The sequence below is a fragment of the Arvicanthis niloticus genome, chromosome 1 (genome assembly GCF_011762505.2).
Source record: "Arvicanthis niloticus isolate mArvNil1 chromosome 1, mArvNil1.pat.X, whole genome shotgun sequence".
Taxonomy (NCBI): Eukaryota; Metazoa; Chordata; class Mammalia; order Rodentia; family Muridae; genus Arvicanthis; species Arvicanthis niloticus.
Genome location: NC_047658.1, coordinates 123,655,695 through 123,727,783, shown reverse-complemented (window position 1 = coordinate 123,727,783; position 72,089 = coordinate 123,655,695). Strand labels below are relative to the sequence as shown.

The following is a 72,089-nucleotide window of genomic DNA, read 5'->3' as shown; positions in this document are numbered from 1 at the left end:
TTAGATGGCCCTGTGTTTGGTGAATATGTGTTTATCTCTCCTGAATAGTTTTAGTTTGAGCATATTTTGTTTGATCCTAGGATGACAATCCATGCTGGCCTTCTTGTTCTATTTGCTTGGGATATCTTTTTTCATCCTTTCACCCTAAGATTGTTTTTGACTTGGAAAATAGAGTAAATTTCTTACAGGTGGTAAAATGTAGATGGATCTTGTTTTACAATTCAATCTACTAGTTTCTTTCTTGATTGGGGAGTTTAGCCCACTAATATTCAAAGTCACAAATGGAAAGTATGTATCAATTCCTGTGGTTTTGTGCTGTTTGTTACCTTCCTATTCCTTAACTAGTCTTCTGGTATGGTTTATTAGTTCCTGAAGTTTCCTGGATATGTTCAATTTTCTCTTCAATTCTCTTCTGTAGTTAAGGTTTACTGCTCTCACATTCCAACAGCATATTTTTTAATAGTGGAAAGTTATTTTTTAAAACAAATTTATTCTGTTTCTGTCTGTCTGTCTGTCTGTCTGTCTGTCTCTGTCTCTGTCTCTGTCTCTGTCTCTGTCTCTATGTGTGTGTGTTTGTGTGTGTTACATGGTAATGGGAACATTCACATGCCAAGGTGTGTGTGGAGTCAAGGAAGTCAAGACACCCTTGTAGAACCTATTCTTTCCTTCTACCTTCAAGTAGGTTCTGTGAATTAAACTCTGGTTATCAAGGTTGGGTGGCAAATGCCTTTTCTGCTAAGCCATTTGCCAAGTACCTACTGAATATATTTAGTATGCCTTTATACTAACGCTTTTCTCGTTCTCACCCTATGATTCATAAGGCTTGTGTTTGAGTAGTGTTCCAACAAACTCACACAGTCTCTTCGTATTTTCTGATTGTCTTAATTGATGTCTGAATACTTGAGTTCACTTATCTAGTCTTTCATTCTAGATGCTTTCTCTTTTACTTGATGCGTTTATTGGTGAAACTGTCTCCTGAGCTACTTTTTATTTGACTTATGAATTTTTCATGTCTAAAGTTTCTAAATTTTGACTTTTTCACTATTTATCTTGATTGAATTTGCTTTGTATGTATTGACTTTCTCATTTCTTATTGAGCTGTTTATCTTTTCTTTGGATTCATTTAGAACTTTTATTTAAATGTTATTTCATTAAACATTCTTATCATTTTTTCAACTCTATGTCTTGGCAGGATTTCCTTTAACCCCCTCTTCCTGGGAGCCATGACTGGGGAGTTGGTATTTTGGTTAGAGGGTCTGTTCGTACTTCCTGTCTCATGTTTCTCAGTACAGAGTCGATATTTACATACATGGGATTGTTTTGTTGGTTGGATGTTTTATCAGCTGTATTATTGTTTGAAATATTTCCAAAGTCAAAAGAGGCTAAATTGTGGGAGAGTTGAAGTAAGTAGTTTAGATGTTAATAAATCAGTCTCTGTGTTCGAGGAGTGGAATGTTAGCCGTAGAAGCAACCACAACCACCACTTGGCTCCCTACACCAATATAATAGTAGCCAGTTATAAACAGTGGTCCATTTAACTTTAGTAATGAGTAAAGGACCAAGATACGTCAGTACAGTATTGTGAATACTAGGTTACTCGTCACTAAGATTAACAGTGCAGGGAATGTAGACTGGGAAAGGTTACAAGTTAGGATTAGCACAATTGAGAAAAAATTGTGGTGAAAAAAATATCTTGTGGAATTTAGTAATCTGTTAGGAACCATAGCGGTTAGAGATGATTAAAGTTCTATAGGGTTATAGTTAAAAAGTAAAATGAGGGGCTTTTGGGGAAGAGAAAAAGGAACAGAGCTTGGAAGGAGAGAACATTGTGTAAGTGTGTGTAGGCAGAAGGGTAAGGCACACTGTAGTGAATAGGCAGAGGTGTTCACACAGCAATCGTACAATATAACTGAGCAATATATGAACCAAAGCAATATTGTTGCCAGGTAGTTCTACAAAAGTGAAGATTAAAAAAAGAAAAACCATTAAAAATTTAAAAATAATAAAAACCAACAATAATAACTAAAAGTCAAAGTGTAATAACAATACATTAGTTTTTTTTTTTCTTAAAAAAAAAAAACAAACAAAAACATCACAGCGTAGTCAGTATTTCTTCCCTGGTGGGATAAATTTTGGGTCCTTTTTTTCCAAGTGATATTTTATACAGCAGACTGTGAGGGGAAGGTGCAGTTTGCAATTCTAGATTAAAACTATCGAGCTAGAGGGTATGCGTTGTTCAAACGGGGTTTTGACCAGTTACCTTTGGGATTGAGTTTCTGGAATAATTTAACTAAGATGAATATGGTTCTTAGTTCCCTCATCGATTCTTCCTTGTTAGCCTCTCTCTCTCTCTCTCTCTCTCTCTCTCTCTCTCTCTCTCTCAGCGTGTGTAGTAAGGCATCATAGGAACCCCTGACATACTTTGTTTCTGACCTCAGCAACAGCCTTGGGGAAAAACTAGTCATATGGTAGCCCCTTTGTTTTGTGTCCATAAGCTCTTTAAGAACTTTTGATTAGACACTAAAATCTACTGCAGCTCTTCCCTTGGACTATAGGATGTCAGTGTGCAGGAGTATAGCATAGGGGTCTTTACTGAGGGCTCAGTGACTACTCCAGGACGGGTCCTGCCCCAACCTCAGTGTCGCGCCTTACTTTTTTTTTTTCTGCCCTTGAGGTGTACAGGATTCTGGCCCCTTTGGCTCCAGGATCTCCTGTAGTTCTCTGCCCAGGGTGTTCTGTGGTCCTGGAATGTGAGCAAGGGAGAGTGTAATCCAATTGATTCCTCCTGACCTCAGCCAACCCCTAAAGTCTTCTGCTGCCAGCATCATTGCCTATTATGTATCCTAACATGGTCTGAGGCCAGTGCTCTGCATGCTTCTGGAGGGCAGAGACTGATAGTTGCAGCTGGCTATCTAGCCAGTGTAGCTAAGTCACTGAACTCCAGGTTCGTTAAGAGACAATACCTAGGCTTGTATCTCTGGAGTGACCAGTGCTTTAGCAGGAAAATATCTCCCAAGTACATTGAGAATGGGGCAACACTGAGTTCTATACAGGTACTTTGTCTTGGTACTTTGAAAACACTGTCACCCCGTTGAAGTGATATAACTGAGGTGTTCACTGATGCCCTGAAGCTTCATTGTCTCTGGCTTCTCCAGTCAGCTGCACATCAGATGCTGGTCCCAGAGGCTGATACACCCAGAGACTCACTCAAGCTACCAAAGCCAGACTTATCCTGTTTTTAGAAGGCTGTTTTCAGACACTGAAGGTGGGGCTACCTTTTCCTGTACACTTCACTCTCTGGAGCAGCCCTCCTTCCCCCCCCCCCAAACCCCCAAGTAATTCTGATCTCCATAGCTGTCTCGTCTGGAGCCCTGGTGTGTTGAATTCTGGAATCTGGTATGTGGAATTCTGGCTTCTGGATTTGTGAATGGTACCCACTGTTCAGCTTCTAGGACAGATGGCAGAGCTTTAAAGTGGTTGGTCACAGGACGGTGCCTAGCCACAGCTCTTGGAGCTCAGGGAGTTTTTGGCCCAGCTCTACTGAAGGAGTCATTGTCTCTGCAAGACTCATGACTAGACTGAGGCTTGTGGGAACTGTGAGCTTGTCATGTGGTTTGGGTTTCCAGTCATTTGAGCAAAGTTGCTTGGTTTACCTTTGGGGAGAGGTTCTGGTCCCTTCCTTAGCTCTTCCTCCACCGGAGCTGGAACTGTCTGGCTTGCCTTTCTTCATTTTCAATGCACACCTTGGCTGGCTCTACCCTTCATTTTGTGGGTTTATAATGCACTTTCTCTTTCTCTGGAGTGAAATCTATTTTTCTTTTTGAAAGATTTATTTCATTATCTTTAATCATGGATCTGGGTGTGGGTGTGTGTACATTAGAGCAGGTTTTCTGCAGAGGACAGAAAAGATACCAGTTCTCTGGGGCTGGAGTTATAAGAGATTGTGAGCACATGCGTGCTGCAAACTGAACTCAGGTCCTCTGCAAGGGCAGTGTATGCTTAGAGACCGAGTACTCTCTCTCATCCTATTTCCTCTTCTCATATTTCTTCTTTCTTCATTGCATCTCATTGAGGCAGTGGCTACTCCGCTAGCTTCCCTGGAAGTCCCACTGTTTCTGTTTCTCTGGAAGAAGGAAGGGATAATACAGTTCAGTGCTTTTATCTTTTGGACAGAAAGTGGTGCTAAGATTTTTTTCATTTCAACAGGGAATGGGGTCAAGTATAACGACATTGTAATCATAATTTTTATTTATTGTATATGTGTGTATATATATCCCTCCTGCAATTTTTTCAACCCTACCCAACTCCCCTGACATGTCTCCCTTCTAACTTTGTCTTCTTCATTTTTTAAAACATTTATAAAGTCTAATTAGTGCTAACCACACATTCATAATAGTGGGTTTATCCATGGGAGCATGGTAAACTTACCTTGGAATAAGAATGGTTCTTCCTGCCTAGCAATATCCACTGCCAATAGATCCCCCATAAAGGTGGGGCCTGGCAAGGACCTCCCCTGTTTATGCTGTAATGTGGACTGGATTAATCTTGTACAGGTCTTGTGCAGGCAACCTCAGTTGCGGTGAGTCCCCGAGTGGAGTAGTCATGTCGTGTCTAGATGACAGCCTTTTACTGCACTGTTCCTCTACTCAAGCTGTTTCATTCCTGTGTCTCCTCCTCTAGGATATTCCATAAGCTTTGGTGGAGAGTGGGGGTGATAATGATGTCTTGTTAAGGGCTGAGTATGCTGAGTGGTCTGTTACTCTCAGCACTACCTGTTAAGGAGTCTCAGCAGTGGCATGGTCTGTAGGCGGAACAGCAGGCCTCACTGACAAAACAGTGGCCACTTCTGCATAAATACTGGGGGATGGGCATAGGCACAGAGGCAACTTCCACTTGAGAACCTAATTGAAGACTGCCTGAGAGCTTAAAGATTGGTGAAGCAGACAATGCCAGCCAACTGGGAAACTGCCGCTTGAAAGAGACTCTTGCTTGTGACCAATGGGACTTGGCTGGGGTGGGGGGTATAAAGGGCGATTCCCTAGGATTCATAAACAAGCTTTGTGGTCCTGTTCTTAAGAGTTTGCTGTGACGTTCTAGCCTGCTCTGGAGTCCGAGCTATGGATTCTGAGCCACCTCATCCCCAGCCCCCAAGGATGAATAAAGTCGGGCAGCGGGTGGTCCAGAGCTGCAACTGTCCACTGCTAAAAGAAACTTCTCCAATCCAGTTTGAAAGCATCTTGGATCCAAGGGTATAAACGTGTATTTAGTGCAGAAAATAATAGTAGTAGGTTATACCGTAGAGCCTATGAGCCACCCCAGCAATAGGTTTTTCACCAAGACTACAATACCAGGTCTGAAAACTCCCTCCTGTGGGGCAGGCCTCAAATCTAATCAGAGAGTGATTAGTTGCTCCATGCCACTATTGATGCCAGTGGTCCCATCTTGTCTGGCAGGCTGGTATTGTCTGTCTGGCAGATTGGTATTGTGGCATGCAGGGTCTAGTGCTGGGTAAGACCATAAATATCTATTCTCAACCAATATCCTGCTTAGCATCTTCTGGTGTTATGAAATGCCAGAACTTGCCCTGAGGGGAAGTTTCCTGGTTTGTATGATGTTGATATTTCAAGTGAGTATGCATATTTCCCCTCCCTCACCTGTCATTCTTTCTTTTAAAATTTCACATAATATATTTTGATCATGATTTCTCCTCCTCCAACTTCTCCAAGGTCCATCCTACCTACCTACCTACCTACCTACCTACCTACCTACCTACCTACTTACTACCTATTTACCTACACACACACACACACACACACACGCACGCACGCACGCACGCACGCACGCACGCGCGGAAACACATGAAAATCAAAACAAACAAAAAGATACACACAAAAAGTAACAAAGGAAAATGAAACCAAAAACCCACAAGAAACTAAGGTATTCATTTTATGTTGGTCAACTACTACTGAGTACAGAACTTGGCCTAGAGAGTGGTAGCTATACCAGTGGTAGTTTATTGGAGAAAGCATATTTTCCCTTTTCCCCTCAGGTATCAATTGCAAATAGCTTCTTGGTTGGGTTGGACCGTATGTCAACTTCCTCCTCTCAGTTTTGGGATCCTATCTGACTTGATCTTGTGAAGGTCCGATGTGTGCTGCTGTAGTCTCTAAGTTCTTATGTACATTGGTTCTGTTATGTCTGGAAATCATAGTTTACCTGGAGTCATTCATCATATCAGGCTCTTACAATCTTTTTTCCTCCTCATCTGAATAAAATGCATGATCCTTGAAGGAAGGAGTTTAATAAAGTCATCCCATTATAGGCTGAGTGCTCCAGAGTCTCTCACTCTCTGCTTACTGTGCGACTGTGGATTTCTGTGTTAATTCCCATTGACTATAAGAAGCTTCTCTGATGTGGGTTGGATGAGGCACTGACTTATGGTATAACAATATGCCAGTAGGAATCATTTATTTGCTGTGCTCACTAAGCAGATTAATTGTAGTAAGTTTGCCCTGAGTCCATGATCTATTTAGTTCCATGTTCTTTGCCACTTTAGCAGTGTCAGGTTTGGGTTGCATGTCATGGAGTTGGCCTTCAATCCAATAAAACTGGGGTCAGTTCCTCCCGTAACATTTGTACTACTATTGAACTAGTACACCCTGCGGGCAGGTTGCTATTGTAGGTCTCAGGATTGATGATCACCTTTCTCCTCTGGTTGCATACTGAGTACCTTCCAGCACCATGAATGCTAGTCGGTAGGAGTAAAGCTTCTAGTAAGGCTCCAGCTTAATTTTGCTGTATTTGACAAGACAAGCATTGTCTTCAGAAATCAGACCTTACTGTCGGATTGTAGAGCGTGACCAATAGCCTTAGCAATAGCCTGTGAGGTTTGTGGGAGTTCCATGAAACCCCTTTGGTCAATGACTCAAGATATAACCCATTCCTAGCAGTGGAGGTCTTACTTGGTGGCATAAGATGTCTAATTGGGACATTGTCTCTTCTATTATTTGGGAACTCTATTTAGAATATTTGTGTGTGTGTGTGTGTGTGTGTGTTAGGAAAATTCTAAAATACTAGTCTTCCACATGTTTTTAAAGAAATGATCTTCAGTACTAGTTGTCCCTCCCCATATTCCTTCCTTCAGTCTTCCCTCACATCCCCTCCCTTTTAAATCTCCCTACTCCAGTTTTACTTTGTTTCTCCATAACACTATATTCTATTTCTCCCCATTGGTAGATTGTCTCCTTCCTGGAGTGAGTCTTAAATCCAGTTAGACATCAGTGTTTTTTTTTTTTAAATCCTATAACATTCATGCCATCATTACATCCAGTGGCATACCTTGGCACTCCAGTGCTATTGTAGCTCACATGTAGTTCATCATAGCTGGGCAAGACTTTTGTTAACTTTCTACTCAAGCTGCTTGCATAGACCTACTGGTACTATAAACCTAAGCATCAGGGAGAAGCTATGTCTTTAGCATTAACTTGATTTCTACATGTCATATGACCAAAATATGTGGTGTCTTTAAGAGTCTTACCATCAAATTTTGGTGGACAATCAAGAACACTGGAAACAGTCTATACTGTTTGTGGCTTCTGATTCTATAGACTAACAGCTCAAGGGGTCGTGTATACCATGACTTGTATTGAGCTTTTTAATTAGTAAACTGTGGCTTCTGGGAGGAGCATTATTGTTCTCTATGTAGGGGAACTCCAATGAAACTGATGTTAACAAATCAGTCTGAAGCTTATGAAATTATAGCATAGTTTCTATATGTCCTTTTCCAACACCCTCCATGTTAGTTATCTGTCCCCCATCTTTTCCTCTGCCCTACCGTTACAACAGGTTTTTATTCTTTTTTTTTTTTTTTTTAAATTAAATTTTGAACATATCAAATATTTGATATATCTCGTATTTGATAACATCAGTATTAGAAGTCTTTTGGTAGTTGCTTTTGCTGGTACTTATTTCACTGACTCTTGCTGACAGTACAGTTATGTCCTTTCCTTTTTCCGGGGTGGGGGCCTCACTAAGAGCTGTAAAATATCTGTAAGAAAATAGAGGGAATCTTTGGAGATTGGTTGACTGATGTTTTGGCCACAGATCCTGAGGGACTTTCATCAGGCCTTGTTTAAATCTGTCTACTTGATTGGATTAAGAGATGCCTAGAAAGTCAGTAAATCACACCCCTGTGCATTTGTGAGCATTTACAGAGAAGATTAGACTGTAAGGACTCTGACCTAATCAGATTAAACAATCTACTGATGGATTCAAAATTCAAATGGCCTATTGGGAGGTGGAAGTACTCTAGAGAGTGAGGCCTAGTTAAAGTTCTTGAAGGGAGCGAACGTCTTTGGAATGCATAGCTGGGCACCAGCCTCTTTCTGGTTTTCTTCTTTTTGGCTGCCACTAATTAAGCATCCCTGCCCCACTCTGCTCTCTCTGCTTAGATAGTCTCACCGCAAGACCTCAGCTAAGGAGCCACATAAACATAGATTGAAACCATGAGCCAAAATACATGCTTTCTCCTCTTATTTGTCTTGGTAGTATGAAATTAACCAACACAAGTACACTTCAGCTTCTCAGTTTTTGATTTTTGTGATCTTGCAAATAGTGAAGTCCCACCCGTGGGCCTACTCTCCTGACTTTATGCCTCTGTAGGCAGAGTAAAATTCTACCCCCTGAAATTGGTATCTGAGATCAAGGCCAATGTTACCCAGGAGATGGATATCTGGTTTGTGCATCTTGCTGGATAAGTACATGGCCTTGCTTTGTCTCTGCCTTTAAAAGTATTTTTCCTATCATCACTTGTGCTTAACCATGTTAATATGAATGTATGTATAAAACTGGGCACCTGAACTATACTATGAATTTTCAGGTGAGTAGCAAGCTTGTGTGATGGTTCTGCTTGCTGCCACAACTAATCTCTGGTCTTAGTTTGAGTGAATCCCGTTCAATCTCCAAAGCTGGGATTTGACAGGACATCCTCCCTTTTCTGCTCTGTCTTCCTGGCTCTTCTAACAGGCGGGGTCTTCACTTTTGTGATGGAATCTTATTTTTGGCATGCCACTGTGAGCTCTAGGTTCCAATTTCTGCTTGTCATTTTCTCCTGCCCTTCTGCTCACCCGAAGCCCTTTCCTGGGAGTTCCTTTCACTCTACCCACTCACTAGGACTGCCTGTATTCCATTTCCTTTTACAGCTTGATTCTAAGGCTCTTTCTCTAGTCTGTCTCTGTCCTTACTTCTGAAAGAGAGAGCTACCCCCTACCTGCCTCTCTCTCTTTCTATTTGTTTTCTTTTAGTTTACTTTTTTTTTACTTATTCACTTTACATCCCACTCACTCCCCCCCGCCAGTTACCCCCTCCCACAATCCTTCCCTCATTCCCCTTCTCCTCCCCTGAGCAGGTGGGGGCCCCTGGGTATCCCCTCACCCTGGCACTTAAAGTCTCTATGAGGCTAGTACTTCCTCTCCCATCGAGACCAGACAAAGCAATCCAGCTAGTGGAACATATCTCACAATCAGGCAACAGCCTTTGGGAAAACCTCTTTCCGGTTGTTCAGGACCTACATGAAGACCAAGCTGCACATTAGTTACATATATTCGGGGAGGCCTGGGTCTAGCCCATGTGTGCTCTTTGGTTGGTGGTTCAGACTCTGAGAGCCCCAAGGGCCAGGTTAGTTGACCTTGTTGGTCTCCTTGTGGTGTTCCTATCCCCTTTGGGGCCTGCCTCCTCCTATTCTTCCATAAGAGTCTCCAAGCTCCATCCACTGTTTGGCTGCCTCCCCACTTCTCTTAATCACACTTACTCATTTGTATCACTGCCAAGAAAGGTTTGCTTGCATCTCTTCCCACAGGCTGCTGTTGGGAATGTAGGGAAGAAAGTTTTCTACACAGCAGATCAAGAACAATGCATGCTTTAAAATATGTAGTCAGCCATGCTGAAATTAATACATATTTAATTAATCTAAAGAGTGTGCTTGATATTTTATTTAGCAGCTTAAAGTACTTTTAGGTATGTAATTTTCAGATTTTTAGGAAACAGACCACATAAGGTTTATTTATATTGCTTTAATCCTTTTCAGACTTGATAAGCCTATAAAACATGTATATATTTGCACTTGCAGAATATCAGGTACATTTCTGTGTGTGCATGTATGTGTGCTGTTTTTACAATAATCACAGAGGTATGCAGTCTTCAAAATTTTTATGTGTTAGAAACATGCAAATTGCAGTCTTGAAGTTCTCTGAATTGGTTCTCTCTTCTCCCTCCTCTCTCTCTCTCTCTCTCTCTCTCTCTCTCTCTCTCTCTCTCTCTCTCTCACACTCAGAAAGTTTTTATCACTTCAGAAGGCTCCCATGTCTCCCATGTGCCCTCTTCTGTTTATGAGCCCTCCTGGTCCCCAAGGTAGCACTTGAATTTAATATGTCAGGATTAGCAAGAAGCAACTAATTTCCACATCTTTTTTCTCTGAGCTGCTAAGTTCATTCTGTTCACTTTTATCAGAGGTATTAAACAATTTGTATTTATTTTATCCTTTTATTTTTTGTCCTGTATTGACAATGACTTAAAATTTTTTTAAACCCATTTTTCTTTCTATTAATCAAGTTTAGGTTGAGGTTTCAGTTACAATGAGAATTCAATTATTTTGATGAAAAGGTTCTCATACATATTTGACTTAACAATGACCTAAAATGAATCAGGATTTTATTCTTCCCTTGAAACTCCCAGAGCTTTAGAATGCTTTAATTCCAACATTTGCCTGCATTCTTTGATATTATTGATAGCTAGTTCAGTTTCATTCTATTGAAAAAGAAGCTCTAGATTGGTTAATGCCATTTTTTTTTCCTGTAGGTAGTAGTGCTGCTTCTGCTATCTTCACTGATGTCTCCACTGGATGTTTGTCTCTCGCCCCCTCCACCTATATTGTTACCATTTTCTTCTTGCTCATATACACTTTTGATATTTCTCAAGGAAATATACACAGACAGGAAACTGTCATATTTTTGTATCAAGGTATGTCTGTTTTACTCTGACCAATGATGAATTTGCACTTCTGATTATACAGTTACTTTTCTTCAGGGTTAGTCAGGATGGAGGAGTATGTATATGTGTATGTGTGTATGTATGTATGTGTGTATGTATGTATGTATGTATGTATTTAAAATTATCTCATAGATGAAGAAACCTTTTAAGAATCATAGCATTTCACAGGTGTCTGGTTTTAGCTTTGTCTAAAATGCAGCTAAGTCCAATAGATCCTATCCTATGGTAATCTTAAAAGAAGCCCTGACAGAATGAGTGTTTATATCATGTCCTATAGCTTTGTAGACTACTATGCCTTCCTGTTCTGTCTTTGTGTATAGCTCTGTGATTTATGTGTAAGAGGTGGTGCATAAAAGGTAACAGTGCTGAATTCTTCATGGAAATCATCTGAAAGTTTCCTTGTATGCCATCATTAGCCTCTTTATCTTATCTTGCCTTATTCTCTTGTTTCCTTTTCCTGATCAGCCTACAAAAGCATTTGAATCTATTATTCTGAGCGCACTTAGTATAAACCTGCCTAAATTATGTTCACAGGCATTTGTGTGATATGTAATTTGTTCATGCATTTTTGTATGTTTTGGGCATCCATGGGAGGTACTATATAATGTTTCAGATAAAGCTGTGGAAAAGGGTACCAAGTACCTAATTCTCTATAGCTTACATCATAGTTATAGGACCATAAAACCAAATGTATCTATTTAAGATGCATTGTGTCTCAGTCAGTAATGACTACTAAAGAAATAAGTCAATCAGAGAAATGAGATACAGCTGTTGATAGTGGTGGTGTGGTTGGTATTTTAAATAGACTGTCAAGGTTGTCTTACAGATGGAGAAACACTGGATAGAGACTAGATGGGGGAGAACCATGCTTGGCAGGGACTTGGCAGGGGAAACTTTGAGGCTGAGGGAATAGCAGTGAAAAGACCCTGTGGCAGCAGAAGGGATACCAATAGATTTGTCACTAGAGTAAGGGAGAAAAGCAGAACAGGGAGAATCCAAGTCAGGCTGGAAGAAATTAATGCCAGGTAAAATGAAGAGTCCTTCTGCTTTCACAGAGGAGGACATACTTATGACTTATTTGATAATTCAGGGTAAGAATAAGATTTATCTGAACCATCACTTATGTTATCAAAGTACAAACTTGAAAGATGAAGATCACAGATGTCCTTATTTCATCTGAGCTACTTGATGTTTCAAAAATATGACAAAAAGGAGCTTGAGAGAATTGTTCTTGCAGCATCTTGGGAAGAGCAACTTGAATATACTTATTACAGAGTACTCATATTTGATAAGGTGTTGATATATTGATAGGTACATAACATTTCTTTTGCTCAACATTAAGAGGCTATTTTCTTGATATCTTGACAATAAATTTTCAGTTAATTATTTGGATAATGTACATCACTGTAACCTTTACTACATAAGGTATCCCATCCTTGTCTGTTTTAATATGAGAGCCCACTTGCTTGGAATTTACAGTTCATCTCTTTTCTACATCTGACTATTACTGAGATTAGGCTGTGACAGACTAGGAATCTCAGGGGTAAGTGTAAATTATCGGTGCTGTTATTGATGCATTGGTGATGATTATTCATTTCTTACATAATTGTCATGATTAGGCATACACATGTGCATACCTGCTGGTTAGAATGGTTGAGGTTGGAGAAGAGGTTGCTATGCCATTAGTAAATCTTTATAATAAGAAAATTGTTGTACCAAGTATCTAAAAGAAACAATATACCAGGTTAGTAAAAATCAACTAAAGACAAGACATGATTTCTGAAGGAAGAAGAATATAAGACAATATAGAATTATAGTAAAAACTGCTGCCACCAGGAATGGCGGCTGTGAGAAGAGTTCTTTGTGGAAGCAGTCCTTGGAGAAATTGAGGGAAGATTTAAGCAGGACTCCACAGAGGGATTTTTGATGGAGGAGAAGAAAGCTCCAGGTGGAAGGAACAGTTTACAAAGGGCCTCGTGTGGGAACGGCCGTCATATATTCAGATGACAGGAAGGAACCAACATGGTTGGAATGGAGAGTTGATAGGATTAAGAGAAGAAGAGGATTTCAGAGCAAGCCTGGCTGGTATACAATAACAAGAGAGACTTGAATCAGAAATTTACATTTTTGGTGAGGAAGAAAATGTATGAATAGTCTCAGTGAAGATGCTGGAGTAAGTACTTCCAAAAATGCTCTCTTCCATCAAACCAATGGGGGAAATGGCATCATTAACCACCAGAAGGAAGTTAATCAGAAGCATGCAGCAACCTGGAGTTGAGAACAGTGTTCTTCCTGGAGTGGGAACCTGCCCCACTCCCACTCCCCTCTTTTCAGCTTTGTGATACTATCTCAGGCAGTTACCCACAATCAAAATGAAAACCTGTGCCCCGACTATCCCATGGGAAAATACATGTGGCTGGAGTTCCTCCATAGCATCACGGCTAGAGAGTGGTCATCATTTGACTTGTCTTATGATTGTCTGGAATCTTCCCTTGTCAAGCTGCTTCTGTTTAACTGAACTTGCCAGGGTCATGAAACAAATAAGTCAAATGCTGAAGGAAACGTGGGAGAATGAGATGTCCATAGGCACTTTGCAAACCTCTGACATCATCTTAGGATTCATAAAGTCACTGAAAGTATAGGCTATGTGTATGCTAAATGCTCTGCACATGGTCAATAGAGATCTGAGAAGGCCCTATGCTTTCCTCCTTGTCTGATCTTGAGGTTCTGTGGAGGCATAAAATGAGTTGTTATTTATTCAGTTGAGCATAGTAGGTATGTCCCTAAGCATAGTCTGCCATTTGAAATCAGGACAACTTTTGTCTCTCAGTATTTAGAAACTGTATGCCCAGAAGTGAGGTTATGAGTAAGTTCAAGAAACAGAAAGGCCACTCTCTAAAACTTAACAAAGAATAGACATAATATAATTAGTCTATTTTAAAAAAGAATACCAAAAAAGCATTGATTTAGAGACCTCAAATTTCCACATTATAGGATTAAAATGAAGTCATGGCTAGATCTTTAATTCTCCTAAAAAAACAAAACAAAACAAAACAAAACAAATCCACAAACCAAACCACACCACACCATACCACACCACACCACACCACACCACACCACACCACACCACTCCACAGCACACCAAACCAAACCAAACCAAACCAAACCAAACCAAACCAAACCAAACCAAACCAAAAATATTGGATGTAAGCTGTCCTTGATGAAGCTCAGACTTTGGGATTATTAAGCAAACACTTTTAGTAATTTAAAATTTGTTCAAAGAACTAAAATAAGCTAAATTAAAGTAGTGAGAGTGATGCCTCACCAAGTAGAGTGTCAGGAAAGAGAAAAGTTTGTGTATTGTTTGATATTTCTTCTCAGTTTTAAACAAGGGTAGATTTATTTTGGATTATGATTTGAGTGTATAGTTCAACATGGTAGGGAAGGAATAGAGGTTGGTAACTCCACAGCAGCGTGTGTATGCATCTGGGATTTTTTAATTCTTCACATCCCAGTGAAACAAGTAAAGACAGGAAGCAGGAACCAACTATGAACCAGAGGGCCTAACCCAATAACCTATTTCTTCCAGTTGGACCCCATCTTCCAAATGTTTCACAACCACCAAAAAACAGTGCCAACAAGTTCAGGAACAAGGATTCAAACACACAAGCCTGCAGAGGAAGTTTCACACTCAATAACATTTGTCCCTGTTCCCCATAGGCTTACAGACATCATGTACTGCAAAATGTGCATTCAGCCCAACTTCAAAAGTTCCAACACTACTAAAAAGTCCAAAGTTCCACAAGTTTTATGTCCTATAAATTTGTTAAACTGAGTTTAATGTCTTACACCCATGTAAAGGAAGGAGGAGAGAAGAGAATATACAAAGATGCCCTCTGGCATCTTTGTGCCATAACACCCCCATCAAGAACATAGACAAATTAATAAAATTTAAAAAATTATGTCATAATCTTCAGGCTGGCAGTAAATGAATAGACAAGAACTTAAATCCAAATGAGAAAACAGACATCATTAGTTAAAGCAATTGCACAAGCAAATTGAAAAGATGGTATAAAAACAGTTCATGTAACTTCCTCCTGTATGATTTAAAGGAAACTTCATAGTGCAATAATTGAGTGATAGAGTAAAAAGTCAAAGAGTGATAATGGCATATGTCTGTGTTAACGGGCACGCCATAGGTAAAGGTCCAGTTTGTGTGAAAACATTCTGGAGGGGAGTGGACAGAGATGGTCAGAATTGAAGTTATTTTGTAGTATTAAAACTAACGTGATATTAATTCAAACTAGATTACTGTAAATAAAGATGCTAATTGTCCTCTTCTGAGAAGTCTAAGAAGAGAATATGTGCTTTTTATTTTATTTTGCCATTTCTACCCACATTTTACTAGAGATACTAGCTAGATAGTAGTGAAAGAAATAAATAGAAAGAAAGGATCCTGGAAAAGAAGAATTTGGCTTATATATGCAGATCATATGATTTTATTTGTAATAAATTCCAAGACATCAATTAAAAAGGCCATTAAAAACTAAAGGTCAGCAAGCATGTAGGATTTACAAACAATATATTAAACATCTCCCCCATTAGTATTAAATAACTAAAAATTCCAAATAAACCAAGTGAATTTACTATAGCATCAAAAAGATAAGCAATTAGGACTACATGGGACAGTGGAAGTGAAACAGTGGTATCCTAAAAGCTGCAGAACTGGTAGAAGACACTGTAAAATCTAAATGAATGGAACGACAATGCTCACAGATGAGCAACTGAACGTTGTTGATGCAACTGCTCCCGTGTAGGTCTGCAGAATGAACAGAATTCCTTTCAAAATCTCAGCTGCCTTTTTCCTCCCCACGATTGACAAGCTGATTTTTGATACTCACTTAGAAATTCAAGGTGCCAAGACAGTCTTGAAAACGACTGTAGGACTCATACTACTCAGTTTCAAGACTTAACATAATGTCCTCTGAGGAAAGCCATAATGAAATCCAATCCTTTGAATGCTAATGAAAATTAAGGCAATGTTACCTCAATCAAGGATGTTGCTAAAATAAAGACAGCATGTCAATGAATAAAAAGGAGCGTCTAGTAACAAATTTTATTTTAATTTTTGTTTTATTAAAAAAATGTGTGTGTGTGTGTGTGTGTGTGTGTGTGTGTGTGTGTGTGTGTACATTGGATTCCTATGGAGGATAGGAGAGGGTATCAGATCCCTTGGAGCTGGAGTTACAAGGTGACATGGGTGCTAGAAATTGAACTTGTGTCCTCTAAGAGAGCAGGAGGAGCTCATAATGACCGAGGCATCTCTCCAGTTCCCATGTTTTTAGACAATTGTTTTTGTACAGGGATTGAAGTACAAATTCATTGAAAAAACAATCTTGAAACATTTGATGCTGGCACTGTGACTGTCCGCATATTGAAGACTACACTTGGTCTTAAACTTCCTGCCATCGAAAAATTAATTCAACACAAATCAATGTGTTAAATGTAAGAATTAAAACTATAGAAATCTACCTGTGTGTAAGTCACATTGACTTGGGATTAGTCAATAATTTCTTTTTTCTTTTTTTTAAAAGAAGGCTTTTAAAATTATTTTATGAGTATGAATGTCGTGTGTGTGTGTGTGTGTGTGTGTGTGTGTGTGTACACCTATGTGCAGCATGTATGTTCTTGGTAACCCAGGTCAGAGTATAGGTTCACATTCCCTGGAATTGGGCTTAAGAACAGTTGTAAGCCACGATGTTGGTGCTGGATGGAACCTGGGTCTGTCCTTTTCCAATACCAGCAAGTGCTCATCATGGCTGAGCCTTCTCACCAGCTCCAGTCATTTCTTAGCTATACCATGTAAAGCAGATGCAACCAATTAAAAAATACATTTGACTTCATCAAAAGTAAATTCCTGCATTATCTAAAAACATTAAAGTGAAAAGGCAAACTACAAAGATGGGGAAATATTTACACATCATGTATTTTATAATGATTTGAACCAAGAATGACCAGTTCTTTCAATAATAACACAAATGACCCAGTTAAAGATGCATAAAATAGTTAAAATAAATATTCATGCTAAAATTATACACAAATGACCAATAACCTATGGAGACATGGTTAATACCAATCAGCAATATGAAGAGTCTGGTAACCTTATGCTAAGTTACTACTTACTGCCTACAAGATGCTACATCATGCATATGATGGGCAGCGTAAGTGTGGACTAAGTAGAAAAGAGTCTGAAGCCGTCATACATTGCTGGTAAGGATGTTAAATGGTTCGTTTGGGGGGAAAATTTGGTAGTTTCTCAGATTATTAAAAGTGAACGTACCATGTTACCCAGCAATTCTACTTCAAGGTGATATTGAAAAATTAAAACATAGGCACATAAAAACTACATGTCGTTTAACTGCTGAACTACTTATGCTGGAAATGACTATAGCTGATGTGCCCACCAACAGCTTATAGGCTATACAGAATGTGGCATAACCATACTAGGAAATGAAAGAAGCCAGAGTAAGGAGATAGCTAGGAAAACATCATTGCGTTCTGCATGAAGAACACTGGATCAAGAGTCTCTATTATTTCACCAGTTTAGAAACCTTTCTACTCAGAGACATCTAGTACTTGTCAGTACTGAACTACACATATGTCCAATACATTTTTATTGAGGTTTATGGCAAATGGCCCATGTTACTTCTGGGAGTATGTCCATACACATTATTTTGTAAACTGTAGTTTCTCCTCTGTAGGACAGAGATTATTTATGCTCAGTGGTAAATTATACTCATGTCAGAATATAAGTTTTTAAATAGCCTAATTCATTTATGCTGTAAGACCCCTTTGATAACCACTATATAGTAACAAAAGCCATTATAAAACAGTAAGGAGACTTAACATTCAAAGCTCCAGAGCTAGGAGATGGGTGAACTTGCCATTGAGGTTTGTTTTTTTTTTTTTTTTTTTTTTTTGTTTGTTTGTTTGCTTGCTTGCTTTTTGAAGAGACCAGAACCTTTTTTTTTTGCCAAGTACAGCTTTGCTTAGCTCACTCTCTATATAATATGTTAACGAATTACTGTATGTTGTATTTGATTTGTGATTTAGAACATGGGCTACTATGAACATAATCATACATGCTACATGTTGACTAACACATGTGCTCTGTATGTTTATGTATCATATTTATGTGTCTACATGTGAATAAAAGCAGGATGGAGAAATAGGACCCACATTCTTACTTAAATTTGATGTTCTTTTACCTAATATTATTCACAGATGCCCATGTTTGAAATATGTTTCTGATCTTTTTTGTGTGAAAATATAAAAAGCTCTTCTAAGAATAGGAATCCAGTACAGGAATGAAACTTCCTCTCTTGCTTAAAGGGCTGTGTTTTCCTATGCAAATGTAGCAAAGCCCAGAAATTAGCAATGACTGCTAAATTAACACACTTGAAGAGCTTGGCTGGTTCTAATAGGCAGTCAAATGGTCTTGTTACATTGTAATGGTGCCAAGCTAATTGAAGTGATTACTGTTGCTCATGAGCAGCCTTTTTGAAGTAGAAGTCTTTTAAATTATCCATAGACGTTAAATGTCAGACACTATTGTGTAATTATACTTTGTAAATGCTGAATGTCATAAGGCATCACAGGTAATTGAGGTTTACAGAGAGGAGCTTTTTCTAAACCTAATTGGGCATCAATTCTTTGTCACTTTTTCTAAATCTAATTGGGCATCAACTTTTTGTGCCAGGGGACACTCCAATGCCTCACAGTCTCCCTTTTCCCCCCTCCCTTCTCCCCACTAGACTTCCTCATGGGGCCCTACATGCCAAGATGTTTCCAAACCACTGGGCTAACAAACGGCTGTTTGTCTCACCCTGTGGCATCTTCTGGGATTGGGATGCTGGTTTGGGATTTCACAGACTGAAGATTTCTGAAGCCTGATGTGGCTATCATGGCAGAATGAGGCCATCCGAGTGAAGCATCACCCTTTGGAATCTCAGTGTGTCCTGGGATTTTCACTGGTGTGGGGATGAGAGAACTGCACATGATTTCTGAGATACTAGAAATAGACATTTTTTTTTATTAACCTAAAATGGCTCTTTGTTTTCTATCCCTTCTGTTTCTTAGGGTATATTAGAATTCAAATCTTCTGTTCCAATGAAAAATATTAATGTAAGCATTTTTTTTTCACTTTGCTTCAATGACCAGCAATGTGAACCCAAAGGCAAACTTCGGAGGGTTTGTGTCTCTGACCTATGTGAGCCCTACTCTGACCAAATTGTCCAGCTGGATTTAGTGATGAAGACAGACAAATGTCTTGCTGTTTACTATGAATTCTTTAGCTTGATTGGCTGGAAATACATTAAAAGAACACTGATTTTAATCATTGGTTAGAAGGAAAGACACAAAAAGGTTTTATGCTGCATTTATTTTTCATATTTTTTTTGTTTACCAATTTTATTAATCAAAAATATTGTTATTTCACTAGAACCTCATGGATGCAGCCTCAGTGTGTGCTTCTAGCAGGCATCAACTTGTGGATCACTATAATCTCATGGATGCAGCCTCAGGGTGTGCTTCTAGCAGGCATCATCTTGTAGAAATTCTGGCTCATCAGGACATATGTGTGCTTTTTCAAAAGAGTATCTGTGATAAATTGAGTTGCAAGTAAAAGTGTTCTTTGACCTGAACAGGAAGCCCCCAACAGAAGCATGGTGCAGACCAAAAAGAAATATGAATATTTTCAATGCTGGAAAACAAAAAGAAGAGCCAGGTGTTCTTGCTGAGTGCATTGGAGGAATGTAGAGATAGATGCAAGGATGCTCACACAGATGCTCTGAGTGGTCCAGCCTTGTTAATAGGCTGCAAAGAAGTACTCATATTCATTGATTATGATTCTTCTCATTGTGATACTGAAAAGTCAAATTAAATGAGTACTTTTTATATATTACAAGCAGTATACAGATATCTGTCAGAGGTAACACTAAGCAGTAAGTGCAGTTTTCTAAGCATCACTTTGGAAGGTGCCTTTTGTGATACGCCTGTCAGAGAACAGGGTTCAAGGATATTATTAAAGTTGTTAGAAGTTTAAAGTAATAATGTGCAAGGTGCTGCACAAAATGTTGAATTATACATGGATTTTGCACAGTGAGCACATACAGTCCTTCTCCTTTTGCTTCCTCCCTGAGTGAATCACACCTCTCTTGCAAGAGTCTCACCCTGGTGTCTTAGAAATCTTGCTTTCATTATCAGTTACTGTCTCCATTGTCCACATATAACATGGATGCTTAAAACAGAGGTGTGTTGATTTTTCCTGATGCAGGCTACATGGCTGAGTTATACAAGGGCTTGTGGTTCATGGCTTTGCAGAATTTCTTAGTTCTATTTCTTAGCAAAAAAGTATGTGTGGCTCTCTTTACTGGGGCTTTGAATGGATTCTCTGCCAGGCCTTGGCCATTCAGTTGTTTATTAAACACATGAGGAACATGGTGGCAGATGACTGATTCTCCATGCTCTGAGGAGAGGGGAGCATTCTCAGGGACAGTGTGCAATAGGTGTCAGAGGACATAGATCAATGCTGCTTGCTTATTATTTAATTCCAGCTTTTTTCCCCTGGCCCAAGATGTTTTCTTGTATTTCCTTAAGGTTGGGTTTGGGGTTATGCAATTTTATCCAGTTAGTTGTGAATAAGGTCCAACACCATTTTTAGATTGGACCATTTATTGACCAAATTGCAACCTCAATCTCTGTGACAATAAATCTCACCCTTCCTCTTTGTCCTTCTCTTTTTCCCCTCCATTCTGCCTCTCACACACATCTCTCTCCTGATAGGCTCTCACTCTGTGACACAGGATGAACTCATACTTGTGAAAACCCTTCTGGCTCAGAATCTTGAGTATTAGCTTTTCAGGCATGAGCCTTGACACTTGGCTTAAAGCTGGTACCTTTCAAGAACCTTCGTTCTGTTTATTGTGACTAGCAGTATTGAAGACAATGACTGGTCTGTCTGCTAGCGCAGAAATCTGAATCAAAGCCATCACTTGCCTCAGTGGATCTGTAAGTCAGTGAAGTAAAATTTGCTATTATTGGCTTTTTCCTTGCTGCAAAGCACAATAGCCTACTTGTTAAGCTGTACCTAGAGCAACAACTCATTGAGCCAGTCATTAAATCATTAGGATCTATGTCAGGGGTTATAAAAACAAATGCCATTGCTCATGAAACCACACTGGATGAAGAGAGACAGACAGGCATGAGAAAAGACATGCTTTGTTTGTATATAAAGAATAAGCACATATTCTTTACAAAGTAGTATATTCTGGGCTTTTCATTTTTTAGTGTGTCCTTTGTCCTCTCTTTCTTGTAATGACAGCAGCAGTAGCAATGCCTGCACTTGATATACAACAAAGGTCATGCCTGATGCCCAGTGACTGGTGACACTCTCTCCTTGTGTGTTGACATTCTCCATTGTAAGGATGGTGGCCAAGGCACTTCAGACCATGCAAACCCTGTCCAAATGAGGCAGCTGGCTTTTCCTCAGATCAAGGTAACCTTGACCTGCAGGGACACATAATACGCAGTTTTCATTTTCCCAGGAGAAGCTGAAGTTCAGATTTTACATGAAATGTTTTGAATTTAAATATTCGGAGGAACAACAAAGCATACCATAAAAATGACAGTGTGTGACTTTGACCCTAGCCAAGTGCCTCACAGCCTTTGATCATCAAGCCACCATCAACAATGATGGCTTTTGTTTTTTCCCCCTTTATCAAAGAGGTTTCATCTTAGCAACAAGATAAACATCAGCTGGCAATGTAATGAGACAGAATTGAAGCAAAACACTAGCAAATACCCTTTGATTTCTCTTTACATGTTCAAAACCTTGGCAGTTGTAATGAGAGACACAGAGAAACATAAACGAAGCTCTGACTTGTAGAACTGATCCAGTTGGGCAAAATTGGCAGAAGATATAATGTCTAAGAAGCAAATTGAGAAACAATTTCAATAGAATAAATAATAGGACAGAACTAAACGAGACAGTGTTACAATAAGCAAAAAACTTCCATTTCCATTTGTTTGAATTCTTCAAAGGGAGGAATTGGTGGGTTGTATGAAATCAATCTCTCTCTCTCTCTCTCTCTCTCTCTCTCTCTCTCTCTCTCTCTCTCTCAAATAAAATGTGGACTAACATGATGGTGGATGCTGAGAAATTCTGTGATCTCCTGTCCACAGACTGGAAACACAGGGAAGCTGGTGATATACCTTGTAATCTGCATACTGGAGAGTGCAGGATGTAGCTTTGAACCCAGTTCTGAAAGCCTGCGAACTAGAAGCCTGGAGAGTTGGAGAGAATCTCAGTTTAGCTAGTGGGATAGGGACTATTCTCCATTTTTTTTTTCTTCTACTGAGGTGCTCAGCAGACTAGATGATTTCCATTCACAGATAGGAAGGTGTCTTAGGGAGCAAAAGCAAGTTGGGGAGAAAAGGATTTATTTGGCTTATACTTCCATATCACTGTTTACCACCAGAGGAAGTGAGGACAGGAACTCAAACAAGGCAGGAACTGAGCAGCAGGAGCTGATGCAGAGGCTGTGGAGGGATGCTACTGACTGGCTTGCTCCTCATGGCTTGCTTAGCTTGCTTTCCTATAGAACCCAGGAACACCAGCCCAGGGATGATCCCACCCATAATGGGCTGGATCCTCCCCCATCAATTGCTAATTAAGAAAATGCCCTACAGCCTGACCTTAGGAGACATTTTTGCAGTTGAGTTTTCCTTCTCCCCTATGACCCTAGCTTGTGTCAAGTGGATATAAAATTGTGTCCAGAGCAGAAGGGCATCTGCTTTACTTTGATTCATATGTGAATCTCTTCTCAATAGACATACAGGTGCAACCTGAGAAATGATGTTTTCTCAGATTCCTGCATGACCCACGACCTAGTTAAAGTTGGAATGATGCAGGGATATATATTTTATAGCCAACCTGTGCACTAAGTACCATAGTGTGGGGCAGGAAGGGGAAAAGAGAAGGTGTCATAGCCTTGTGAGAATTTGAGAAAAGGGAATTACACAGAAAGTTGAACAACTGAGAGGGGGCTAGGAAAGAAACAAAGAAAATTCCAGTTAAAGGTGACAAAAAGTGAAGGGAGGCAGAGCAAGGAGTACTGCTTAGCTAAAGTAAAGGCTGCCTGGAGGGAGTCTGGCTGCAAGCTGCTTTAAGAGGATCCTTGGATGTTAGAATCCACTACACAGATGTCATCACCAGGCTTTTCATATGGTAGAATGAAGTACATTCATTAGTGGTGGATTCATTTGTCAAACTTATTAAAAATCAAGATACTCAAGGATGCTGTATGGTAGCCTTCTTGGGACAGGGGTTTGAGTGAGTGTGCAATGGGTGCTGGAGCAGGCTAGTATGGAAGTATGCCCAGCTGAGATCCATGGTGCCTCAGCTGAAGAGCAAGCTAAAGGCTCAGGGTGAGGCTGAGCCTTCAAAGAATCCAGGCTGATTCATGGCATGTCTCCTGCCCAGTCCCCACTAGCAAGAGAGAAAAAATTACTTATCATACTTGTTAAAGTTGTTAAGGCAAATTTTATTTTAAACCAAGAGGAAGGTAGGGCAGGTATTAGGTATAGGGACCACTGTCAAAATTTTGCAGTGGAGGAGAGAGATTGAACTCAGTGTCGACAAAGACCTGTGGGATTTACCACCAAGAAAAGGGAGTGATGGGAATTGCTAAGAGGAAGCATCCAAGATGAGTGGTTTTTTTTTTTGACTATGATAATGTATTGTTATATGTATGTATGTACGTATGTATGTATGTATGTATGTATGTATTTATGAACGCTTACACAAATACACAAATATAGCCTGCTGAATTTGTTTTATTGTGTGCCTGTGTATGGTTTCAGGGGTGACCACTTTGTATCAGATAACTAAGTAGCAGACTCATCCCCAGGAGAGGTAAATTCTCTTCTAGGCAGGCAGTTGTCTGTAGTTCTTTGTCTAGGGCTGGGACCCCTCCTGCCTTAGCTCATCTATTGATGTTCCCATTGTTCAGTCTTCTTTGTGCAGCCAATTCCAGGGGAGACTGTTTCATAGCAGACTTCCTGATTTTCTGTCTCTTATAATCTTTCCACTATCCCTCCAAGCACCCTGAGCCTTAGGAACAGGTGCCCTGATGTATCTAGCAGTGCTGGGTTCCTCAGGAGCTGCTGGTCTGTACACTGTGTTCAGTTGTGATTTTGTTTGATGTTTTAATTTGCCATAAAGAGAAGCTTCTTTGATGGGGAATGATAGCTGTAGTTCTCTGCCAGTATAAGTATAAAATTTATAAGATAGGAATTATGCTGCCCAGTAAAGTGGTGATAGTGGTTTCTCTTCTAAGGTCCACGTGTTCATTAGCCCTGGGTCTACTTTCATTCTGTAAATGAGCATCCAGTCTTCCCATTTGCTGAAGATACTATCTTTTTACAGTATGTTCTTGTCTTTTTGTCAAATATCAGATGTGTAGTGTGAGTGCTCATTTTTGTGTCTTCTATTTTATTCCATTGGGATATATATGTTTGTGTGTGTGTGTGTGAATGTATGTGTGCGTGTATGTGTGTGTTTATTTCTTGAGTCAGTATCAAACTGTTTTTATTTCTATAGCTCTATAATATGTGTTTAAGTCTGGTATGCCAGTTTGTCCAGTGTTATTATTTTTGTTCATGATGCCTCTGGCTATCTGAGTTCTTTTCTGGTTCCATGTTAACGTTAGGGTTATTTTCTCCTTTTGTGGTGAATGTTCTGAGGTTTCTGATTGGATTGTACTGAATCTATAAATGGCTCTTGGTAGGATGGTCTTATTCTGTTGTGTCTATTATAGTATTTCTCTGTGTATTTTGGGGTCTGTTCATTTGGGTCTTCTCTTTCTTTCTTTTGGTTAGTTGGGCCAAAGTTTTGTACATCTTGAGTATCTTCTCAAAGAACCAGCTTTCAGATTCATTAATTATTTGTATTTATTTATTTTTGTTTCTATTTCATTGACTTCTGTTTGATCTTTATTATTTCTTGTCATCTTACTAGGTTTGCTCTTGTTCTTGCAAACTCATGTGTTGTGTCATTAAGTCACTTGTGCTCTTTCTGATTATTTTTTAAAACATGTAGGCACATAGGGCTACAGGTGTCTCCTTAGAATGGCTTTACATATGTTCCAGAGGCTTAGCTGTGTTGTACTATTTTCATTTAGTTCCAGGAATATTATGATTTCTTCTTTCATCTCCTCATCCTTCAGTAATGACTTATATACTTGCTAGAGTCTTATTTCCCATCTTATGTTTTATTGCAGAATGATCAGATAAGATGTATGGAATTATGTTGACTTTTCTGTATTTGTTAAGGTTTTTTCTTATTCAATATTTTATTTATTTACATTTCAGATATTATCCTCTTTCTCATCTCTCCCCATTAACCCCCTATCCCATCCCTCCTCCTTTTTTTTTTTTTTTTTTTTTTTTTTTTTTTTTTTTTTGCTTTTATGCCATTTAAATTATATGCAAGTATTAAGGTCAGTTTGAGGTTGAGGAACTAGCAATACTATAGATGTAAGTAGTCAATATTGTCAAGACAATAAACCCAGATAGTCAAAGAACAAGCAGGACAATAAACAGAGTCCCTTGATCACTATTTCTAAGGGCTTATCAGAATGACCAAAATATCTGTCCTAGCTCAAAGTCATTTTCATGCCTGAAGCCTACTTCTTTGTTCTAGTTTAAGATTTAGATTCCTGCCTATAATTACTTCTTTGTTCTAGCCTCAGATTTAGATTCCTGACTGAAATTACTTCTTTGTTCTAAGCTAGTGTCAGATTCTTACCTGCAGTCTATTTCTTTGTCCTTGGCCAATGTTAGATTCCTTCCAAGTAGCCCATTTCCTTGTTCTTGGCCAATGTCAGACTCCTGCCAGGCTGCCCCAAAAGCTCTCCACATCTCCGCCTTTTTTATTGTATAAACCAGACTGAGCCTGTCTTAAGTGGTTCTGACAAGAATGCCTTCCTTACCCATTGTGGAATGTGCATTATCAAAAGCAATGCACTTCTGTCTTATGTTAGTAAGACTCTGCAGAATCTTACCCATCTTTGGCTTGCCAGCCTGTTAAATTAATAACTCTGTCTGGAGGTCCATTTTCAGTTTCAAGTCATGAACTTTGGCTGCCAACATGTTGATGTTGTTAGAGACAAGCTTTAACATGATATGCAGGAATAAAATTATTCCCAGGACAAAAAAGGACATGATCAAGCTATATATGCCATTCTTGAGGTTTGACCAAAATGGAAATACTGACCTCAAGCCATAGATAATTTTATGAGCATTATCTGCAGCATCAAAGCTCAGCAGAGCAGCATTCTTTAAATTCATAACTTCACTATGCAAAGTTAAAACATCTAGAGAGGTGTTAGAAGTGTGCCAAATGCCCTACAAATGTCTTTAAACTACTTCTTAATTATAATGACTATCATTGTGAATTTTTGAAGTAAGCCAACTCCATTGGTGTTTGGCATGGCACTTGTGATGGCTCCTAACTTTTAAACTCTGAACCTTGTTCTGATAATTTGAATAGGATATAGAGCATCAAACCATTGTTCCAAACACCTATATAAATTCTCTTGTATACTCAACACATTAGTAACAGGGTTTTTTTTTTTTTTTTTTTTTTTTTTTTTTTTTTTGCTAAATTATTAACAAAAGTAGCTGTCTTAACTTCTTGTGTCAAAGCTACTGCAGAAGCAGTGGTGCTAGCAATTAATGTAATTAAAGCTGTTGTACCAGCAATAATCAAGCCTGCTACCCTCTTGCTTCTGCTTAAAGCCTAATACACTTCCAGCACTTGCAAGATTTTTGCAGAAAATCAAAGTTTTCTAATACTCAGGGCAGTAAGACAAAAGCTGGTTGATAGACCCCCATGACAGACATGCCAGGTTTCAACACACTAACACAATTAGAAAGTATACAGTCAATGCAAGATACAATAAATACTGTAGAAGAAACAAAAGTAATTTTAACATGACAATTAAAAGAGCCTTAACACATGCACTAACACTTGTTTGAAATTCATATCCCATCCCAACTATGTCTCTTGCTATCATAATATCATAGAGAACTGCAGCTAACTTCCAAATATGTCTCTGAAAATGTCCAGTCCCGCCTTCCAAATGAAGATTATTTCCAATATTATTTCCAATATTGGATTGATTTCTAGACCAGTACATGATATATAACTGGTCACTTTTAAGAAAAATACAAGAGTCATGATAATTTCTCTTTTTGATTCTCTGTCCCACAAGGTCTAAAACTTGAAGAAAGGCAGCTTGTCACATTTGGAATATAGGCAAGCAAAGATGGGTCAGAACATATGTCCAATACAGCCAGACAGTACCTCCTCTAGTCTGTGCTCCACACTTTGTCTCTGTACTTGCTCCTGTGAGTATTTTGTTACTCCTTCTAAGAAGGACTGAAGCACCCATACTTTGGTCTTCCTTCTTCTTGAGCTTCATGTGGTCTGTGAGTTGTATCTTAGGTATTGTGAGCTTTTGGGCCAATATCCACTTATCAGTGAGTGAATACAATGTGTTTACTTTTGTGATTGGGTCACCTCACTCAGGATGATATTTTCCAGTTCCATCAATTTACCTAAGAATTTTTCGAGTTCATTGTTTTTAAAAGCTGAGTAATAATCCAATGTGTAAATGTACCACATTTTGTATCCATTCCTCTGTTGAAGGGCATCTGAGTTCTTTCCAGCTTCTGGCTATTAAAAATAGGGCTGCTACGAACATAGTGGAGCATGTGTCCTTGTTATATGTCGTTGCATCTTCTGGGTATATGCCCAGGAGTGGTATAGCTGGGTCTTCAGGTAATACTATGTACAATTTTCTGAGAAACTGCCAGACAGCTTTCCATAGTGGTTGTACCAGCTTACAATTCCACCAACAGTAGAAAAGTGTTCTTCTTTCTCTGCTATCACCTGAGTTTTTGATCTTAGCCATTCTGACTGGTGTGAGGTGGAATCTCAAGGCTGTTTGGATTTACATTTCCCTGAAGACTAAGGATGTTGAACACTTCTTTAGGTGCTTTTTGGCCATTCAAAGTTTCCCCAGTTGAGAATTCTTTGTTTAGCTCTGTACTCCATTTTTAAATCAGGTTATTTGATTGTCTAGAGTCCAATTTCTTCAGTTCTTTGTATACATTGGATATTAGCCCTCTATCAGATATAAGATTGGTAAAAATCTTTTCCCAATTTCTTGATTGCCATTATGTCCTATTGACAGTGTTCTTTGCTCTACAGAAGCTTTGCAATTTTATGAGGTCCCATTTGTCAATTCTTGATCTTAAGAGCATAAGCCATTGGTGTTCCGTTCAGGAACTTTCCCCCTGTTCCCATGTGTTCAAAGCTCTTCCCCACTTTCTCTTCTATTAGTGGCAGTGTATCTGGTTTTATGTGGAGGTCCTTGATCCATTTGGACTTGAACTTTGTACAAGGAGATAAGGATGGATCAATTTGTATTCTTCTACATGCTGACCTCCAGTTGAACCAGCACCATTTGTTGAAAATGCTATCTTTTTCCCACTGTATGGTTTTAGCTCCTTTGTCAAAGATTAAGTGACCCTAGGTATATAAGTTTATTTCTGGGTCTTCAATTCTATTCCATTGATCATCCTGCCTGTCTCTGTACCAACACCATGCAGGTTTTTATCACTATTGCTCTGTAATATAGCTTGATATCCGGGATGGTAATTTCCCCAGAAGTTCTTTTATTTTTGAGAATAGGTTTTGCTATCTTGGGTTTTTTGTTATTCCAAATGAATTTTCAAATTGCTCTTTCTAACTCAATGAGGAATTGAGTCGGAATCTTGATGGGGATTGCATTGAATCTACAGATTGCTTTTGGCAAGATGGCTATTTTTTACTATATTAATCCTGCCAATCCATTATCATGGGAGGTCTTTCCATGTTCTGTGATTTGCTTCGATTTATTTCTTCAGGGAGTTGAAATTCTTGTCATACAGATCTGTTACTTGCTTGGTTAGATTCACATTAAGGTATTTGATATTATTTGTGTCTATTGTGAAGGATAGTGCTTCCTTAATTTCTTTCTCAGCCTGTTTCTTCTTGAGTAGAGGAAAGCAATTGATTTGTTTGAGTTAATTTTATATCCAGCCACTTTGTTGAAGTTGTTTATTGGATTTAAGAGTTTTATGGTGGAAAGTTTGGGATCACTTAAGTATACTATCGTATCATCTGCAAATAGTGATATTTTGACTTCTTCCTTTCCAATTTGTGTCCCTTTGACCTCCTTTTGTTGTCTAATTGCTCTAGCTAGGACTTCCAGTACTACACTGAATAGGTAGGAAGAGAGTTGGCAACCTTGTCTAGTCCCTGATTTTAGTGGGATTGCTTCAAGTTTCTCTCCATTTAGTTTGATGTTGGCTACTAGTTTGCTGTAAATTGCTTTTACTATATTTAGGTATGGGCTTTGAATTCCTGATCTTTGCAAGACTTTTACCATGAAGGGGTGTTGAATGTTGTCAAATGCTTTCTCAGCATCTAGTGATATGATCATGTGGTTTTTTCCTTCGAGTTTGCTTATATAGTGGACTACATTGATGGATTTCTGTACATTGAACCATCCCTGCATTCCTGGGATAAAGCCAACTTGATCATGATGGATGATTGTTTTGATGTGTTCTTGGATTTGGTTTGTGAGAATTTTATTGAGTATTTTTCCATTGATATTTGTAAGGGAGATTGTTCTGAAGTTCTCTTTCTTTGTTGGGTCTTTGTGTGGTTTATGTATGAGCACAATTGGAGCTTCATAGAATGAATTGGGTAGTGTTCCTTCTGTTTCTATTTTGTGGAATAGTTTAAAGAGAATTGGTATTACGTCTCCTTAGAAGGTCTGATAGAACTCTGCACTGAAACCATCTGGTCCCAGGCATTTTTTGGTAGGGAGACTTTTAAAGATTGCTTTTATTTCTTTCGGGGTTATGGGTCTGTTTAGATAGTTTATCTGGTCTCAATTTAACTTTGGTAACTGGTATCTGTCTAGAAAATTGTCCATTTCATCCAGATTTTTCCAATTTTGTTGAGTATAGGCTTTTGTAGTAGGATCTGATAATTTTTTGAATTTTCTTGGTTTCTGTTGTTATGTCTCCCTTTTCAGTTCTGATTTTATTAATTTGGATACTGTTTCTGTGCCCTCTGATTAGTCTGGCTAAGGGTTTATCTATCTTGTTGATTTTCTCAAAGAACCAGCTCCTGGTTTTATTGATTCTTTGTATAGTTCTTTTGTTTCTACTTGGTTGATTTTAACCCTGAGTTTGATTATTTCCTGCCATCTACTCTTCTTTGATGTGTTTGCTTCTTTTTGCTCTACAGGTTTCAGGTGTGTTGTCAAGCTGGTAGTGCATGCTCTCTCCAGCTTCTTTTTGTTGGCACTTAGAGCTATGAGTTTTTCTTTTAGCACTGCTTTCATTGTGTCCCATATGTTTTGGTATGATGTATCCTCATTTTCATTAAATTCTAAAAAGTCTTTATTTCTTTCTTTATTTCTTCCTTGACCAAGTTTTTATTCAGCAGAGTGTTGTTCAGTTTCCATGTGTATGTGGGCTTTCCATTGTTTTTGTCATTATTGAAGACTAGTCTTAGTCCATGGTGATCTGATAGGATGCATGGGATTATTTCAATTTTCTTGTATCTGTTGAAGCCTGTTTTGTGACCAATTATATGGTCTATTTTGGAGAAGGTACTATGAGGTGCTGAGAAGAAGGTATATTCTTTTGTTTTAGGATGAAATGTTCTATAGATATCTGTTAAATCCATTTGGTTCATAACTTCTGTTAGTTTCACTGTGTCTCTGTTTAGTTTGTTTCCATGATCTGTCCATTGATATAAGTTCAGTGTTGAAGTCTTCCACGATTATTGTGTGAGGTGCAATGTGTACTTTGAGCTTTATTAAGGTTTCTTTTATGAAAGTAGGTGCTTTTGCATTTGGAGCATAGATGTTCAGAATTGAGAGTTCCTCTTGGTGGATTTTTTCCCTTGAGGAGTATGATGTGTCCTTCCTTATCTTTTTTGATAGCTTTAAGTTGAAAGTCAATTTTATTGGATCTTAGAATGGCTACTCCAGCTTGTTTCTTAGGATCATTTCTAGCCTTTTAGTCTAAAATTGTTTTTCAGCCTTTTACTCTAAGGTAGTGTCTGTCTTTCTTACTGAGGTGTGTTTCCTGTATGCAGCAAAATACTGGGTCCTGTTTATGTATCCAGTCTGTTAGTCTATGTCTCTTCATTGGGGAATCGAGTCCATTGATATTAAGAGATCTTAAGGAGAGGTGATTGTTGCTTCCTGTTATTTTTGTTATTAGAGGTGGAATTATGTTTGTGTGGCTATCTTCTTTTGAATTTGTTGGAAAAAATTACTTTCTTCCTCTTTATAGGGTATAATTTCCCCCTTGTATTGGAGTTTTCCCTCTATTATCTTTTATAGTGCTGGATTTGTGGAAAGATGTTGTGTAAATTTGGTTTTGTCATGGATTATCTTGGTTTCTCTATCTATGGTAATTGAGAGTTTTTCTGGGCATAGTATCCTGGGCTGGCATTTGTGTTCTCATAGAGTCTATATGACATCTGTCCAGGATCTTCTGGCTTTTTTAGTTTCTGGTGAGAAGTCTGGTGTAATTTTGATAGGTTTGCCTTTATATGTTACTTGACATTTTTCCCTTACTGCTTTTTATATTCTTTCTTTGTTTTGTGCATTTGGTGTTTTGATTATTACGTGACTGGAGATGTTTCTTTTCTGGTCTAATCTATTTGGAATTATGTAGGCTTCTTGTATGTTTATGGACATCTCTTTATGTTAGGGAAGTTTTCTTCTATTATTTTGTTGAAGATATTTACTGTCCCTTTAAGTTGGGAATCTTCACTCTCTTCTATACCTATTATCCTTAGGTTTGGTCTTCTCATTGTGTCCTGGATTTCCTGGATGTTTTGGGTTAGGAGCTTTTTGCACTTTGCATTTTTTTGACAGCTATGTCAATATTTTTCTGATATCTTCTTCACCTGAGATTCTCTCTTCTATCTCTTGTATTCTGATGGTGATGCTTGCATCTATGATTCCTGATCTCTTTCCTACGTTTTCTATTTCCAAAGTCGTGTCCCTTTGTGATTTCTTTATTGTTTCTTCTTCCATTTTTATGTCCTGGGTGGTTTGTTCAATTCCTTCACCTGTTTGGTTGTGTTTTCTTATAATTCTTTAAGGAATTTTTGTGTTTCCTCTCTAAGGGCTTCTACCTGTTTACCAATGTTCTCCATTTCTTTGAGAGTGTTATTTACGTCCTTCTTAATGTCTTCTATCATTGTCATGAGAAGTGATCTTAAGTCTGAATCTTGATTTTTGGGTGTGATGGGGTATATGGGACTTTCTAGTGTGGGAGAACTAGGTTCTTATGATGCCAAGTACCCTTGGTTGCTGATGCTTATGTTCTTGCGCTTGCCTTTAGCCATCTGGTTATCTTTAGTGCTTCCTGCAGTCACTGTCTCCGACTGGAGCCTGTCTTTCCTGTTATCTTGGTTGTATCAGAACTCCTCAGATTCCAGCTGTCTCTGTGATCCTGAGATCCAGGGTGTAAGAGCTTCTGGGAGTCAGGCTGCCTCTGGGATCCTGAAATCCTGATGTGACCAATCTCCTGAGGTCTGGTGATCCTATGATACTATGTTCTGGAGTCTTTTAGAGCTCCTGGGAGTCCAGTCCCCTCTGGGATCTATGGGATTGGGTGCAGAGCTCAAGCTCAAGATCTGCTCAGTGCTCAGGTGCAGACCAGAAGGAACTAGTGCCCCTGGCAAGGAGTGAGTTCCTGGGTCCCCGTGGGTCCCAGTTACTCCCTGTTTGGGGTGGGTGTTGCTGCCTCCTTACCTAAAATCCTGGGTGGGTTAGAACTCCTGGTCTTCCAGCCTCCTCTGGGTTTTGTGGGATTGTGCACAGAGCTGAAGCTCAAGATCTCCTCAGTGCTCAGACACAGACTGGAAGTTTTGTTAAGTTTTTTTTTTTTTTTTCTTGTATGTGGTCTATTTTGGAGATGCTTCCCTTGGATGTTGAGTAGAGTGTGTATTCTTTGGCATTTGTACGAACTATATCTGTTAGGTCCCTTTGATATTTGATGTCATGTCATTGTGAAGTTTCTTGTTTATTTAGTTTTGTCCAGGTGATGTATATACTGGAGAAAGTGGGATGTTGAAAATGCCTACTATTATTAGATTTGTGTTAATCTGTGTCTTTAATTGCATTAGTATGCTTTTTATGAAATTCAGTGCACCAGAGTTTGGTGCAAATATGGTTAGTATTATAATAGTTTCCTGATCAATTGATTCATTGATTAAAAGGAAACACCTTTTTTTGTCTCTTCTGATTAGTTTTAGTTTATTTTATTAGATATTAGGTTGGCAGCACCTGCTTGCTTTGATATTATTTGCCTAGAATACTTTTTCTATCCTTTCATATTAAGGTGGTATCTATCTTTAAAACCAAGATAATTTTTTTGGTAGACAAAAAATGAATGGGTTTTATACCTTAATTCAGTCTAGTCTATGTCTTTTGATTGGAATGTTGAGGCCATTAATATTTAGGGTAATTATTGAAAAGTATAAGGTATGTGTGGGTTAATGTCTTGTTTGTGTTTTTAGTTGTGTTTTGTGTTTAAATTATTGTTTAAATATTAAAGGGCTAAATAAACTGCTTATTTTCTTCCTTGGATATCTTGGCTGTGCTTGTTTTTCACTTTCTCTTTAGTTCCAAGTATTGCTTCCAGTATTTTGTTTAGGGTTTTTTTTATTTGTCTTGATTTAGATACGATTTTTTAAGGATGTTTGTGTCATGGAAAGTTTTTTTTTATTCATCTATGGCAGATAATTTTGCTGGATATAGCTGTCTATGTTTCAGTCATGGTCTTCTTTAGAACTTGGAATGTAGCACTTCAGGATTTTCTAGCTTCCAGGGTTTCTAGTTGTTACTCTGATGACTTTTTGTTGTTGTTGTTCATCTTTCTCTTGAAATTTTCAACATTTTTCTTTATTCTATACATTTGATATCTTTTTTTTTCTTTTTTGCTTAGATAGGGTTTCTCTATATAACCTTGCTTTCCTGAAACTCTCTTTGTAGACCAGGCTGACCTAAAACTCAGAAATTTTCCTGCCTCTTCCTCCTGAGTGCTGGGATTAACAGCATGTGCCATCATGCTGGGCTCTCATATTTGGTATCTTAACCCATGGTATACTGTGGGTTATTTTTTTTTTAATTGTCTGGTTTAGATAGACTTCTGTGTGCTGCTTTCTGCTTTTATCTGTGTGAGTATGCTTTTCTCAAGTTTGTGGGACATTTTTTCCTCTGATCATGTTAAGGATCTGGTCTAACACTAACTCGTAATTATTTTCTTTCACCTATGCCTATTAGTAGAAAATTTGGCTATTTGATGGTTTCTCACATTTCTCACATGTTCTTTTCTTGTTAATTTTTTTAAAATATTCTTGGCTTATATTGTCTATATCATCTGCTTTGTCATTAGAGTTCTAATATTCTATTTTCTGCTTGATTTACTCTACTTGTAGTGTTTCCCCCTGAATTTTCTAATTGGGTTTTTCAACTACATCGTCATTTCAGCTTGTATTCCCTTCAGTGTTTCTATATCTTTACTGGATTCAGTTTTTAAACCCTGACTTTTATTTATCCTTTTATTCAGCCATGTATTTGTATTGTTCCAGATATCACTTGAGTTTATTATTATCCTCTTTGAGTTCAGTGAGGTGTTTGTTCATGTCTTATTTAAATTCATTAAGTTCTTTGATAAGTTTATTATTTTTCTTTTAAGTTTCATTACATGGGTTCATCAGTGTACTGCTCATTAGGGAACCCTTTTTGTTTTGTTTTAGAACTAGTAGGTTTGATAGAAAACATGGTGTCTTGGCCTCTCACATTAGTTTTGTAATTTGACCCAGGGATGTGGACTACTTTGCCTGGGTGTCTGATGTGATAATCTGCCCTTCCAGATTATCCAGTGTGATTATTGGGCCAGTATAGCAGCTGTATGACCTGAGCTAGGCCAGGTAAAGCTGGTGGAGGAGTTTTTTGTTTTGTTTTGTTTTGTTTTGTTTTTTTTAAATCTGGCCTAGCATATGGATCCCAAAGCACAGGTTTGAACCTAGGCCTGTGGATGCAGAAATGGCAATGGGCAGAGGAATGGATAGGAGAAGGAAGCAGCATCTCACCAGTCAAAGGTGGCTCTCAAAGGAAACAGGTTCACATCTGTTGGTAGGCCTGTGTAGAGATGGCTTCAGGCACAAGGGTTGGGAGTGAGAAGCAGGAGGAATGATAACCCTAAGAAGTAACTTTCCCTTCAGAAGCTGAAGAGTAACAAAAAGTTTATGGACTGAACTAGGCTTGTGGGTCTGCTCATGATGGTGGGAAGGCAAAACCATTATTGAGAGAACATTAACTATATTCTAAAAATCAGCCTATATTCTTCATTGCTTCCTCATTTGACTTTCCCACTTTTCCCCACCCCTCATCTTAGAAGCATCCTTGACTGTCACATCTTCCAACATGTTGCCAGAGAAACATTTCAGCCTAACTTGCCTGATAAAATCCCATGGGTAATCACAAAAATACAAAGAATGAAAATAACCTTTGATAGCTCTGCAGTCCCTAATAATGGAATGAAAGGCTTCATTCAAGGGAGAGCATTCAGATCCATTGAGCTAGCCAGTTGCCAGAGCTGTTCAAGGCAGTAATTAACCTTGTCAGAAGTAGAAGTAACTTAAAACACATGGGAGAAGTTCCTAAAATGGAGAAATTAGTGAGAAATTAAGATGCAAACAGCATGTCCTGAGGATCAAAAACAATTTAGACAAATGAAGCAATTGGTAAATATTGTTTGTTACATTGATAAATAGGATTTGGCAGCCATCCAAGCTTGCATTTTTAGTTTGAAGCAAAAAAGTATCTTTTTATTTGACAAGGTAATTTTATGTGTTGGTAAAGACTGAATATTTGTGCCCCTCAATTTATATATTAAAACTTAATCTCCCATATAATGACATTACAAAGTGGGGCCTTCGGAATTGATTAGGTCCTTAGGAGAAGCTCTTATGAATGGGAATAGGGGCCTGATTAGGGGCTCAAGAAACTAGAATCTCTCCCTTTCTTCATGTAAATAGAGAGTTAGATGGTTTCATCTGGGAACCAGGGAGATGCTCTTTCTTGGACTTTCTGTCTCCAGAACAGAGCACCATCATGCCTGTTCACTATTCACTCATAGCTGCTATAAAAACTGAAGTTGACAGGGCTGGGCTAGCAGATTTGTGTTACAAATGGGCTGGTGCTGGTGATGTCGAAGGAAAGATGTTTGGTGGGCTGTCACAGTCTGGGGGTGTGGCCCTGTAGGAATCAATTTCTACTTTTTCTGAGATAAGGAATGTGATCACAGTTCTGACACATAGGGTTGGAGAGTTTTCTTTTATGAGCCCTGTCTTTGTGATGTTTTCCTTATGCTATATGACATCAATGTCAGGGCAAGGTAGGGAAAATGGTGGATCCTTCAATGAAGACTGAGCTCCCTGATATTTTAAAGTGTGTTCTCTAAGGGCCTACTGTGTACAAGGCAAAGTTCTGGGTATCCTAGGAGAAAGGGGAACATGCTAAGAGATAGTTCTATCTCTCAGGTAACTTTTATTTCACTCTTTGGTATTACTTTGCTGGCTAGCCATGTGTGGGTTAATTTTTAAATTCCTAGCTTCTGATTGAGCATTACCAAACTTATAAATCCTTTGATTAACATTTAAAAAAAATTGTATAAAAGCAAAAAGGAAAGGGGGGACATGGGACAGGGGTTTTCTAGGGAGGGGAAATGGGGAAAGTGGATGGCATCTTAAATGTAAATAAAATAAAATAAGAAAAAAAATTTTAAATTCCTAGATTAACGAGTGCATAGAATAAGGAGGTGGGTGGATATTGACATTACAGCTAGGTATATAAGGTACAGTGTCTCTTCTCTCAGGATCCTATTTTCACTCCAGGCTTGTACCATAAAAATTGTGGCAAAAAATACATTTTCATAAAAAAAGTGAAATGGACAATAATGTCCTTCAGGTGCCTTAGAATTCTAAAATATATTTATCTTGATGCATCTGTTAACTCACATGACCCTGGTGTATGAGAGCTGGGAAGGCCAGACTTTTGCCTTGTGAGAAGACAAGGTTATTCTATTGCCTGTATTTGTATCAGATGCTGATGAAGTTAGAAAGCTGGTAACTAGAGACAAAATTCTGACTCAAGGAAGACTTCCCCTCCCTTCTTTTTTATAGCAACAGTAACAACAGTAGCAGCTAATATTAATTTTCTTGGCTTTAAACACTCAGCTTTATTACTTATTTATTTTTATTATTAAGATAGGGTTTCATATAGATCATGTTGGCCTCAAACTTGCTATGTAGCTAAAGATTACCATGAGTTCCTGATTCTGCTTCCACCTGTGAGTGCTGAAATTTATAGCTGTTTTAAGTGGTGCAGGGGATTCAACCTTGTACATGCTAGGCAAATATTCTACCAACTAAGCCACATCCTTAGCTACCGAGTTCTTTATATCCACTGGATTGGGCTACAAAGATGTTGTCATGATCCTGCTTGCTCAAAAGAGACAATCAAGGCACAGAGAAGTTGAGAATGTGCTCACAGTTACACAGTAAGGATGAGGGAGAGTCAGTAGTGTAGGTGGGCAGTACAGCCTCAGAGTCTATATTCTGTTAATAACTATCTTCATATGCATCCCTTCTGAAAATGAGAAACAAAAAAAATCACAGTTGTACTTCAACTAAAGTCAGACTTAACTTCCTGATGTCAATCAAATAGGGAAATCCTAACAGGCCTAACTAAAAACAAACAAACAAAACAAAACACAGTTGGTTTATTTAGCGTTTCAGTGGTATTGAAATTGAGGATTTCGGGCATGAACCCAGGGAGAGATCATAAACTCAAGAAACTAATTTTTTTAGAGAAAAAAAAATGCATAAGTCCCACTTATCTGGTATTTGCCACTTCCAGATAGTTTTCTGGTACTTTCATCTTTCAAGCATTTAAGAAAGAATTAAAATTATAGCAATTAATATCAGTATAATGTAGAAATGATGTGAAACTCAGTCTTCACTGAAATAAAATTTTAGAGTGGACATGAATCTATGATGCATCAACTAGAGTATAGAGTTGACATTTGATACAAATATGGATTATATTAATTAAAATGTCCTGTGTACTTACCAGGAAACTGAATCAGCTCCCCCATCGTCAAGCAAGAGTCATGTAGCATTTCTGATGGCTGCTGGAAGGGATACTGACAAATACTTTTCTGAATGTGTTCTAAATGTATTGATGTGTTCTAATTATATAGACATATTGGAAAAATGTTAAAGTTTCTCATAAACTCAGTACAATGAGCAAGTTAATAGTTGTTTCCAGTTTTATTGCTAAATGTTATGTATTTAATTAAAAACAACGTGATAAACACTGAACTCCTAAAATGCTAATTCAGCTAATATTTATTGAACACCCACTGTTTGCTCAGTAGGGTTGTGAGAAAGATCTAACTAGAGTATGATAAAAGCTTGGTGCTATCAAAGGACTTTCTGTCTTTGAAATCTTAAGCTCTTGCATTTGTGTTGTACAGAGAGGTAAAACCAGTGGGTTATAACTATGGATGTAAGTAGCTACATGAGTGTGAATTTATTAGAGAAATTGGCTCATGCAATTATAAAGACCCATAAGTTCTATTGTCAGTCCTCTAAAAGTTGGAGACCTGAGATGCTGGTAGCACTGCTTAGCACAGGTTCAAAATCTGAGAACCTTGGACCACTGCTGAAGCTTTTGGTCCAAGGGCAATGGCTTGAGAACCCAAAGGATGCAAGTCCTGGAGGCCAAGTGTTACAGAACTTGGAGATTTAATGACAAAGGGTGGAAGTGTGCATTTTAGCTCTGAGGCAGATAGATAAATGATAGATATAGATCATAGATATAGATGTTAGGTAGGTAGAGAGATAGATGTTAGAGATAGATTATAAATAGTCATCAAACATGGATGGACAGAGGCAAATGGCTGGGGGAGGGGGTGAGGAGGAGAGTAAGATAGGGAGCAGATGTGGGGAGCAGAGAGGGATAGAGTGAGAATGGAAATTGGCAGGGGATATCTCTGGGACTAGCTGGAGCCCTGGGGCAGAAGATGCTCTGGGAAGTCAATAGGAGTGAACCTGGTTGAGACTCCTACCAGCAGGGAATATGGAGACTGAAGTGGGTACCTCCCAATAGCCAGATGAGACTTCCAGTAGAGGGAGGAGGATATCAACTCACCAAACAAAACCTTCAACTCAAAATTTGTCCTGCCTACAAGATGTGCAGGCATAATGATGGAGCAGAGATGGAAAGAATTGCCAACCAATAGCTGGCCCAACTTGAGACTCATACCATGGGAGAGAGCTAACCCTTGACATTATTAATGATATTCTGCTATGCTTATAGAGAGGGACCTTGCTAACTGTCACTTGAGAGGCTCCATCCAGCAGCAGATGAAAACAGATGCAGAGACTCATAGCCAAACATGAGGGAGAGCTTGGGATATCTGTGGAAGGGCAGAGAATAGAAGTGAGCAAGCCAGAGGGGATGAAGACAACACAAGAAGACCTACAGAGTCAACTAATTTGGGTCTATGGGGACTCCCAGAGACTGAACCCCCAACCAAAGAACATGCAGGGGCTGGACCTACGCTCCCTATACATTTGTAGTAGATTTGCAGCTTGATCTTCATGTGGGCCCCTAACAATTGGAGCAGAGGGTGTCTCTGACTTTGTTGTCTGCCACTGGATCCCCTTCCCCTACCTGGACTGCCTGGTTGGGCCTCAGTGGGAGAGGATGTACTTAGTTCTTCTGGGACTAGAGATCTCAAGGTGGGGTGATACCAAAGGGGGTTTTCTTTCTCTGAGGAGAAGGGGAGGACATAACAGGAGCATGGATTTGTGACCAGATTGGACTGGGACTGTAACAATGGACTGGGAGGGGAAGTGCTGCAATCCAGATGTAAAGTGGATATATAAATAAATTATTGAGAAAAAAAAGTAAGAAAAAAATCTGTGGTTTCTGGTCAGCTATTGTTGAAGAACGAGTTATAATTCATAAGAAACTAGTACCACTGATGTGAAATCTTTAATTCACTGGAATAAATGATACTGATTAGCTGGAGCTAAAGAATTAGCTGTGGTTAGTAAGAGACCAGTATCATTAGGGCAACATCTTTTAGGGAGCATTTCCTCAGGTCAGCACCTAGAGGCTATGGTCCAGAGGTGACCAAGATGCATCTAAAGGTGGCAGGCACACTTGGTTATGTGTAAGAGTTTCCCGCATGGTTCTGGTTTTGGTTGCATGAAAGTTACAGGACTGAAGGGGTTACCGAAAGCAGTTGAGGGTTAGCACAGAGAGGCCAGAAGAGAGCACTGGTTAACTGCAGGATTGAGAAATGCCAGGTCATGGGATGTCAGCCAAGAACAGTGGCAAGTAGAGGGTGCAGCTTCCAAGACAAGACAAGCTGCATGTTCCATGAACGGCAAAGCCAGAAAGCTGGACTAACTAAATCCACTGGAGTCCAGAAGTTTATAAGTGAGTCCAAGATGTCAGACATTGTACTCTTTACATTGTTGGATTTTGGTTTTCCTTTGATCTGATTACAAATGAGCCCAAGTTATTTTTGGAATTTAAAAAAAAAAAGTATGTAACTTAGTTTTGATGTTTTAAGATCTCTCAGTGAAGAGACTTTGTTTTTTCTGTTTCTGTTTTTTTTTTTTTAAAGAGATGTGAACTTTTTGTTTGCTTGTTTTTTTTTGTTTTTTTTTTTTTTTTTTCTTCTGACAGACATGTTTGCTGTGGGTTTCCCTGATGCTGTTTGTATTCTGATGTTAATTCTGCTTCGTCAGAAAAGATTGCCCCACAAACAGATCTTGCATTCAGGTAATTTCATGTAGCCCTTCTCTCCATTCTAACTAGTCAAGAAAGGCTAGAGCCTGTGATTGGGCAGTGGAGGAGAAAGGTGGGATGAGAGGTTTTGGAGAGTGAGGAAGGAAAAGGAGAAAAGAGGGAGAGACAGAAGAGGAAGAGGAGGAAGAGGAGGAAGAGGAAGCCATGATGGAGCAGAACCATGTGGCCAGGAGAAATTGCAAATAACAAAGGGTCTTATAGCTGGGGAATAAGTTAGTGTAGTGCTAGATCTGCCCGACCTAGGCACGTAGCTTATGAATATAATAACTGGATTGTGTGCTTTTTATATGGACTATTGGGGCTGGAAATTCCAGCAATACATGTTCTCTTTATTTTGTAGCTGTGGCTATCCTGAAACTCACTGTGGCCTCAAGCTCACAGAGGTCTACCTACCTCTGCCTCCTAAATGTTGAAATGAAAGACTTGCAACACCATGCCTGGTGAAACATTGAACTTTTAATTGGTGGGTCTTTTAAGGGTATGGTTTAACAGTAATGTACTTATGTGTCAAGGTGACAAAGCATCAGTTGTGCTGGTTAGTTTCTGTCAACTTAATACAAACTAGAGTTGCCTGGAAATAACTCTTGGCTTTCCTTATTGATGGATTATGACCTTATTATTGTAAAATGAGGTAGCCTCTTTCCTATGCAAATTGTTTTGGGTCACAGTGTTTGTCAGTAGCAACACAAAACCAAACTAGGACACCTAGGTATCCTTAATCCTGTCAGGTCGACACTTAAAATTGATGATTGCAGTTCTGAAAAATAGCTGGTGACTCTCCTGAATTTGGGACAATTAAATTGTTTTTATAGGTTAGTATTTTAAAGTTGGCAATGAAATTTAACACCGACTACTTATTTGGACTATTTTAATTTCAAAGCAACTGGATGATGGTCCAGTCTCCACAGCTAGTATATCTCTGAGCTTCTGGCTTGTAGTTAGTGGTTCTCATTATGACAGGATCTCTTTCTACTCAATTTCTTCTGGGCTAGGTGCATGGGTCCTGGTCTACATTGTGAAGTGTTTGGTTGTTCCCATTTGGAACCACATATTGTGTTAATAAGAAGGTGCTAGGTGTGGTTTGTAGTTATGATTCAGGAGACCTTCTTTGAAGCTGATGTGAGAAATACAGTCAGCCTTTCAGTCTTAAAATCATGTCCTATTTTGTTGAAGCTATCCAGTGGTGCTGGCTGTGTCCATATAAAATTTATGTATTGCAATGCTAAACACTATGCTTTAGACTATGCCTATTTGGACATGGGATTTTTACAGTATAAATTACAACCATGTCATCAGTGTAAGGTGTAGCCTCATCCCTATGACATATTGCTTCCTTCAGGCCAGTAGCAAAGTCAACACCCAACTGAAAATAACACAGCCTGCCTACTCTGGGATCACTTTTGATTGTTCTCCTTTTTTTCTTTTTCTTTCTTTTCTTTTTTTTTTTTTTTAAAGGAGAAGATACATTCCTGTTAAGAAAAAAAAAAGAAATATTTTACTTTTAAAAGAGAAAAGAAACCTAATGTGTTGGTGTTGCTGCACCTTCAATTCCAGCAGGCAGATCTCTGTGAATCTGAGGCCAGCCTGGACTACATAGTGAGTTCCTGCACAGCCAGGGCTACATAATGAGACCCTGTCTACAAAACAAAACCAAGAGAAGGGGAGGGATGGAAGGAGGGAAAGAAGGAAAGAGGGAGGGAAGGAGAGAGGGAGAAATGCAGTGAGTAAATCTGAAGAAGCCAAGCCTGAAGGTAGAAAGCAGCTTTCCATGGATTCCCAGCATGTCCCAAGGAAGGGCACAGGACCAGCTGCTCTACCTGGTCTTCAGTTATCCAACACAGTCAGGAGGCTGATGCAGTAGAGTGTTTCAGGTGCAATGGCTCCAAGATTCATTAAGAACCTTCTCGAGGAGGAAAGCAAGTAAATGAAATGTAACAAAGTTAGCCTATGTTCTGGACATATGAACAAAGGGTTCAGCAGGCAGATGGCTCGCCTTCCACTTGGCTGTAGACAGTCTTAAGAGACCTAAGAAGTAAACCGTCACTCCTGGGGTGTGGGGGGAGGGCTGTGACCTGACAACCCTTGAGCTGCTCCAATCTGCATCCTTGGTTTATCCTTTCTGTTTCCTCACTTATCAAATATTTATTGTCAACAACGGGCAGTTCTGTTTGCACACAGTGTGATGGGGTAATGAGATAGTTAGGTTCCCTCCTGTTATTGATAGGGAGTGCTGATGGCATGAATAATTTCCTCTCTTTATAAATGGGAATTTAATTATTGATGCCTTGTTTAGGCAGTGACAAAGGTGCTATCAACAAATACTGTGGTAGGAGGCCTTGGGAGGCATGAGGCTGCCAGGTTGCAGTCTAGTGTCCAAGAGGGCCACAATCGAGCTTTTTCAGTTGCTTAGTAGAGAGAATGAGTGTCCTAATTTTATCTCATCTCATCTAGATAATTTATATCTGTACCCCACACAGATACATATATACCTATATGCATATGTTGGTTGGAAGAAATTGTAAAACATATCAAGTAAAGCAAAACTCTAAAACCAAATCCTACAGGCAAGCCCAAGCAGGGAGAAAGCAGTCTCTTCCTGTTTTCATAGCATACTAACCAAATTCTCAGCATCACTGTAGGAAAGTTTACTCATGCAGCAGAGATTTTTGAAGCCTGAAAACTTACTTCAGCTCTTGAGATAAAAAGAACATGACGACTTGAACCCAGTATTTTAAAATTTCTAACTTTCTTTCCTTGATTTAAGGCTGTCTGTATTAAGAGTAAAAAAGTCTAGTCGTGGGTGGGTGTTATGCCTAGAAATGGTAGGCTAACACACATTGGACTAGATAGATGGGGGGGAGGAGGAGGGAGAGGGATGTGGTGTAGCTTTTCACTACCCTGCTTAAGCTCCAGGATTGGGCTGAGATATCAGCCATCCAGTTTCCCATCCAGTTTCCCTTGAATCCATGGATAAAAGACACAGACAGACACACAGTTATTCAATTTCAACTTGCCTTCTTGACACAATTGCTGGGTGCTACTATCTCCTGCCTGGAAAAGCATGCCCTTATCAATAGTCTTAAGCTCTGTACCTCCCACTTTTCCTAAACTTCAGTGGCTAGTCGTGTCTAGCCCCTGTGAAACATCCCTGACCACCCACCTGTAGGAGCAGCCACAGGCACCAGCTCTCCCGAAACCTCACATGGCTGCTGGGTTCTTTTCTCTCCAAAACATGGAGAACCTCTTCTCCTTCCTTGCATCTCACTTTTCCTCCAGGAACCTGGAAGTCCCACATGTACTTTCATCCCAGCAATTGACCCATGGCTTTCTTCACTGACAGATCAAGAACCAACTGGGGAACAGGACCTCAGCATCAGAACTGCCCCTACAGAGGGAAAGTGAGAAGCTCTCTTGAAAGTCTGAGAAGAGTTGAGGGAGGGGGATTAGTATGATCAAAATGTATTATATGTTCTTTCTGTGCTACCCAGGGACAGATCCATAAGGCATTGTTCTTGATTCATGTATTAACTTAGAGGGGAACTTGTACAATGTCCAGAGCCCTTGATGTCTTGCAGGAACCCACTCAGGAGACACCTGATTTTTAGATGGAGCAATACATCTACTAAAGGAAAAGTGATGGTATCTACATCATACGTCTAATGAGGACCTGGGAGAATCTGTTGCTTCCAGCTTGGGCTATGGATGCCACTGAGAACCTTTTCATCCTTCCTAGGAACACTGGGCAACAAGCCATGCTGAAATTAGCTGCTGTCATGGAGCCACTCCCACTGCTGGTCACTTCATGCTTGAGACCTTTGCTAACCAGATCCAAGCAGCCTTCGGGGGAGCCACCTCTTCTAATGGTAACTGACCTCAGGGCTGACCACTAGCCCCTCACAGCAGCATCTTATGTCAACCTGCCCACCGTTGCTCTGTGTAACAGACTCTCCTCTGTGCTATGTGGACATTGCCATCCTATACAACAAGGGAGTTCACTCAGTGAGTCTGTGAAAGTGTTTATAAAAAAGATAAAGAGATAAAGAGAGTATGTTCTGTGGGTGTATGGAGAGGTATGGGGAAGGGGATGTCTCAGTGGGCCCATGTTGAGAGGGATCAGTCACACACTGGTATAGTATAGAATAGAGTTTATTGAGGGTATGGGGAGGGGAGCCAGGAGGGTAGTAGAGGGGAGAGAGAGAGAGAGAGAGAGAGAGAGAGAGAGAGAGAGAGAGCAAGAGAGAGAGAGAAAGAGAGAGAGAGAAAGAGAAAGAGAAGCTGAGAAGCAGGAGTAGAGAAGTAGAGGCCGGCCATTACCATGTGGAGAGAGAGGAAGAGGGGGGGGGAGGAGACAGAGAGGCAAGAGGGTAAGAGAGAGAGGGTAAGAGAGTAAGAGATTAAGAGAGTGAGGAGGGGACAAGCAGCCCCTTTTATAGTGGGCCAGGCCTACCTGCTGGTTGCCAGGTAACTGTGGGGAGGAGCATACCTGGCTGTTGCCAGGTAACTGTGGAGGTGGAGTTTAGACAGAATACTAACAGTCAGACATGCTGGATGCAGTCTCAGAAGGTATTCCACATGCATGGCACTATCTCCCATGAGTACCTATGGGAGTTTATGCCTAATCTTTACTCTATAGAGACCCAGAAGGCGGAGCAAGCTGCTGCTGAGAAGGCTGTGATCAAGGATGAATTTCAGGGTGAATGGACCATATCATCTCTCCTGAGTTCACTCACAGCTGGTAAGCCAGAGGTGGCAGAAGGGTCAGAGAGCAGGTGTCCTCTGTACCCTTGCAGCATTTCTCTACTGAAGACCAGAGTGCTCAACCTGCCTCTGAGGACTACTCAGCAGCTCCCACAGTGCAGGCCACTGAGTGGGTGGGAGTCATCACTGAGTGTCCCTGAGACACCTGAGCAAACAGAAAAATAAAAATCAGAAGTGGAAGGAAAAATAAAGTTCCCAAAAAGCTAGGGGGAAAAAGCATTATATGAAATTGTCAAAAAAAAAAAAAAAAAATTAATAGAAGCATTGTTTAAAAGAAACCGAAATCCTAACATTCCATCTGGGTAGATGTTCACTTGGCTGAGGGGCCACCCTTCAGACAGTAGGCTCAACTGTAAGCATGCTAAGGAGAGAAGCAGAATAACTAGTTCTTTACTGAGGCACTGTATTTCTCCCCAGAGTCCCTGCTCATTGTGCTGTCACTTACTGGGGCAGCAGCCATGTCACCCACTTTTCTGAATTACTCAGAAAAGCAGAGCTTCTCTTAAGTCTTCTCTCTCTTTTCTAACTGTGCCTCAGTGTGTTGGGTTTTCTCAACACTTTGCATTTTCTTACTTTTTCTCTAAAAACCTCTCCTGTCACCATGTGACTGGTTGTCTGCCAAGTGTCTGATCTCCTTGCCAGCTTAAATGGCGTGGCCTTTGTTCCTTCTCTCCTCCATGTGCCGCCTCTGGGCAACTGCCAAGGTTTACAGCTTGCCTATTCTGTCCTTTTTCTTTCCTTTTTTAAAAATTGTTTTTGTGTTTCTGTCTTTTAAACACTAATAAAATTGTCCCTGAGCTTACAATCCAGTCCCTCCTTAAGTTCTATTAATGAGTCTAGGAACCCTGAAGGGATCCTGACTTCCCTGGGTTCTGCCCTTTCATTCCCACCCCATCCTATTCCAAAAGAAATAAATGTAAAACCTAACAGCAGTTGAGTTTCTTCAGGAGGTTTTTCCTTAGTGTGGTTGTTAGAGGTTGTTAGAAAGCCAGCTGGGGTGACCCTCTCATTCTTTGCAGACTCTTGGAGCGAGCTGCACAGAATTTGGAGTGTTTGTCTCCTTTTCTGATATGTAAACGATGCGGATTTTGGAGTCAGGGCCTGCGAGGGAATCACAGTTGCTGTGATTCCCTCAAAGGCAGAAATGGTACAGGAGGCTTCTCAGACTGGGTAGCTCTCCTTTGTAGGGAGAGCATTTGACTTTAACAATCAGGCTGGAGCTTGTTTCTACATTTCCCACAAACTCCAAGATGAAGCAGGGCCTGCTGGTCCATTGATTATTGGACCAGACAGCCAGTCTAGATAGCAAAGGGCTAAGACAGGTAAACAGCAAATATGCTTTCATAGTTTTATTTTGTTATTGTTTGATTTTTTTTTTTTTAAATTCTTTGCAGTTGTTACTGGGATGAGTAAGGTATTTTTTTTTCAACCTGCTTCAAGTAGATTTGGCTATAAGATTTTCATTTTTTCCTATCGAAATCTCTGATAACTCAAGATAGGAAGTGAGCAAGAGAGGCTGCCTTTGGGACGTTTTCTTCCCCGCTAGTACTTCTATGACCGGAAATAGAAAATGTGGTCCAGCCTCACAGACTACATGAGGCCTGGGTTACAGGCGTGGGTAGCCAGCACCCTTTTCAGTTTGCTAGAAGCATTAAGTTGGTGTTTCCCTCTCCTGTTTAAAGGCTTCATCTAAGAACCTCCCTTCACCTCCACTTGCAGATGTTCTAGAAAAGCTCTGGTTTTCTTGGTTTCGAGTGTTTATCCACCTCTTCTTCACAGAGATGTCAGTTTCCTAAAGAAGACCAGGTGAGCAGGGCAGACTCATAATTGCAGGTAAATAATACATAAAGCAATAAACAAACTGCATCACCCCAGCCATTCCAACATTTCAGCCTCTGTACTAGTGCAGGCCAAGAAAATAAAAGATGCTTGAGGGATTCCCCTGGAGGTTCCCTGTTCTCTCTCTGACCCCAACAGGCAAGCAGGCCTGTTTGGTCAGGCCCTGCCTCCCTTCCATCTCCTGGCTCTAGTTGTCAGCCTGGGGGCCTCTTAAAAGTTCATAAGGACCAGAGGTAAAAGATCTTCCTCATCAAGTGCTGAATGATCAAAGAACGAGAGAGAGAGAGAGAGAGAGAGAGAGAGAGAGAGAGAGAGAGAGAGAGAGAGAGAGAGAGGCGAGAAAGGGAGGAAGAAGGCTCAGGCCAATTATTTTTCTACAAAATACTGTATGTGACAACAGCAGCAGCCCCCAAAGGGCAGCGTGTAACAACAGAGCCTAATTAGAGTGATTTCGGTGTAATCATTAACTCGCATCTAACACCTACGAGAGGATTTCTGTTTAAACTAAAACATGACCTGCATGGTGGAGAGGCCTTGTAAACTGTCTCTGAAATAAAATATGTGACAGGAAAGGTCAGAGCAGCTCTCATTTGAATTTCAAGTAGGGAGCTGGCTCGGAGGTGGCCAGTGCAGCAAGCCCGAGGACTCCTTTTCCCAGACCTTACTGCCAGCAGAAGCAGCTGAAAAAAAAAAAAATCCTCCAGGACTAATTAATAGGATTGCAAAACAAGAATTTTTATCCCCTGTCTCTGCTCACTTTCCCTTTTCTTTTCCCAACCAGGGCAGGAAGCAAGCAAGGATCTGAAATGGTGTCTGGGGAAGAAGGTGATTTCCTGTGTTGTTGCTATGAGACAGAAGGTCACCGCAGAGGGGCCTGATCCAGACACCTGCCTGCCTTCCCTGGGCCAGGCCAAGATGGCTCTGGCCTTCCTAGCACGTCTTCCTGCCAGCCAAGCGGGGGAGGCCTGACTAATAAACTCTCCTCACAGCAAGAATGATGCTAAGGCGCTGCTTTCCGCTGGGCTGCGTAAAAGCAGCTATCAAACCAGCAAGATGCAGCTTGATTTGCAGGTCTCCAGTGAAATTTAGGAAGGCAGACTGTAAAACGTTCAGGGAGAAGGAAGCATGAAAACATTTTTAGGGAAAGCATTTAAAAAGTCAGAGACAGACATAATAATAAAAAAAAAGTTGGCAGGGAAGCTTTTATTTATTCATTTTGAAACATTGCAAGGAGCGCAATTGTTAACTGTTAACTGTTTAACTGTTTAACTGCCTCTTTCTTCTTTCTTTCTTTCTTTCTTTCTTTCTTTCTTTCTTTCTTTCTTTCTTTCTTCCTCTCTCTCTCCCTCCCTTCCTTCCTTTACTCCCTCCCTCCCTCCTTTCCCCCCTCCCTCCCTTCCCCTCCCTCTCCTCCCTCCCTCCCTCTCTCTTCTTTCTTTCTTTCTTTCTTTCTTTCTTTCTTTCTTTCTTTCTTTCTTTCTTTCTTTCTTTCCTAAGGCATCCATAAAGCGAAGGAGTTGAATTCATTTCTTTTTAAGGCACTGTATATGTGGAGATCTTTTTTGCACTTCAGTGAATTTATAAAGCTATAACATTTAGTGCATACCATTGACTTGGCTAACCCCCCTTCCTTCCCCTGCTTCCTTCCCCATCCCTTCCTTCCTCCTCCTTGGCCAGAAATGCAGGGCTGTTCTTTGTCATGCATACTGATTGCCCAGTTAGGAACACTTTATTTGTATTGTGTCTTTCAATCCTTTTCCTCTTCCTTGGTTTATTTTAAATGACTGGCTGGTATGAGAATCGAAGAATGTGACAGAAAAGTGAGACTTGGCAAAACCCTCCACTACCTGTCCTTGTTACCTTCAGCATAGTCTAAGTCACTGGGGTCCCCTCAGCGACAAGCATGGATGACATTTATTAAAGGGAAGACCCAGTTTCCCTGGGCAACCTCAGCGGAAAGGGTGACAGATCTTAATTTTGAGTTTATCAGGCAGCCTAGGCTTGCCCACAGAGTGGGCAGTAAAGAGATGATGCCACCTCAGGGGAGGTTCTTAATTACTTCAACTCATGAGAATTTTTGCTAAATCCACCCCCCAGCTAGGCCCTTCCTGGAAAGACCTCCAGTAGTTAAGAAGGAAGGGCTCAAATGGAGGTTGTTACATGAACATACGGCAGTTGTGGCTACCTACAATAGACTTGCATGCGTGTGCAAATGACTGACTGAGAGCCTAGATGGGCACTAGATCTCATTTTGGCTGAGATTTTGCAGCCCTTCAGTGTTCTGATTAAAGACAAATCTGTTCCTGGAGTCATCTGTCTGTTTTCTGTTGTTTCCACATAGCCTCTATCAATTCCCAGCTAACCCTCCTAGAAATTGTTTTCAGTTGTTTATCTTTCTGTTAAAACCTGGTCAGAAATTATTGAGTGGTTAAAGCTCACTTGGGGGCCTTGAAAACTTTCTAGTGAAGTCCTTAAAACTTGAAGTTCATCCATCATGGGAATTAATCTCTCTCTCTCTCTCTCTCTCTCTCTCTCTCTCTCTCTCTCTCTCTCTCTCTCTCACGCCCTCCCTGCTCTCTCTCTCACTCTTGCTTGCTCCTCCTCCCCCTTTTCCTCCTCTTCCTCCTCTTCTTCTTCCTCTTCTTCTTCCTCTTCTTCCCCTTCCCCTCCCTCTCCTCCTCCTTCTTCTTTTACTTCCTCCTATTTCTCTTCTTCCTCCTCATTGTCTCCACCCCTCCTAGCTCATTCTCTGAATGAGAAAGTAGACATATTTTGTTCCACCCCTCCATCCCTGCTTTCTTGATTTTTGTTCTCTGAATGGGTTCCCTGGAATTGAGAGAAGGAGAGCAAGTGTAAAAAAGAAGGGCAAGTCTCAAGCTGGTTAGTGCTACTTGTGGCTCTCCTCTGGACACCCATTGGTTCTTTATACCATCCATGGGTAGCCCCTATAGCAGTTTGTTTCATAGTCTCTCAGTGCTGGAGTCTACTTACCCAACAAGAATCTCTCTTAGGCTTCCACCAATCAAGATAATATAGAAGATCTTGTGGACTTGTTCTGGGTAGGTGGGAGGCCCATACATCCCAGCAAGGCCCTGTTCTGGGAGGATGAACAGAAACTGCTGCCCGACAGATGGCTCAGTTGGTTGGTAAAGTACTTACCATGCAAGCATGAGGATTTAAGTTTGGATTCCCCAGCACCCATATAAAAAGCTAAGCATGGCAGCATGCACCTATAATCTTAGTAGCTGGCCCGAAAATCCAGTTGATTCATGAAGTCTAAGTTTGGTAAGAGACTCTGTTTTAAAAAATGAGGTGAAGAAGTCATTGAGGAAGACACCTAGCACTGACCTGTGGCCTCCCTGTATGTGTGTACCCCCAATACACACACACACACACACACAAAGGGGTGGGGAATATGCCAAACTTCCAGCCTTCAGGTAGCAATCACAACCACCATTGTAAAAGGGACAAATCTCCAGGTCTCTCCTACATCCTCAAACTCCATGGCCCTTGTACCCAATTGCACCTGTGTGGCCTGATGAGTGTCTCAGCAAGCCTCTAGTCAAAGACTGAAACCTCAGTGTCCTACCCTCACTTGTAAAAACACCAATTGCACAGAGGAACTTCTTAACTTGTTCTCTTCCTTAGAGAGCTGGTCTGTCTGTACTTATGTGTATGAGTGGGACAGAGGGTCCAAGCAGAGTATGGATGACACCAATTAGCAAGGCCTATAGCTCTTAGGAATGCAGGGGTGACTGTAGCCTGCTGTCCTCAGCTCTAGCCGACTTTTTGAGAAAAAAAAATGTATATAATAATCTCACAATAGAAACACAAATAGCACTTTTGTTTTATTTGTAAAGTGACAGTATTAAAAGCTCTTAGACTTTCTGCATAGATGAAATGGAAAGATGTAGGTGGAGGTGCCAATTACTCTTTCCTTTGTATCCCTCTCTCTTCTGTTTCTTTTTGTTTATTTTCTCCTGCTTCTGCTTCGCCTATCTCCCAAGGTTCCTAAGATGAGGGAAGATCTGATGGAAGCAGATGGCAATCAGAACTCTCTGAAAAAGAACAGCAATGAAAAAAGATTGCCCATTTCATTTATGCAGAAGGTGGAGCCACAGGAGGGAGATCTGGAACATTCCCAGCCTCTTGGATGCAACAGCTCAGTCTGCAGCTGGGGGCTGCTCTGCACTCCTGGTATGCACACTATAAGTGGATTCCCTGGTGCACTGGGGATAGCCCTGCCAGGCCCATCCCTGCAGGAATGGGCTGCTAAATGACTGCAACCTCAGTACTCGGTTCTTCAGTGAGCTTTCAGTTTATAGCTTATGAGGGAGGGGGGAGCCCTGGGAGCAGGGCCTGCACATCCTCTCATCCTCTGGTTGCCTGTAGTGCTCTCTATGATGGATGATAGTTTGGGGTGTAATAACTGCTGTGATGGATCACAGAGGAGTATGAAAATTCATAAGGAAATGTTAGGTTGTATTTTATGGGACTCTGTCTCTGGGAATGTGTGTGTGTGTATGTGTGTGTAAGGGAGAGAGAGAGAGAGAGAGAGAGAGAGAGAGAGAGAGAGAGAGAGAGAGAGAGAGAGAGAGAGGATGCCATGTCAGTGATTTCATAGAGCTATGTCATTTTGACAGTATACTGTTTTCTATTTGCTCCACTGTTCATGCACAAACCCAAGGGAGACAGATGCTTGTCCTCTGATGTATGGGTGGCTTGCCAATAGGCTCTCTCACTGCCTTTGAGTCTTTGTCTCTTACCTTCACGGTGTAGCTTCAGCTGTTCCAGGGAGTATCTCTGTGTGTTTGGCTTGAGCACACTCTGCCTTCATATATTACAGTCTTGGCCACATCTGGGAATTTGTAGATTCCCGAGATACTGGATACAACCTCCATGGGATTAGTTTTAGCTTTGGAACCTTCAAGTATGAACAAGAGAGTGAGGGCAAAGACTAGTAACATTTGAGTTTGTTTCCTCTAAGAGAACAAATTATTAGTGGGTTATAGAAATATGGCAAGAGACTTTTTTTTTTTAAAAAAATTTATATCTCCAAGTTGAATGGATGGCATCAAATTCTTTTTAGAAAGCTTTTATATTGTTCTATATAGTATTGTAATATTGTACTTGCTTGAACATATCTTGACAGTTCATCCTTTTCTATTTAAAGGGATATCTTAGGGTTGTCAGATAAAACAAACAAACAAACAAACAAAACAAAACAAAACAAAACAAAACAAAACAAAGTGGCAGATGTGATGTAACAGTCACTCCAGGTCTGCATCAGTCCCTCCTGTGATTATATTGGAAACCTCTATTCTGTCCCAAGAAAAAACAAACAGATTGGACAGGAAGCCTGCCACCCTGCCACCCTGCCACCCTGCCACCCTGCCAAAGCTCTGTAGCTGTGGCTAATGGGATGATGAGATGCATGTAGTTCTGGGCTAGTGTCTGTGAGCCACTGGTCCTTGGAATCAGGCTTGTAGAAAAGAAGATGATCTGCCCTAGAAGGGCTTGTTAGTACTTGTTGGAACACGACTCCCCATTTCATAGTTATCTTGAGGAAACTGCTTACTTCTTCATCTTACATGAATTTGGTCTTGTCTTTGCCTCCAAGTGTACTGTCAGCATCTTCAGTAAATTACTCAGAACTGGCTTCTAGGACCAGCTCCCCTGAGTTTCCCACGAGCCAAGCAGGCATGAGATAAAGGATCTGGCTAAGGGGTGGGCACTTGGCAGAACTTCCAGCAGTACTCCTCTATCTCCACCATAGGAGAGGATGTCCAGGTGTTTGCTCCTCTCTAAAAAGCCAGTAGGTCAATATTGGCACAAGAAAGAAGAAAGGGTACAATCTTGTTAGTGTCTTGCTTTTATTTAGATCTTTCAAAGTAAGATTTCAACACTTGCTGAGGTCTCTGAGGGCTTTGAAGGGGCTCCTGCCAGGGAGAGTGCTGCTCTCCCTGAGTGAGGTAGGAGGAGGCAAATCTTTAATCAGCTGCTTTGACTTCTTTCCCTTTTCTCAGCTCCCTTGGCTCCAGACAGGGTTCTGTGTTGAAAGCAAAGATGGAAAGACCCCACCTCTTTGACTTAGGCAGAAAACCAAGTTTGTTTTTCCCTGCTGACTTGCGGGAGCACATTGATGCTGATGACAGCTCACCAGAATGTTGTGGAGAGTTTGGTAGAAGAAAAGGGAGGGGCACAGAGCTCGAGAGAGTTGTCATTTTGTGCTGTTAAAAGAATGCTGGAGTTGTTAGGAACCTGTACTTCCCTTTTTCCTGAATCTGGGGTCAGCTGAGGGTTAAGGATGATCAGGATGCTATTCTGGCTAGTTTGTCAACTTTACACAAACTAGTGTCATTGGAAAGTTGGGGACCTCAACTGAGAAAATGCTTCCATAAGAGCAGGCTGTAAGCAAGCCTGGAAGGCATTTTTAAAATCAGTGATTGATGGGGAAGAGTCCAGCCCCTTGTGTGTTGGGTCATCCCTGGGCTGGTAGTCCTGGATTCTATAAGAAAGCAGGCTGAGCAAGCCAGAGGGAGCAAGCCAGTTAAGCAAGTCTCCTTTATGACCTCTGTATCATTTCCTGCCTCCAGGTTCCTGCTGTGCTTGGGTTCCCATCCTGACTTCCTTTGATGGTGAACTGTGGTGTGGAAGAGTAAGCCAAATAAACCTTTCCTCCTCAGGTTGCTGTGGTTATGGTGTTTTACCACCGCAATAGTAACCTTAACCAAGGCAGATAGGCACTGTTCAGTGAGCACTCGCCCTTACAGATGAATTATACACTTACTGCCTTAAGATGCTATAGGACTTCTACAAGGCAAGTTTGTTTATTCCCACCTGATAGATGAGGAAGCCAACGGTCCATTGCCAAGCTCCCACAGCACCCATATAAGGCAGGTGAGCATCCATGTCCTGAGGATGTCTGTGCTCTGATTTCTACAGCCTTGAGGTATGCTACGTGGTGGCACCAACGAAGACTACAGGTGGAATTAAGTTTGCCAATCAACTAATCTAAAGAAAGATCATGCTTGGCTTTTGCTTGAGTTGAGTAAGGAGAGCACTTAAAAGCAAGTTGCATAATACAGGTGGATAGCAACTGACAAAGTAATGTGTTATGAGAAGGACTCAACTGGTCGTTGACAACGTTTATGGATTAAGAAATGTGGGTGGCTTCAGGCAGCTGGAACCGGCAAGGAGGCTGCTTCTTCCTTAGAGCCTCCAGAGTACCTAGCGGCCAGCATCTTGGTTTTAGTTCAAAGTGACCCATGTCTGGTTGGTGACCTGCAAGATAATACATGTGTATTGCCATAAGGTAGTCACTCGTACTAATTTGCTTTTGCAATAGGCCACCAATAGAGCCTCTGTGGGGCAGAGATAGAACCAAAACAGAATCTGAAGTTCATCTTCTCTCCCAACTTCTGTAAGTTGCAAAACACATAAAAATGCCACCGGAAAAAGCCTACTCAGTCTCTTTGGTGAGCTTCCCTCCCTCCTCCCTTTCCTGCTTTTCTGTTATGCTCAGTTCACGCGCTTCTTCTCCCCCCTCTGCCTTTCTTTAAATTAACAGATTCTAGCTGTAAAAGAAATTGATTCTTCACCCTAAAGTAGGTCATTATAACACAGGTTTTAAATCATTTGGTCCCCCACTTGTGAAATATAGACTTCACTTTAATCTTCTGTGCATTACCAGCATTAAAAAAAGGCCCATAATTTGTGAAAAATGGAGTTTTCCACCCACCATCAGTCACTGGGACAGGTGCATGTGTTTCTCACCCTCTGAGTCATACCTGGAAGGCAGCAGGAGAGATGTTCTTCATCCACATGGGCAGCAGGTCTTCATTCTGTATCCACACCCAGGAGACCAAGGTCAGAAACTTAAAAACAGTGGGTCCAAGAAGCCATTGGCTCTTCTCTTCCTACCATTTCTTTCAATTTTCAATTCTCCTTCTCAAAATACTTTATATTTAAGTGACTTTTCTAATTTTCTAAAACCTTTCAAATTGATTTAAAAAAAAAAAAAAAAGCCCAAGCTGAGTTTGTCGTATTAGTAGAACATTGGCATAGTCAGAATTTGTATTATGTTTGCTTTTATTTTCCCCAGATGCTTGAACATGGTTCCAGATTCACTAGGATTGCTGCTTCACTTCAGAAGATCACCCCCGGAGCAAGGCGGGCCTCTTCTGATATGGGACTCAGGAGAAGTGGGATACTGTATAGAGAACAAGTCATTATGATGAATTCTAAATCCCCAGAGTCTAGTGGTGTGGATAAAAGCCTTTTGCAATGACTGTTTAATACAGTCCCTGTCACTCTTAATTGTCCTCCCATATTCTGTGGGTGTAGGGACCATGACATGCATTCTATGAATTCTTTGCTTCTAGGACAACACACCTGCTACATAACCCCCTATTTGTGTTGGAATCTTGCACCCCTAGCTTCAAATCCTTATTTGGGAACACACTGTTACATGGCCCTTGTCTATTTATTTTTGATTCACATTTGGTTCATTTATAGAGATCAACAGTGAGACAAGAATTAAACAGTGTTTGAAATCAACCTCAGGGTTGCACGCTTCTGCAGTAGCACTTTGCCCACTGAGACATCTCCCAGCCAGCCCCGCTTCCCCTCCCATCCTTCTCATTTCTGTTAGTTAACTCTCATTTTCTGATTTTATAACAATACCTGCAAGGGAAAAGTTAGTAGTCCTATGGATTGTTTCAGAATGCTTCCATGTGTTTTAAAATGTAACTCAAGTGAGCAAAATCCCAAAGCCGATTCTCTATCCTCATGTTTCCTTGGGGTCCAAAGGGAAGGAAACTATAATTTCGAGGAGCCACATCCAGCTAATGGAAGTGTGACTTCCTAAAGCAGGAAAAGTAGTTCTCATCCTGCTGGATGAGACCCAACGCTTGTAACAAATGTAACTGCTGTGGCTTTGCATGTGAAACAACAACATCTTTGTTTGATAAACCACACATACATATGCTTAGCTTTCTAAGCAGCAGCATTGCAATATGGTGTCAGAAATTACAGCCAGCTCTTGATTTCACTGCAAAGAAAAAAATTTTGCATAACCTAAAACTGCACTTATGTTGGAGACTGAATTGTCAGATAGAATTTTGATTTTTGGTCCCTTCCTCCTTATGTCCCTTATGGCAGTCTCCTTTTTTATGCTCTAAGCATCCCTCTTTGTTAGAAAAGACTGACTTTTGTTGGTAAGATCAAACCCTCCATATAGGTTCTGTACCCTTTCACATAGGGGCTGAAGTGGGCATGAGTTTGGTTTCTCTTTCCTGACGACTTCCTTTTCCCATCAATATCACAGTATGCTTGACAGTTTAAAATTAAGCTAGGTTTGATTTATCCAATCACAAAAATCATCTAAAAAATGTCGGAGCAGGTGAAAAACACTCCCCTTTACATGGTTGGCTCCCTCTGAAATGTCCAGGTGGAATTTGAGCTGAGAACAAGCATGAAGAATCATACAATAAGATGCAATTATTTTCACCCAGTTTCATGTGCCTAAAGTCAGTATACCCCTGACCAATGTGAAGCCATGATACCCAATAGTCAGAATGCCATAGCTTTCAAAGTGGCTTATACTCACCCAGAGTCCTACCTTGACAATCCTCAGGTAGAAAGAAGTCCCTCATACACAAGGCTGAAGTTTGGAGAAGGTTCATTCTTGAATAAAAACAAAGGATAGAATGAGGCTGATGATATCTGGTGACTCAGCTTGGGGTAGCTTCATGACAAGGCCATAGCTATGTGTGTGGCATTACATTTCAGTGGTTTAATGGCGTTTATGGTCTTATAGCTCATAGTGTTTTGCAAAAAGGAATTTGGAGTCTGCTTTTCATTTTAGAGAGAAGATGACCTGAGGGCCTTGGGGATATCAACATCTGCTGGGGCTATTGTTCACTTTTACAGATGGCAGGAACTCAAGTATTCTCTATGATTCTCTTCCTCTTCTCTCTATGATTTGCTTCTAGTAAGGGTGATTGAAGATTCAGGCTCATCTCTTCATCTCCAGGGAGGAAGAGATGTGATGACCAAATTCTAGGCACCAACATGTCTACAGTGCTACAGAAGGACCCACCTTGGCTGTCTTAGTTACTTTTCTATTGCTGTGCTAAGGTACCAGGACCAAGGCAACTTATAGAAGAAAGAATTCATTGGGCTTACAGTTTTAGAGGATAAGCCCATGGCCATCACACGGGGGAGCATGGCAACAAGCAGACTGGAGGTAGGCACAGCACTGGAACAGTAGCTGAAAGACAACAACCACAAAGCATAGGGAGAGAGCTCATTGGAGTTTCGTGGGCTTTTGAAACCTCAAAGTTCATACCTCTGCCAACAAAGCCATACCTAGTCCTTCCTGAACAGTTGCAACAAATGAGGTCCAAGTATCCAAACATATGAACCTTCCCTATGGGGTACATTCTATAAACACATTAACCTTCTTTCTATATGCTTGGGGAAATGAGAGTGCCTGTCTTTCCAAAGCTTTGAGATATTGCTGTCCAACTTAGAGACCAAACACTGTAGCTTATACCAACTGCCTTATATGTAGTGGAAATCAGACAACTGTTGATGGCTCATGATCTTGTATGGGGGAGACACACAAAGAGTCATATGCATACACATAAGCACACAGACACATTCTCAAGCATATAGGAAAGATACATTGAGCCTCTCTTTCTACAGCAGGGACTATTAGTGAATTTTAAGTTTGAGTTCAGAAGAGGGCACACCCAGCCATTTAGTATAGTTCTTTAGATTCCCCACTGTGACCTGGGACCCCACCCTGCGATCCAGCCCCGGTCACCAGTGTTTATTTTTGAACAGTACATGTGGTACTGTATCTTTGCAAAGAGGAAAGGTGTTGGCTAGATTGGATAGTTAAGGAGATTTGTTCTGCCTTCCAGTTCCTATCTGTGTTGGTAATATCTCATTTTACTAATGCATGCACTGATTATGCTAGTTGGATATTTTGAATTATAACATCAGCAAACTGTACAACCAAGGTTATATGTCAAAGACCATTTAGAGAGCTCTGCATGCAACTTACCCCTTCCTCACAATGAACCTTTGATATAAAATATTGCTATCATGATGGAACAGGCAAGTGTACGGGTCAGGAAGAGGCTATACAGGATTTTCAAAGCCACATAGCATTCACTATATGACACAATCGATCAGGGGACGGATACTGGATTAGAATATACATTTGGCAGGTTCCTTGATGGATGGTATGGTACTTGTAACTTTCCCTTTTTCACTTTGCTGTGACAAAATACTTGGCAAAAGCAACATAAGGAAAGATGGTTTTATTTTGGCTTAGAGTTTGAGGGCACAGTCTACTATGGTGGAGAAATCATGGCAGCTGGACATAAGGTAGCCAGTCATATTGTATGCACAATCAGAAAGCAGAGAGATGCAAGATGCTACTTGACTTGCTTTCCACCTTCAGTCCAGGATCCAAGCCCATAGAATGAACATTTGCCATTAGGTTAGATCTTCCCACTGAAGTCAGTCTAGGAACTGTCTCACAGGCATGCCCAGAGGTTTGCTACATAGGAGGTTCCAGAGCCTGTAAAGTTAACAATTTGTGTTGAGCATAATGGACACCTATTAAATTGTTGCTCCCAACAGTAGTTATATTTGTATTCTAAGGGGAGCTTAAATGATAGGTTAATTGCCTAACAAACTTGAGAAATTAGGATACATGCATCAATGTAGGATATTTGTTTGATGCTGCTCTGTATTCAAATGCTAAATACTGGCCCCAAGACCTGGTTGCTTTCATGGAGGAGGTTCTCAGATACAGGAGGTGATGCTAAGTACCCTTGCTCCCCAATTTAATTGGTCAATAAAAAGCAAAAGCCTGTGATTGGACAATAGATAGAGGCGGGTGTGTTTTCAGTTTCCTGGCTGGGGGTCACAGGTGGAGAAAGAGGAAGAGAAGGAGACCAAACTGCCATTCTAGGAGAAGGACCATGAGCACATGACCAAGAGAAATAGAAAGTAGCAAAGAACATATGGCTGGGATGTAACTTAAAATATTTCCCAAACCCAACCAATCTAGGCTTACAGTTTGTAAATAAAATACCTGGATTGTGTGTACCAAGTGGAAAGTCACTAGAAGGTGAGAAAAAAGGCATGCTATAGGCTCAGTTATGGGCTGTGTTATCTTTGCAGAGGTTATACACAGCTCACTTACTGTGGCAGGTGGAATCCTTCTATTGGAAATGAAAGATTTATCCAATTACAGATCCTAGAATGTCAAATGAAAGAGAATTTTAGAGATGATTCAAGTTGGGTGGCCTATGGGGCACATGGAAAGACTCATGCCTCAATTTTGGATGCTGAAAATATTTTATTAGTTATTAAATTTGGAAAAGTAAGATCCATGTAATCTCTGTATCTGCAATTTTCTTTGAAGGGAAAAAGGATGTGGGAACGTGGTATCCATTCTCCTTCTACAGATGTCTCACTGGGCTGCATCTCTGTCTTAGAGGAGACATTTATGATCCATTTCCACAGACTCAGCCATTTTCTGTTACCTTCTTATTCATATGACTGCCTTTCCCTGACAGCATTGTGTACTTCCTACCGAATTTGACAAATGTGCACACGGAGGACGTGAGTGGCAGCTGGTGAGAGTCAGACTGTCTTTTATTTTTGAGCCCTTGTGTGAGTATCTCCACAGTCATGTGACCATTTTCATATACAATCCTTATGTCACAAAGCAGCTGCTGGTGTTTATGAATTAAGCCATCTGGGCTTTGGTGCTATTACTGGTTTAATGTGTTAAAATTCATACTGTGATGTCCTTATATCTAGTATGATGGCATTAGAAGGCAGAGCTTTTGGCAGGTGACTGGATTATAAAGTAGACTATTGTGAATGTAATTATTGCCCCAATACGAGAGAACTGCCTTTTTCACCAAGAGCAAGGTGCTATATATGAACCAGGCATCTGATTTACTGACACATTGATATTGGACTTATAAGCCTGCAGAATCATGGGAAGTATATCTCTTGTCGTTAGCCATTCAGGAAATGCTATCCTCTTAGGCATCCCAAACAGACTAAGGTGTGTCTAGCATGATGATGTAATACTGCCCTTCTCAGGTTATAAATGGGCAAGGAAGAGTGTCTGGGACTCAAAAGCCACAGGGAACATAGCTCCTACCCCACCTTACTGCTCACAAAGCCATGATGTGATTGATTGCTGTGGCGGGTGCTTTGGACCCTGAACTGTTGCTATGAGGAGTGACATGGTGGGGGGATAGGGAAGTTGGGAATCTTCAGTGGGAATAAGGACTATCCTTGAGAAGGTGGTGTTGTGATCTCTGCCACTGTTCTGGATACTTTTATTAGGATTATTCAGCCTTGGTAATAGGCTGGATTCTGACCAGATAATTCCTAAGAAATCTTTGACTCTTTCAGCAAATCCACCTGCATTGCCTCTTCAGTCTGCACACGCACATTTCATCTTGGGTGTCTCATGCTCTTTCCATTTCTAAACCTGAATCCTTCTCACATACATACATGCAACACCACACACACACACACACACACACACACACACACACACACACACACACACACACAATTTTCTTTGGTTCAATTGCAAACAAACAAATAAACAAACATATAATAAAACAAAACCCTCACTTTTATTACTATAAAAGCTTTTTAGAGTCTGATGGATCTGATTTTCCTCTCCACTGTCACTTTTCTAACTTTGAGACAAGTTGTTGACCTCTCTGTATACCTTACAAGATCTGTAAGATGGGAATACGTGGTTTGCAGAAGAGTTCTGAAGAGTAAGTGGGTATCTGTGAAGTGTCCCCCACAGTCCCTGGCATCTCAGTGGCCACCCTGACACTTCAGTGTGCTGTCTGTTCTGGCCTTGTTTGGGGGCTGAGTGAGGCCTATTATGAATTGGAAAAGTGTAGGAACTGTGAGGAATTCTCTTAGAAACCCAATGGAGTGGGTACCATATATGGACAAAAGACTTCCAGCATTCCCTCTGGTCATTGGAGAAAGGGACCAGGGAGGAGGGACTGCTCATATGGTGACCACAGAAGAAGATGGAACTTAGACTGCTAGTAAGAAAGGCAAAAAATATCCTTCTCTTCTCTGTCCTCAGAAGGACAGTAACTCCACAGCATGGACACTCAATAACTACTGCTGACTGACAGGCCATGGAATGTTATAGAAAGTTTACAGGGCAGGGAATATAATATTAATATCCATGCAATGTTTTTATGTTTTAATTTTGGTAGAGGAAGTCTGAAGCCTGGGGCAAAAGCTACTATTTTCATTTGCTTCACCTGAAGTTATATTGGCAGAGGCCCTCGGGGTAAAGAAGAAAAGGATTAGGTTTGGGAATGGGAAAGGATATGAAGGAGTTGTAATAAAATATATAAGTGCAGGAGCTTGAGGAATAAACACGGATGGATTTCAGTCAGAGAAGAGAAGGATCTGGCATAAAGACATTTTGAAGGAAAAATAATACACCCATAGGGTAGGCTCTGCTGAATGGAAGAGAGAATGTGAGAAGTAATGAAAAACTTTTAATATCAGGGAACTCCCTAAGAGGTATGTGGATATTGTTGCTTTACATTGATTGAGGGCCCACTCTGTATGGGCTGCCATCTCCTTGCAAAGCCAATGTATGAAAAATATGCTTCCATGAAAGGATAAAGCTATTATGGATAAGAATATATACATATATATGTTTCTATGGTGGGCATGTGGTGCATGTGTGTGTAAGAAATGAATAAAGGAGACAGCTAATGTAATAAAATCATTTGTAAGTCAGCTGAAGCAAAGGCTAGTGTTTGAAATGTACTAATCACAACCTTATCCAAAGCAAATGAGATCAGAGTTCTTCAGAGAAAGGATTCACCTTACTGTGATGGGCGTTTAGACTGATTTGTAGTTTAATATGAATGTGGCTGTATCCCTTGCTTATCAAAGTTTTAAGAAGACCTCTGATGATGTTAGAAGTACTCATTAAAATGGATCTATGGAGGGCCCTCTGCTACCATCTGAACCCTGTTAATGTCTTGGTTTTGACAGCTTTTTCCTGAAACTTTAATGAAAAATTTCTTTGACAATTTCTTACATGTATATATAGAACATTGTAATGTCACCCTCTCCACTTTGATCTTCCTCCTACACGTATTTCCCAGTCTCCCACTTATATCTTTTTGTTTTGTGGTCTGACTCACTGAGTTTAACCTGGGCCATTGTGACCATGTGTTTGGGCCACTGCATCATGGTGGGTTTGTCAGTGGGGACATAACTGAAGACAGTCATTGTCTCTTCTCTAGAGCCCATCAGTAGGGATACATAGGGCCTCAGGACCCATCTCTGATGCACGATTGACTGTTGACAGACTTATTCTTGCACAGGCCTATAGCAGGCAGCCACAGCTGCTGTGGGTTCTTTATTGCATTGCTTGGGGGGTATTCCCAGTAGAGAGTATTCCACAGCATCCTTCTGTCTCTTGCTCAGTGTCTCTTTCACAGTGTTCCCCGAGCCTCAGAGGGGGTGGTATAAATATCCTGTTCAGGTGTTAGCATTGGGTCTGGGCACTCGACCATTATTTATTCTTAGACACCACGCATCTCTGTGTCCACTGCCATTCTCTGCAAAGAGGAGCTTGTCTGATTAAAGTTGAGAGGAGCATTTGTCTATGAGGATAAACATAATATATAGAAGCAACTTGGTGCCATGACATAGCGATTAAAGCTATATGCTGCTCACTACCTCATGTCAGTTATGCATTTTTATAGTGCTACACAACAATTGATGATGGCAGCCGTGAGCAGAACCTGGTATGAACATGAATAGTGACTTGCCAATCATGGTACTGTGTGCCTAATGATGGATAATTATCACCACAACCATCTCAAAGCCAGGAGATATTAGATAGCAAGAGGCTACTGAGGAAAGTACTGAGGGCGGATGGGTTGTTTTGAGAGCTCAGAACTTGAAGGAAGAGAACTTTCTGTAAGACTCTCTGGTTTTGCACCCTCAGCACCTACCACAGGAAGGTCTTTCTTCAAGTGAACATTGGGCTGCTCTCAGCTTCAGTTTCTATATTCTTTCTTTTGGAATGTTTTAGAACCCCTTGGTCAGTTCTGCTTTGAATTTTAAGAATATCCCAGAGTAAATGTACTCAATGTATTTACAGCTATCAACGTAACTTTGAGTCATAAAAAAAAAAAACCCCTATTTTCTTCAAGCAATTGCTCGAGTCTTGTCACTCTCTGTACCTGGTCAGGGTGAACTGGGTTCCCAGGGTGATGACTACTGGACTTAGTTGCCTTAATGTTATTTAAGTAGCTTCGCAGAAGTTTTGAGGGCCCAGTGAGATGATGTCATTACGGAACAGAGCGATGTCAGAGGGATAGTGGAGGCTAAGCAGTTTTCTTTGAAGGAAAGCCTTTGCTGGTGGGTGGCTTTGATCCTCTCAGAGCACTGTTTTGCATAGTTTCTCACATCAACCAGAGCCATTGCTTTTGTTCTTCCTCTCGGCCTGGGAAGTTCTATTTGTGGAAAGCTGCGTGACTCCGTTATGATTTCCAGACCGTTCTTTGACTTTCCCACTGTCTACCAAGCTGTCTCCACGCACTCCACGCAATACTCCAAGACAGCCTCATCAAGACAGCTGCTTGCCTTTCCCTCATGCTCCCAGTCTCACTAGCATATGCCATGTTTTAATTTACAGATGGTAATCATGCTATGATAACATTAGGTACCAGGAAACCCATCACAGATTGAAAAATATTATTAACTGTAGCATGCATTTAGTAATCTGGCTTATTGGGCGTTATAGCTTAGAACAGACTACCTTGAGCAGGGTGAGCACACTTGCATAAGCCTATAGCTGGTCATCTTAGGAGAATATCACACAAAGGAACTTGACAAGTGGCAGATAAAGGGAGCTTTGCTGATGGGTTTATGATTGCCAGGACTTTTATTATATGGAGGTGCTGGGTATTGGCGGAGGAGATTTAGGTCATCTTGTAGCCTGTGACTGGAATGTTGTTACAGCCCCAAATATGAGCCCTGCTCCATTCCATCTGCTCCATCACGGCTTGTGTCTGCACTCTGACATCCTTCCTGTCACAAGGATCATGTCATCGGTCCCTGTCCTTGTTCTTCAGGAGGTTCCTTAGTGCGAATGTTTTAAAATTTATGTTTTCCTGAAGAACGCCATTATTTAAAATGATGCCACCTTGTTATTCAGCTGAACAGCCTGGGTGCGCACAGGTAGAATCAGGAGTGACCTGGCTCTCACAGAAGCTCATGATAATACAACACGGCAGGCGCTTTGCCCTATGTGGAAGAACGCCAGTTGGTTTTGTGATGGTCATTATTATCATCAGGATGTTTTTGAGACAGTGTCTCACTGCATAGACAGTGAGCTTTAGGCCAGCCTCGGCCGCCTTATTGCTGGGATTATAGGTGTGGCAATTATGGCTGTGATGGTCACTACTGGCCAAGATTTCCAGGGTGTTATTCTGAGGATAGTCCTTTAAGTGGGATGGGGCAGGGGGTGGTATTGAGAAGAAAGGCAGAGCAAGAAGAATGAGCATTGTATATCTGTTTTCTGTTATGAAATGATTCGTGTTTTTTTTTTTTTTTTGAAAGGTTTGTTTATTTTGGCTCAGAGATTGGGAGACTTCAGATGTTTGGCTTTCTCCTCTTGTCTAGTCAGTGTGCCATTGTCATTACTTCTTGTTGCCACATGGTGTCGCTGTTGAGGTGGAGTCCTACCCAGTGCGCTGGTTTGCCCATTTGCTGTGACTGATGATCATGGGCTCTTACTCACTCCTATGACTAACAACTATTGTGGTGGAGGTTGCCAGCACATGGGTTATGGGTTATGGAGTTACACTGAAGGGAAAGAGGGAAGAAGTAAAGAACTGGGAGTATGGTTAGACAAAAATGTGTGGCTTATAGCTAGCGCATCTAATAGAGAAGGCTGTAGGCAAAACAAACAGTAAAGGTAGAAACAGCCATGAATTATCTTCTGGTTTAGGTTAGAGTGTGTCTCTTAATTATCACTAGGGCCAGTGATAGTGTGTTTTTTAAACATGGACCTAAACTCCTGTTATACGGAGTCTTTCATGAGCAGGGTTAAGGTGTGGTTGATTTGGGAGCAAGGTGGGAGTTGATGTAAGTTATAAGGCTCAAATAGCTGGGAAGATTGGTCACCTTGTATGATGACATCATTGACCCCTTAGTATGGATGTGTTTGTTGCCAGTAAAATATGATCAAAAAGCTTTTAAAACAACTCAGCCTCTGTTAGCATTAGAACCTGAGGAAGAACATGGTACATGCGGGAAAGCGGGGGAACCTGGATGACAGACATGTTCTGTTCTTGTTCCAAGAAACCCACTGCCCACAGTTACTGTCATTCCTAACAGCGCTGTTCTTAGAAAAGGATGCTCTTAGTCTTTCTGTGTATTTATGTGTCCGTGTATTTGTTGCCATGGCAGAATACCTTAGGTGGGGTCATTTATAAAGAAAAGAGTTTTATTTTGGCTCATGGTTTTAGGTATGGACAATCTAGACTCAGGTGGCCACATTTGGTGAGGGCTTCACAGTGTGTCATATCATAGGGGAGTTTGTCAGAGAACTGTAAATGAAAGAGGTTAGGGGAGCCACCAGGCTCACTTGTGACAGCTGCTCTTGTGAACCATAATCTGGTTCCATGTAAGCTAACCCACTCCTATGAGACTATTGTGAATTCCTTCCCTAATGTGGAGCCCCCTCAGCTTGCTTATTTTATATTCTGTATCACCTATGAAATATTTCCACCCTAAAACACTCTCTCTAGAGACCAAATTTTCAGTATATAAGCCTTTTGGGGACAGACTATGTCCAGCCAAACTCTCAAGACCATATTACATTGACAGTAAGGTATAAGTAACTGAAAAAGTAAGCCTACTTAATTTAATGACATTTTCAGAGAAGATGGCTCTTGAAGTGAAATGAATCACCTGATTCTGTTTGCTCATGGGGTCACACAGTTCCTCTCACGGAAGCCTGACTCAAGCATCAGGCTCATGACTGTGCCATTTACTTCTCTACTGAGACCCCACAGGCAAACCTGAGGTCCAGTTTCTTAGGACCATGAATGTCAAGGGTCTTTCTCAGTATTTAAAGGAAATCTGCCATGGGGCACTCATTGTTGCACTTAAATGCTGCTTCCTCTGCATCTCCATCCTTTCTCAGTGTTCTCCATGTTGGGGGCAACAGATTAGACAACCAGAGGGGTTTTTGATGGCCAATTGGCTTTATGTAAAGTCTTTAGGCTCTGTCCTTCAGACAGAAATATTAGATTAAGGCATGAACAAGGGAATGAATTGCAACATTTGTGTCACAAAGGATGTAGTCTCTCTTACACAAGGCCTGCATCTGTTTTTGAAGGAAGCCTTCCTCTCTATATGCCTCCCTTTTAGTCTTGCATTTTAAACAAATCAGTTGCTTATGAGTCTATTTGTATTCTCTGGTTTCATTTCCTTCTAACCGTGCCTGCTCTCTTCCCTCTTTTCCCTGGCTTATCTCCTTTTATAAATGCCTTGGATGTCGGCACTGATCCCAAGGAAACTTCTTGATAGGTTTCTCTCTGTCTCTTGAGTTCCCCTCTGGCAAGAAGCTCACAGAGGGTGTCAGATATTCACTCACGATGCATCTGTGACAGTCCTAGATCCCATACACCATGAAACATCAATAAGCAGACAGTGCCCACTGGGGGATGCCCATGTGCCTGAGGACGGGCATCAGTCATGTGGTGGCTCAGTGCTGACCCAGCTTCAGATTCACGGCTGCTGTCAGCTGTGCCTTGTGCTGCCCGAGAGTCACTCCAGCCTGTCTGAAGGAGGCAGCTGTTGTAAATTACAAGTGCAGATCCAGAGGATAATTCTTGGCTTTCAGCATGCTGCGGAGGCTTCAGCAATTAATTTCCTCTGTTCCATGCGTAGCCAAGGATTCTCCACATTATTCATCTCTGTGGGCAAAAGCCATTGGTAGCTCCTGAGTTATTTTCTCATTAGGCTTATGATAGGAATTACCTGATTGTGGATGGCTTGTTCTTGTAGTTCATTTTGCAGGTGCATTCTGACTAGGCATGGCTTCAGCAGTAATGTGATCAGTCTTATGCTCACAAGGCAGAGTTCAGGGACATATTTCCATTTGACCTGAAAGTACCTGCATGGCACTTTTTAAATCTGGAGGCACAACCTGCTTATGCCTTAACCTCTGGGGGGTGGGGGGAGGGAGGTAGCTGGCCTCCCTCTGTGCACCTGGCAAGACCCAAGTAGCTTCATTGCAGGCCTAAACCTGGACTCTTGTTTCCAACACCTTTCTATACTTCGATGAGAAAACATCAAGCAAACAAAAACATCCTCCTGTCTCACTGGGAACGGAATAGGGTAGGAAAGGGTCCTGGGTTCTCAGAACTGTGGGTGGGAGTCAGAAGCCTGGAGTTGCAAGTCTCAGGTGCTCAGAGAGAAGAACTCAGAAGAACAACATGGTGGTGGGGGTGTATCTGCAAGACCCATTTAGCAAGATCTCCTCAGGACATATTTGATTTTGTTTTTCCTAAAGTGGGGGGTTGATAAAAATCACAGCCCTTATACTGTTCCTGATTAGCAGTGCCCATACTGCTAAGTTAGTAGACAGAAGAATATGAACTCTGTGGTCTCATGGAAACCTATAGATAGGGTCAAGGACAGAAGCCGTGTTCAGATGGTCAGCATGCTGCCTGATTCCTGGGAGGCCAGCCTGGGCATCCCGTATCCTAGGCATAGGAACCAGGATGCTCCAGCTTCCCGAGGAATATTTAAGAAGTAGTAGTTCAAAGGGATACTGTGAATAGGCCTGGTCTTCAGTGTTCTTAGTTGTCTTTGTGCTTACAAATTTAATTCACGTGATGTCATCCATTCTTTGTACTACTCCTAGTATACAGTGAAAACTTAATATTTGGTGAATGGATGGATGGATGGATGGATGGATCATGGACAAAGGTCATGAAGCCCTCATTTTGATCCACACATTTTGTGAAACAACTTGCTTTGCTCTTCTACCTTATTTTGTTTCAGGAGCAAAATTTTCTTATAAACTGTTCCCAGGTTGTGGAAGTAGCCAGCTCACTGTAATGTAATCTGAACTACTCACTCCCTCTGAGGTGAAATGGTAGGCAATGAATAATTTAATGTACTATCCTCAAAGAGTTATGTACAGTTTAACAAGTGGCAGGCACCTGGAGGCGATAATAACACATTCAGAGCCTGGATGGTGGGTCACCGTTGTGAGTGACTGTCCTCTGAGCCAAACAACCATCATCTTGGGGTGTTCACCTGTGTCTTCTTAGAATGGGTCATCCCAACTGGGCTTGTTGACTATTTATGCCCTCCAGGAAGGGATGGGGAGAATCAAAAGACCCTCATCTAAGTATACAAATGTTCTATAATACCTGGTGTGCAACTCTGACCTAATTGCATGTGCTCTCAGAGCAGGGCTGGAGCTTATAGTGGTGTCGATTAGGAGAGGGGGTGATATGGGAAAGCCTTAATTCTTAAAGCTGGCTAAAGCGTTTCCACAGCAGGCTTATGCAGGAAGGTAATAGATAGGTAATGAATGTGATAGCACCCATATCCCTGTAACTCCTTACCTGTGCACTGTACTGAAGCCTAATGTACCCACTGCTTTCCCAGAATGAGCTTTGGTTGAATGATGCCTCAGTTTGTCTTAGGAACCTTTGGAGAAGTGGGTAGATGTTGCTAAGGTTGACCCACCTTAGAAGGAGTTTTAATAAAACTCATGACTAAATCCTAGTATTCGAAAGGATGAGGCAGGAGGATTGATGGAATTTTCATCCAAGTCTGAACAAGCACCGTTTAATGAAAAAAATCATATTTAAATAGAAGTTTAAGTGGATCATAAGGCTCTGTTTTGAGGAATGTGGAGCTGCTTCTGCCTTTAGCATAGTACCTGGCTACCTTCTACAACTTTGATATCATCCCCCCAACCCCTGATGAGACTGCAGATGATTTGACAAGATGATCAATCCTTAAAGTACCCAAGTAGCTCTGGGACAGCGTCTCACTACTCAGCATAGGACACTTGTGGAGAAATCCTAGCCTGGTATCTGATAGTGTCACAACCATAGGGAGCAGGTTACTGTGCTGGAAAGCACAAGCAGGTTCACTGCCTCCTGCTTTTCAGAATTTTCCCCATCAAACAAAGCATGTGTGGGCCTAATGAGTCTTGAAAATAATTTGTAGCGCTGACAACCTCTTTTTATGGCAGGCATGTGTTGAACATGAAGTCATAACCATCAGGTCTTCAGTGGGAGGGAGTGAGAAGCAGACAGCTCTCTCTTGGCAGAGGTGGGGAGACTGAGCTGCGTGCTCTTAAGACAGCTTGCCCAAGGTCATTCAGCAAGTTGGCAAATGGCACCTTCTCCTTCCCAGGCCAGCTTGTCAATGTCCTGCACACCCATCCTCCCACTACAGAGGCAGAGTGTGCTGGAGTCTGTCTTCTTGCTGGGGCTGCAAGGAATGTGGGCTCAGCAGTCTGGTTTGCAGAGGCTCAGAATCCAGTGCCAGGCATTTGTTGCAGGTATGTGCTGAGTGGTCTTCTCTCACCCTCTGCATTTGGAGCATTCAGCATATAACCGCACAATTAATTCATTAAAAAAATGAAAAAAAAAAAAAACGTACTTGCAGGTCACCTTTAAAACAAAGGAAGAAGCAATTTTGAATTTAGCAATTTTTCATTTCTGACATCTAGTACCACCTCAAGCTCTGCAGTTACAAATAATGCTGGTGAGGAACGGGTTCTTTTATACACATCAGAAGAGAGAAGGGCTATACATTATGAATGGAACAAGAATAGAGGAATTGGCTGTGTGGTGCAAGATATTCTGAGTACATTAATCAGCCCATCTCTTTTAGAGAGAGAATCATTTTTAAAAGTGAGTATGAAATAGAAGGCAAACAGTCGGTGCAGTGCAAGTCTGGGTGATGTACAGTAGACACAGAAGGGCAAAGGGAAGACAAGAAAATACCCAGAACAAGGTGTGTAAGAGGCTGTTTTTTGGGGGGATACAGTAAGGCAAGGAAAGAAGACAATTTGGAAGAAGCACCAAGATGCTATTGGATCCCACATATAGCTCCACAGTGCTTGGCATATTGACAGGCTTATTTCACCTACAGAAAGTGGGTGCCCTGCCCTGTGTCATCCTAGTCACGAATCACATTCTAAGAGAAAGATAGGCACCTATTCAATTGGCTCCATTTGGGTTTGCTATACAGAAGCAAATACAAATGCTTTCCATGTATGGCAAGCAGTGGAAAAAGAAGGGGTGGTATCCTGAGAACTTCTGTTATTGTGTGATACCATCGACTGTACTTCACACTCAAAGAGAACCATGACTTCCTAGCTGAGCTTAGAATGAATGGATTTTCAGTGTATGCATGTCCTGTCTTTGATCAAAGTATTGTTAGGTGGTTCTGGACTGTAATAATGAAAACACTGTCAATGATAGCTTAAATCAGTTGGGGTTTTCCTTGCATACAGAAAATCTAGATAGTCTAGCAGTTTACCATGAGTTTAATGCCACTGAGGCATGGATGCTTGCAACTCTAATTCTTTGGGGACTCTCCCTCTGCATTTCAAGATGGTAGCTATAGAGTCAGGAATAACATTCATTTTAAGGGTGAAGAGGAGACAACAGGGAGAACCAGCTTGGCTTATTTATCAAGGAAGGGAAAAAAAAAACCCTTTCTTTAAGTTTCAAAGCCAATTCTGTTGCTATCTCATAGACCAAAGCTGTCAAATGCTACTTCTCACAAGAGAAATAGTGCAGTTGAGAAGGTAGCATTTCTGGTCTCTCTGTTCATTCGTCAGCCTTGATTCCTACATCAAGAGGCCAGTAGATAAGCTAGCCTTGGGCTCACTGGCTCTGCCAGCAGTGTATAACCAAGAGAAGCAGGAGAGAAAGAGCAGGCTAGGTTGTCTTTCCCAGCTCTGTCCCTAAATGGTAGCAGGGGGTGGGTGGCTTTTTGAGTATTGTCTAGGCTGCTGGCTGCTGGCTGTTAGCTCTCCTTATTTTTTCAGGCTCCTGAGTGCCGGCTGTTGCTAGCCTATATGGGTACTATAGTACTCTGTTGGCTTTCTCTATGTTCTTTGGGGATCCTGATTGATCTTGGCATAGGAATTCTTTTGATCACCAGTACTCTCTGCTCCAGATACCAGATTCTTTGGAAAAGAGCTACTAGGTGGGTTTAAAGTGGGTC

At 40.8% G+C, this 72,089-nt stretch overlaps 1 long non-coding RNA gene across 2 annotated transcripts; it reads left to right on the top strand.

Annotated features, from left to right (window-relative positions):
- Positions 1-44,888: 44,888 nt before the first annotated feature.
- LOC143441087 (uncharacterized) lies at positions 44,889-48,954 on the top strand. 2 transcript variants are annotated; one of them, XR_013108322.1, is made up of 4 exons: positions 44,889-45,013; positions 45,784-45,885; positions 47,628-47,714; positions 48,529-48,954. It is a non-coding gene; the product is annotated as an uncharacterized LOC143441087 (long non-coding RNA). The 2 variants fall into 2 exon arrangements; XR_013108321.1 differs by having other exon boundaries at positions 47,591-47,714.
- Positions 48,955-72,089: the final 23,135 nt, after the last annotated feature.